Consider the following 72,089-nt stretch of genomic DNA (forward strand, 5'->3'; position numbering starts at 1 on the left):
ATAAAATGGATCACTTTGATGAACCACACGGACTACGTGAAAACCTGCTTCGTGACTATAGCAAGAAAAGGAATATCTAACTGTTAATCAGGCTATGGAGAGAGAGAGAGAGAGAGAGAGAGAGAGAGAGAGAGAGAGAGAGAGAGAGAGAGAGAGAGAGCATATTGTAGGAAAATATATTCAGCTCCTTGGTTTTCCTTTCATTTTCGTTTTCGATTCTCGGTAATGAGGCACGGCCGGCTTGGCATAATAGCGGCTACTGTATCATTGTTGATATGTTTGTGTAGGTTTCCATGGTGACAAAAACAATTAATCATATTCCGCATATAATGTTGACCCGAATATGTCTCTCACGAGAATAGAAATTAAGGTTTACAACCTTCCAAAGATGAGAGCTGTTAACAGCAGACTAACACACAGTTTGTTTAATGATGAGTGACCTAAGGCTGGGATGGAAGTCTAGTTTTAAATCGTCGTTATTTATGATGAACGCTCGAGAGGTGTATTTGTGCAGAAAAATTGCACAGCTGAGAAATTTAAGTATTTTGTTTTACAATTGCTCAAAACATGTAGTCCACATTATATACAATAAACATTAAAAAAATTAAATGGACACTTTGATGAACCACACGGACCACGTGAAAACCTGCTTCGTGACTATAGCAAGAAAAGGAATATCTAACTGTTAATCAGGCTATGGAGAGAGAGAGAGAGAGAGAAGAGAGAGAGAGAGAGAGAGAGAGAGAGAGAGAGAGAGAGAGAGAGAGAGAGAGAGAGATTTCGCGGGAAATATATTCAGCTCCTTGGTTTTCCTTTCATTTTCTTTCTTAATTCGCGGTTATGACGCAGGCTTAACATAATAAGGTTGATATGTTTGTGTAGGTTTCCATGGTGACAAAAACATTAATATTCTGCATATACTTTTTACCTTTGAGAGACAGACAGACAGACAGACAGACAGACAGACAGACAGACAGAGACAAAGACAGATATTGCACAAAATATATTCAGCTGCTTGGTTTTCCCTTGTATTTTCTTTTTCGATTCTTGGTAATGACGCATATCAGTCTTAGCATAAGGCGGCTACAGTAGGACTGTTGATTTGTTTGTTTGAATTCCCATGGTGTCAAAAAACAATTAATCAGAATCTGCATATACTTTTGACCTGCATATGTGTTTCACGATGATAGAATTAAGGTATACAACGTTCCAAAGATGAGATGTTAACAGCAGACTAACGCACAGTTTGTTTAATGATGAGTGACCTAAAGTTGAGGTGGATTTCTACAGCTATCAAATCGTCGCTATTTATGATGGATGCTGGAGAGGTGTATTTGTGCAGAAAAATTGCACAACTTAAAAATTAAACTATTTTATTCTACAATTGCTCGAAAACATGTAGTCCTAATTATACAGAATAAACATCGGGAAATAAAATGGACACTTTGATGAACCACATGGACCACGTAAAAACCTGCTTCGGGACCATAGCAAAAAATGAATATCTAAATGTTAATCAGGCTTTGTGGAGAGAGAGAAAGAAAGTGAAAGAGAGAGAGAGCGAGAGGAGAGAGAGAGAGAGAGAGAGAGAGAGAGAGAGAGAGAGAGAGAGAGAGAGAATAGAGAGAGAGGGGGGAAATTAGAGACAGACAGAGAGACAGAGACGGAGACAGGTTTCAGGGAAATATATTCAGCTCTTTGCACAGTACAACAAATTACCAACAATTCTCTTGAATATGTATCCTGAAAGGTTACTTTTCTTATAGCTTTTTAAGTTTGTATGCAAGCAATAATAATGTGTAGCATCAGAATAATTGATAAATAATATCAAGTAAAAGTACTTTTAGAAATTTCAGTAAAAGTTTTCAAATAATCATTAAACAACCATGGAAGTCACGTTCTGCAGGTATTAGAAATGTCATACTTTTCAGGCAGCAAGTTATGACAAACTGAAGGGGTTATTCTCTGAGAAAACTTAAAATGCAAATTTCTTTGTTCATTTCCATTGGAAAAAAAATCAATACCCTTTTGTTTCATAAAGCAGGTGCAACTAGTCTCCTTACTTTTCATCACATTATTCTGTATGGCTGAAGACACAATCAATGGAAAATTTTACAAAAAATGCTATATCCTCTCTCAATCTTGCATAATTTTCCAAATCATTTAAAATGAAAATTTAGAAGAATGGTGTCCTTAAAAGTACATTTTCAGAATTTTAACAACTTGTCTATGATTTTGTCTACGCATGGGAGACCTGTTTGACTTCTCTGGGGAATCTCTGAGGATACAGATCATAATGAATTATGGGAATCTACAGTACTGTACCTTAGTTTTCCTTTCATTTTCTTTTTTAATTCTCGGTAATGACGCATGGCAGCCTTAGCAAAATAGCAGCTACAGTAGCATTGATATGTTTGTGTAGATTTCTATGGTGACAAAAACAAGTTAATCATATTCTTCATATACTTTTGACCTGAGAGAGAGAGAGAGACACACACAGATAGACACACAGAGACAGAGACAGATATTGCACAAAATATATTCAGCTCCTTGGTTTTCCTTTCATTTTCTTTTTCAATTCTCGGTAATGACGCATGGCAGGCTTAGCATTATGGGGCCACAGTAGGACTGTTGATTTGTTTAAATTCCCATGGTGACAAAAACAATTAATCAGATTCTGCATATACTTTTGACCTGCATATGTGTTTCACGATAATAAAAATTAAGGTACACAACGTTCAAAAGATGATATGTTAACATCAGACTAACACATAGTTTGTTTAATGATGAGAGACCTAAAGCTGACGTGGATTGTCTACAGTTTCAAATCGTTGTTATTTATGATTGATGCTCGAGAGGTGTATTTGTGCAGAAAAATTGCACAACTGATAAATGAAACTATTTTATACTACAATCGCTCATAAACATGTAGTCCTCATTATACAGAATAAACATTGAGAAATAAAATGGACACTGTGATGAATCACACGGACCATGTGAAACCTGCTTCGGGACCGCAAAAAAGGAATATCTAAATGTGAATCAGCCTATGAGAGAGAGAGAGAGAGAGAGAGAGAGAGAGAGAGAGAGAGAGAGAAGAGAGAGAGAGAGAGAGAGAGAGAGAGAGAGTGTGTGTGTGTGTGTTTGTGTGTGTGTGTGTGTGTTAGTTTGTCGAGCACAGGCGGTAGCTAAGACTGTCAATACCAATAATTAAACTGTTATCCAGTGGCCTTTCGAAAGAAATGTTGTTTCTTTTCTATTGTCAACTGTAGCTGGGTTTTACCATGGTTAGGCATGGTATATTGTTATTGCTGTCTTTACCTTACCAAGTTACTCACTTTTTCTTTCTTTTCTGTCATTAAAATTTCAACATGGTTCATTGTTATTACAAACATACCTTATAACGATCTTGTTAACTTAATTCCCTTTCAACAATACTTTTTGTCTTCATACAAAACTATCAAAAGCTGCCTATAGGGAAGTTGGACGAAACATGTAGTATTGGAAGAAAAGATGCATACTGAATTTTCTGGCCGGTCAAAACAAGTCCAGTTTTAGCTACAAGCAGAAGAAAGGACTAAAATGAAGGCAAGTTTCTTTGTATGGGACAAGTCGTTGTAATTTTGTACATTTTTGTAGATGTAAGTTGAAGATATACGTTGTATTTCGCCCCTCTTGCAGAGGAAAAAGTTGAAATATTTTGTCTATGAAACGAGCTGCCAGGTTTTTGTCTAGGTCAAAAATTGTATTGAATCCAGTAGCAAGCTGGCAGCAATGTCTTTACGGTTTATTTTTAGGTTTGCAATTATCATATTTGCACCAGAGAAGAGATTCTTTTGTAAACCAGACACAACAACAGAAGTCTTCTTGTGGTAGTCTTGGAGCAATAGATGATTTTAAGAAGGGGAAACTAGGTCATGAAATGGATCTTTGCAAACCTTTGCTTGTTAGTCCCCACGGGACTTATAGATTAGGTCATTTCCGTCCGTCCGTCCGTTCACGCAGATATCTCAGACATGCCATGGTCAATTTCTTTCAAACTTTGCACAACGATAGTACCCTACTCCATACAGATGCACGTTGATTTGTTTCACGATACGATCAAATTTGGCAGTGTTAGAGGACTTTTTAGTTTACAACTCCATAGACTTCCATGTTTAAGGCAGTTCTCCATAGATATGCACGTCAACTGGTTTTGTGATACGATCCAATATGGCCGCCAGACGGCTATTTTGTTACGATTTTTTGTGTTTTCAGCCATAACTGAGGCATGTCTCAACCGATTTCGTTCAAATTTGGTACAAGGGCATTGATCTATGTCATACATAATATTATGCATATTAATTTCTGTTGTAATATGATCCAAGATGGCCGCCAGACAGCCGTTTTGTTACGATTTTTTCGTGTTTTAAGCCATAACTCATTCATGTCTGATCCGATTTCTTTCAGATTGGGTACTAGGGCACAGATCTTTGTCATAGCAGCCATTTGGTACGATTTTTTTTGTGTGTGGTTTGAGCCATAACTCAGACATGTCTCAACTGATTTCTTTCAAAATTAGTACAAGGACAAATAGACCTTCGTCATACATGAGACTGTCATTTTTCATTGTGATAGATCCAATATATGGCTACCAGTTGGCCATTTTGTTTTCCATAATACAATTCAAGATGGCCACCTGACTGGCATTTCACTGCCAGTTTCCCTTTTTTTTTCACAATACAATCAAAGATGGGCACCTGATGGGCATTTCGCCTCCTGTATTTTATGGCTAAAGCTAGTAAATGTTTTGACTAATGTCAACTTGGCACATGGACAACACACTGTATCTTTTATTTGCACATAAAATATTTCAACAATATGATCCAATATGGCTGCCAGATGACTTTGATTCATTTTGTTGATGGTGTTTCAGTCCCAGTGGACAAAGTCTTTGGACTTGTTGGTTTAAGAGTGAATGTCGAAAGTACTGCATCAAACTTTATGAAATATGGTACCGGTGATAATCTGTCAGTGTTAGGATAGGATGCAAAAATGTTTGGCAGCATCCTGTTGATTAAGTACTAATTGATTCATTTTAATGACCTTTTGTAATTAATGTGGCGGCTTACATTGGTTTTATGTTTTCACCACCATGGAACTCATTTTTGACCAAGCCCCATCTGTTTCGCAGTATTTTTAATCACAGACCTAAGTAATGAAGAGGACTCTTTCCTCTCAGAGGACTTGTAATTAAAGTACAAGTGGGGACTGTGTCATTGTCAAGGACTTGTTATTCCAGTGTTTCAGATATCGTCCGGATCTAACCTTTGCAATCAACAACAATCAAAAGGAGTCTGTAGGTACGCATGCATGCTATGTTAGCATTGTTTGACCACAAACGCTAAAGAGGACTCAAACAACAACAAATAGGACATTTTACACCCCCAAGTGCAGTACTTTAACCTAAGTTCTTTTTGTTATAGCATGATGAAACGCTATTTTGACAGCATTTATCTCTAGGCCAGTTTGCCAACATTTTTATACGATAAGAAAGATTTTAGTGGGTTTTTTTTTTGGGGGGGGGTGTTCAAAAATACAGTGTTTATATCATCTATTTACTGCCATATACATTTACTGTTTGTAGTGCTTTGTAGTATTTATTGAAGTTTTAAAATAAAACCTTCCAAATTTATTAAATGTGTGCAATAATTCCTTTCAAACTCTCAAAAGGTACTTACCTACCTCATTTGATAAGGTCAACAGTTAGAGCAATAATTATAGATATCAACATAAAGTAAGTGAAAGGTGGGACTCTGTAGATTATTCAACTCTTCAGATTATTCAACACAGCTATTTACGTTGTGTGTTCTCTGTAATTTGTTTGACGATCCGATTTTTTTTATTACATTACCAAAGACGAGGGTTAAAGCTACTTAAAAAATGGACTATGACACTGCAAAGGAGCATGTTCTCTGGCAGCCAAGTCAAGAGTGACATTGTTTTGTGCAAAATGTTTTTGATATTCCAGAGGCACTCAATAAGCAAACAAAAACATACACGTACATATAAAAAGTTTATTATCTATTGTTCAAAGAAAAAAAAGTTTTTTAGTATTCACAAAAAATTGAAGTTACCCAGTATTTTTTACTGACACCTGTATGCACAAGTGTACATCGCGTCAACTTACTTGAGTTTAAAAAGTGACATTGTATAGACAGAGAGTCTTTTAAATGTTGATTTAGTAATATTTTTGAACTGTGTTCTCTTTACAATCCAGAAACCCCCGAATTCCCTTATATAGTCAGTGTTAAAGTTTTGAAGATAGCTCGTGTGTCAAATCCGTATTGTTTTTGTGTATTTATTTATCATCAATAATGATGGTGATTAGACATATTTATAAACAGAACACTGTGTATTTTAATCTACAACAAACGGTGAGCAATACTGCCCATATCGTTCAATATCTCATCAAGGGAATCAATAACAGCTGTGTTTGCGGTGTTTACAGTGTACACGTGGAATATGCATGATACAGTTGCCCCATCATTGGGCTGCTTATTCCCCTCAGTAATTTTAGTAAACCTCTAATGTTGATGGGGTGCTGTAATGGGTCCCATGTATTCTCCACTTCACTTACTGAAAAGTGAAAAAATAAAGCCACATGAAGCAAGAATGTCGGTCAAAATATCACCTCGTCCGAATTTGTTATGAAACGATACACTGACTAAGAAACAAACACAAAATACGGCCCGCGACTACACGTTTTAATAAATTTGGCCAGTAGTAAGCTCGGAAAGCAGCCGGCCAGTTACAGGTTGGGTCAGGCGGAGTTGTCTGAATACGGAATAGATATGATATTACTATACTTGACGAAGGTCTAGTGCCTAGTACAATGTATTAGATTACACAACATGTGGACAGGCACATTTTAAAAAAGTTCCCCAATTTCCCCATTGCCTAAACTCAGCATACTTTACATCAAAGGAAAGCCAAGTTTATGTAGCGTCCAATCACTGTAATTACGGATATTTTAGCGCTATGTCTCAGGAAAATCGAGGATGAGCAAAGGCCTCGCTACGAGACTTCCACACGCATAAAGCAGGCCGCATGTTTCGTTTGAGACTATTTTTCGATCGACAGTAGCTTGCTTAAATTTAGACTTAACTATCCATTCGATGACGATATCCGAACACAAGCGAATTATAGGACTATTGGCATTTTGAACCATGCCGAAAGTCCCGAGATGCTTCCGCATTGGCTAATAAATATTCATGTTATAAGGGCTACGTTTTTGAGCGTGCGCAATGCGTATTCCAGGTCTCTGAATTTGGAGGTATTAAACACGAGCTGGATACACAAAGAGACAAAGTATCAACGGGGAAACTGTGAAAACGCTTGCTGGTGAGTAGAGTTTTACAGAATGTATGGCCGAGCCTCATGAATTGTAAGCTTTTACTAAGCCATTTAAATGTGCTAGGTTACTCGTAGTACCTTTACATGATTTTCTCTCGACTGCATACTTGTGATAATTGTGCACTTCGAGCCATTGTCGGCCCTGAGCAAGTTACTGACAACGCGGAAATCACGCACAAAAACACACAGCTAAGGACGTCCATCGGCGCATATTTTACATGGATTTAACCCCCAAATTCGGACTATTTTGACGATCAAAGGGAACAAATCGTCAAATTCAGAGTCGGGGAAACCTGTCGACGACAAATCGACAGGAGAGTAGCCGAGCACGTCACAAGCTGATAAGCATCGTGATGTCGATGTTAACACGGTTGCTGCATGTGACATTTACGACGCAACTGAACTGGGCGACGATCGTAATATCAGGGAAGCGCTTCCTTGGAAGGAAAAATCTACATCAAAAGTGACCCCCCCCCCCCCCCCTTGAAATGTTAAATCTGCCCCTTATTTTGATAAGTGGGGCACAAAAGTGCCCAATTTTACATGAACATACCAGAAAAAACACTGCCTGTATAGGGAAGTGATCCGGAGATCGTCTCATATCGCGCGATATCAGAATTCCACGCTGAGACAATAAGCTGTGTGCGACGTGCAAAATGAATAAGCGTTATTGCAAGTTTGGAATAATGCAGTGCGATTTTTTTCAATGTATGCAACCTCAGCTGCCTGTCTCTTCAAATCTTCCTTCATTAACATTTACGTAGACTTTCGAAAGCTACCTTTCTTTATCGCCCACAGTCGGCGGGGAAAGTTATTACATTTTACTTTGTGTATCTGGCAAATGTGTTGGTTTTAAATTGACAAATTAGTAGGGAAATATACACATTATAAATTAAATATTTTCAATATGAAAAAGCTTACGCGCCTTTATAATTTCTAGAAATAGCAATCTTACATGGTTAAGCAAAATAAGTCCGGCATAATTTCATGTATTCCGTGTGTCACTACACCACATGACGTAGTGTATTGACCGGTACTCGCCATTAGACTTTGTCGGGCATTCGGTCGGTTGACTGCAAGTCGTCTACTAGAATGGGGCCTAGCGCAAAGACTCAATGTGATGAACAAATATGTCTCTCTGTCGGGGAGGTTAATTACAATATTGGCTACTTTCACCACATATCACCACAGACAAATATAGATATAGTGTCTATATCTGTCTGTGATACCACAAACCTTCTACGCTGAACGGCTCTTTTCTACATTTTCTGTCGCATTACCTCCCGACAACAAAATTGCAGAATATTTCAGATAGAAATTAATTCAATAGAAGAGTGTTGCTTTTTCCCACATGAAAGACAATTTTATTTTAGACAATTTGCAAATTCTTGACTCAAAGTGTCGTCGAGTATGATGCACCTGCGTATCGAATATACAGCAGTGGGGTTTGTGAAGAGTAAACACGTTGTATAAAATGCACGGAAAAATTTATCATGATTCATTAGGATTAGCTTTAGAAGTGGTAAACAGTTTAGTGAAAACAACGTAAATGTAACATATTAATATATGGTACCAAACTTATACAAACTTTTAAAACTCGTACGTTAATGGGGAACTCAACTCATTTGATTTTAACAAAAAACTTGTTAAAATTTTATCATTACTTGATGCATGATCCTAATATTTGTGGTATATTTATATGTAATTTTATGTAATTTTTTATAAACGTTTTTCACTTGAGTTTAACAAAAGTTGCATGCTTGCAGAATATTCCAAAAAAGTTGTACTGAATTATCGACAAATGAATTTCTTCTTCTAGCCGTAAAGCTTTGTTACCTAACTATCTGTTGTAGAATTTATGTCAATTAGGGCAAATAAAAAATGCGTCCTTCCGGTAACAAATCTCCAAAATTTATGATAGGTATGTCAGAGTATATATATATTTTATTTTAGCTGAGACCCATTATATTTCGAGATTTTAATCGAATTTTTGGAAAGATGAAAAAAAGTTGAAGATCCGATGGTTTTTGTTTTTCTGTGGCCTTAATAACAGGCATGCGGTTATGATAAATACCTTGTCGTCAAAATTCATGACTGGGATAATACCTGATAATATATGAATTTGGTCTAGGAATATGACATTACATTTTTCACTGTATTCCATTGGCAAAGAATAATGGATCTTTACACCACCAATTCTTTGCCTGCTTCACGTTACTTCTTATATGTAGAGCGGAAAACGAGTTATCAGGAGGACAACCTTCAATGGTTGCAAATCAAAGAGATTTGTGAATAATTTGGAAAATAACGCTTAAAATGTAGATCTCAGTCATATAAACTTGAGTAATTGTCTTCCACATTTCAACCACATAACTTCTTTTTTTTTATAACTTCAACAACGTGAAAATTTTTTTATAATCTTACACTGAAGGATTCTCGATTCCCAGTGCTCATATCACCTGTGATTACTAAATACTCCCATAAGTACACAGGCGACTGCCCCGTTTGTAAAATAGGGATCTTCGCTACATATATCACCGCAAGCAACTGTGATTCAGTCTGTGTTTATAGGCCTTTGCTGTATAGGTTGATATTTCAGTTATTGCTTGCCAGGTTTGTTGCTTCAAAATAGTAAATCGTTGGTTATTTGCATTGCAGTCAAGAGTGATTTCAAGTGCCCTATGTGCATGACTGTCTCATCAGCTGAAGGATTTTCATGTTCCTCACACACCAAAACATGAGTTAAATTCTAAACATAAGAGCCGAATCTTACTAGCTTGTCAGAAGTTACCATCGGGAGGTTTGTCAGCATGAGTATATAATTTCTTTCAATAATAGCCCGCATTGAGTCAAACACGGTGGCCGAACTTATATTGTCGCTGAATAAGGTAAACAGACTAAATCATGCATGTCATGATTTTTCTTTCTTGTTGCTATGTAAACCCTCGCCGAACGTAATTTAATACAGCCAGGACTATGACTCATTAATGGACCTTAGCAAAGAAACATTTGTTTGTCTCTGCGTCTATCTGTCTGTCGGTCTGTCTGTCTTTGTCTCTGTTTCTCTTGTCTCCTCTTTTCTCCTCTCTCTTGCACTCTCACTCGCTCCCAACAGCTCTTCCCTTTTTCTGTCTGTCTTTCTGTCGATTTTATTATTTCCAGTTACACTCCCATCTTTACCATAACGTCATCTGGTTTTATGCCTGCATGGACTTAGCCTGTAGTTATTCGTTTATTCATGCATCGAGGGAAGCCGTCGTTTAGACTTTATAGATGTGTGCATTTCTCTTTATATTTTGACACTTCACGCCGGCACATGGAAGCTAACCTACATACTCCACTATACATTTTGTCCTTTTGCTTCAAATATTTTTTTTCAAACAAACCAGCCGGATCGTTACTGATCGTTCTGCAAACAAAAGCGAAATTTGATATAATTGCTTTCAAAATTAGCACAATATCCGACAAAAAGGATTACCAAAACCATTATCGTACAGAAGGTAAAAGGTCGAGGTATGCAAGCCATGATTGTTTGTTTCTGTTGCTTTGGAGGCGTACTGTAGAATCAGGTCAGCACAGACCCTGTGGCTGTTGAACAGCCACAGACAAGAACATCGTACAAGGCGCTACTATCAATTAAAACAAAAGCTGAAGAATATATAAAATATCTGTGTCCGTCAAGGTGACTAGATGAGGAAATGTTTAACTCTGTCTCTTTCTTGTTCTCATCAAATGATAAGTATATATAATATTCTAATTATATGCAAGAAACAACAAACTCACGAACAAATCATAGCATCTAAATTATGAAACCAATAAAATAAGCAAGTTCGTTTGTAGGTTGATCGACTGATAAAGTAATTAAACACACACCTGACTTATCACACTGCTGTACCATACGCGATTTTATTGTATAACCGACAACATAAAATAAGCAAAATTCTTTCTTTGTCCACGTGAGACCAGAAGATAATGTTTGAACAAAGAGTTAAGTGGCATCTGAAAGATTCTGCAATTTGGTTTGCCGGAGCTAATGCGACAGAAACTACGTGACAAACCACGTTGCGATGTACTGACATATAGAATACATGAAATTATGCCGGACACATTTCGCTGCGTCATATCAACTTGGTGTAAACTTAAGCTTGCTATTTTCGAAGCGGAAGAATTAGAACCTGTAAACGTTCGTAAGCTCTTTCATAATGAAAATCCTAAATATGTAACGTGTGTCTTACAATACCCTTAATGTTAAATTCTCAACCCACGAGCTGAATCTTACTAGCTTGCAGATAGTAACAGGAGGTCCGAGATTATGTATTGGTGTCAGTAGTTACGGTAACCACAGAGAGGTTCGTTAGCCTGAGGACATACTTTCTTTCGATAATAGCCGCATTGAGTCAAACGCGGTGGCCGAACCTTTATTGTCCCTGAATAAGGTAAACAGATTAATTCATGCATGTCATGATTGTTTTCTTTCTTGTTGCTATGTAAACCCTCGCCGAACGTAATTTAATACAGCCTGGACTATGACTCATTTATAACCTTTGGCAAAGAAACATTTGTTCGTATAAAAATTACAAACGACCTCAAAAGAGGGATAAAACTGCAGCAAGTGAAAATGAATACAGTAAAATATTGGCCGACCAGCGGGAGATACTGTAACAAAACTTGTTAAAAGGCAGGTGGTAAAAATTGCAATAGTTAAAACAAATATAGTAAAATACTGGACAGACCAGCCGGAAATAAAACACTGGCAAATCGCAGAGACTAAAAACATACAGACGTTTCGGGTGAAAACCCTTCGTCTCTACTAAAACTCGCTGGGGAACGTGGAGACACAAGAATTTAAAACAACCAATCAGACGACAGAACGATCAAATGCATTAAAATATGTATTCATTCCGGCCTGCGCCAGAGTGCCAAGTTTTAAAAATTGTGGCCTGTTCGATTTTATGGTAGGTAGAGTCGGAGTTGGAAATAATAGCAGATATTTCCATGTCAGACCGACCACGGTGGGAGGTGTACAGAAATGTTTAGCTACCGGCTATGCAATCTTGTTTTCGGTCACGGTGTGAAGGTGTTCAGCAAAGCGATCGCCAAAGCGACGCTTTGTTTCGTCAATATATAACATGCTGCAGCGTTTGCATTTGATGAAGTAAATGATATTAGCCGACGTGCATGCGAACACGCTGGAAACATTGACTCTACTACGCGGGCCCTTAAAGCTATGCGATATTGTTTGGTAAGCAAATAGCAGTAAATAAATGAATAGACAGGGGGAGCTGATGATGTTCAACGTTTGAAAGAACAATTAAAAAAAGATGATGGTGATATCGGCACCTTTTAATAATACGTGTCCTTGTCATTCACGACTTTTAAGCTTTTCATTAAACATTTTACGCTTGATGTTTTAGGCTTTAAAGACTGAATTTGTATAATGCTAAAGTATCTTGCTATTTATTGAACCAAGGTAAAATAAATCTATAGTCAGATGCTGAAATTTTAATATCTTCATTACTTGATACCAGTATGCGTATTTGTGTTTGTCACTGTAAAGAAATGAATAACGATGAAGGTCAGGAATTATGCTCCCTCGTTATGGTTTTTGAAAAATTGGTATTAAACACATTCCATTCAGTGTTATAGAACGATATTATATGTAAGTTTCCTCTATCCTCTGTTGGCTCTAGGACATCATTTTCACTGTATAATTGGGCGATAAAATTAACCAGTGCAGAATACAGCAAAGAACAGTATTTTTCTCTTCAAAATTTGGTAAAGGCCAGCTATAGTAGAATAGAACATAATGAAGGACACTAGTTTTACTACAGATTAGGATGAAGGACAGTATTTCCACAAAATAAAGGGGTGAAAAACATAATTTTGACTGTATAATTCGGCGAAGAACAGCGCTATACAGTACGGAATATGGCGCAGGACAGTATAAGCACTGCAAAATAGGGCGAAGGACATTGTTATTAGTGTACGGTGAAAAAAATATATTTATAACAGAATACGTGTGAAAATATTCTTATATCACTGAAATTGTTCTCCTTTGCCTTATAATGTACAAAAAAGTGCCATGTTCTGCCACTTTAAGTTTTCCGTTCGTCTTTATATATTGTTTGCTTTCCTTCTCTGTCCTTGGTTTAAGTATTGCTCTACAAAGAGGTGCACGGTGTTCGTACATCGTGGCCACAATAGTTCAAAGGTTAGAGTTGTTTGCATCACTTCACACATCGCGTAGACGAGAAACTGACACACATTTTTTTATTCCATATTTCATTTTGTCACAACAGAGTGCACCCCAGGTTATATAACGAAATAGAGTACCAACTCGACGCTCAAAATTTATATTGGTGAGTAAGACTTTACACAATGCATTTAAAGGGGAAATTTACCCAGACTTTCTTAGGTAATCAGGTCGTTTTTAGTGAAAAATAAACAAAATAGCGTTGGTTTCATTCACTTTCACTTGGACGTATTAGCGCAGTGGCCACAAGCTGAACGCACGGAAACCGGAAGTGACGTATCAAACTTTCTAGTCAGCGGTTCAAAGCGAGGTCACTTATAACCAAGCTCTTTTACGCCAAGTAGAGTACGTGTACGCGGTACGCAAACCTCAGCGCTCGACTGAAAATCATAATGGCGAAGGTAAACGGTATAACTGCAAACCTGAACGAGCAATCGATGATCCAAGATCGTCAGAAAGTTACAGCGAATCGAGTTCGGAAAGTGACTATTCTAGCTCCGATGACGAAGTTCAAATTACTCTCGGCGATCAATCATGCCTGTCACGTCATTGTCAATCCAATCGCTGTGAAATCATGCCGACACGGAAGTAATGCCAATGCTCTAAAGAGATCGACGTTAATTCTAAAAGTGCAAGCATTTTTATAAAGTGCAAGCATTTTAATGTGTTACAGAGCACCCTGATGTAGCCATGATTAGTCTAGAACCAGCGGTCCTGTCTATAGCGTTCCGGTTCTAGTGCCTGAGCGTACGCACAGTCCAATACGTACAAGCTGAGCACTTGGGGCTGAATATGCCCCCGGCAGTTTTCTTTTAGGTTTGTAGTTCAGTAGTTGGACTTGCAACTTTCACTAAAAGCAGCCCTTCTCAAAGTGGTATTCGCAGAAAACTTTATTTATGCTCGACTTAAACATCGACACCTAGTGCTTGGCCCCTATATTCTGTAGCCATTCTATACACTGTAAGTCGAAAAGCTTACAGTTGCACACGTCGACTGCTTCAATGACCAAGTTTACGACGTCACTTCCGGTATTTTAGTACACCGCTGTTTGTTAGCCAGTGAGTGAAAGTGAATAAAATCGACTCGAAAGCCTTTCAATGACCATATCAGTTTAATATTCCAAAATTAATTTTCAGGGTAAATTTTCCCTTTATTAACCACTAATTAAAGATGTCACACATATGCATGCGGATGTTACTTATACAGTTCATATACAAGAAAGGGTGATCTCTGAAAGACAAATGTTTAGGCTAAACAAAAAATATTGTGCTGTTCCGATAACCCAACCTACTCTGTTTTTTTAGCCGCCGACCCTAGACTTTTTAGAACTATGTAGACGCGGTAGTAACAAAACAGGAAAAAAAAACTCGGAAAATCCCGCTCGCAAGAAATAAAGAGAAAATCAAGCGATAACTAGCGCAAAACTCTTGACGTCATTCATAGTTGCACATATGTTGCAAACAATATGGCGGCCAGCTAGCGACACGCACAACGTTTACTGTATTACGTACGTTTTGCAAATGCGATCACGGCAAGGTCGTTGTTGTCTGCTGTAAATCGGAACGGACTTTCGAACTATTTCTTGAGGAAAACGACCGAGGTTTTTGTAATTTAATGTAAAAAACACAATATTCTCGAGTTCAGTTTGCCAATATTGAGGCTGGGCCGTGGTTGAAGTCCAGCAGATAAATATCCAAGTTGGCGACGGTACAATGAACTTAAGGATGTACGACCGGAAAAAGTAAAAGTAATGTCAATTTTTTCAAATGGGATATTTTGAATACCTACTATGAGAGTACTCCAAAACTGGGAATAAAGATGGGGTCACCGCGCTTGTTTTTTTACGAAATGACATTAAAAATTTACGTTTTTTCACAAAATCACTAAAAATCAATAAAACAGGTCATCATATTCATATTTATATCATGATTGCATTTTTCATGTTTACACTTTAAAAGAACAAACTAATTATTACTTGAAGATTTCACTTACATTAAAATTAAGTTAAAAAGTCACGATATTTATTTTTTAACCAAAATTACAACAAATATGCCCCACATTTTAATATGGGAGAGGGTAATTAATTACTTATTGATAGTTTCTACAAATGTCAATTTTCTCAAACTTTGCTACATAATAGCTCTTTTTGTGATTTTCTCAAACTTTGCCACATAATAACTCTTTTGTGAATTTTTCAAAACCACATTTTGTTTAGTAGGTCACCGAGCTCGATTTTTCACAATCTTGCAAAATGTAACTAGGATTTATAGGTTCTGGCGATAAACCATGCTCTCCCGGATTCGTCGCGCGAGGGCGCTCTTCAAATGCTGCTGACCTGCAGTGGCCTTGTCCAGGCCTGGTCATGATTCAAGCCTACCTGTAAACTTTAATGAGAGGGAACTGACAGAACAAAGCAAAGACTTTCAGGTTCTTCTACTTTTTAGAGTCTATATATTAATACAGCATACAAAAAATCACACAAGAGCAGTAGACCAAATAGGCCAAACTAAGAATTTTGAACAAACAGTGGTTTAAAAAGTTGTCACACACTACGTGGAGCCAAGAGCCGAGTCTGAGAATCGTTTCCCCAATACACGATGGCAATCGTAAGGCAAGCCCACAACTAACACAATTGTCAGTATTTTCGGCTAGTACACTCAAATCGACAATGCGATGGCCTTTCTTCCATTCTTCGGTAGGTCTACAAGCGACGATTGGGATTACAATAAGCTTACTCGTCTTTCTCATTTTCAACAACCTCCTCTTACATAGCGAATCGGACGTCACACTTCTGACTTACGTTGTACAGGCTGTGGTCATGTTGATTTTTTTTTCTTCGCTGAATTCTCGTACCCTTCGGCGTATTTTTATGGCACGCTGCATATTTTCTCGTCGCGCTTTTCCTCAGCGAGATAGAAATTTTCCTTTACCTGCAGACGACATTTTGTACAACACAAAAACGTTCGGAACGTTACTATTCGCGCGTGGTTACTATGGATAGATTCCTGAGCGGAAATCTGCGCAGTACGCTAATATTTTTCCGATCGTACATCCTTAAACGTGAACTACATTCAGTCAGTGACCGTAACTCACTTTTATTTTGAGCGACTGCGAAAGTCGGGGAATTACGAGAGCCAAGAAAACCGTGGATGCATTTCAAGTTCTAATGGCGGGCGCCTGCCATGCATCACCGAAGACAAGTTAAACTCTCCATGCTATTCACCATAAATGAAGCAAGAGTGATTGTAGAAAAGTACATTGACAGTTTGAAGTTCGCTGCAGTATTTAAAATCAATTCATTATTCGGTACCTTTATGTGTATGTCTGATTATGACTGTAAAGACGTAAAAAAATATGGTAAAGATAAAAAATGATGCACTCCAAATATATGGAAAAATCATTTGGCACTAAGCAAATGAGATTCAGTGATACAGAACGATTGCCATACGTGTATTTTTACTCTGTTCCCATTTTTTATTTGAGTGCCCCCTTACCGTTTATCTTTGTTATATGATTTACCCCTTGTCACTTCCTCCGACCCGCGGTTGTAAATAATGACGACTCCCCAACTGTCACCGTTCTGCATAGGCTTTGGTTCAGATTTGCTCTTATACGGCTGAGATAATTGATGGATTTGCCCATTTGTTTTATTTTTTACTGCAAATGGTGTTTTGGGACCCCTTTGCATTATTCTAGTGCCGTAGAGGTCTATTTGGCCCTCTCCCGGTGGCGAAGACACCCGTAGTTGTAAATTTGTGCAAAGGATAAGACTAATCTGATCTAAACTGAACATTAAAGCGAAAATATTTTAAAACATGGTCTATTTTTAGCTCACGTGTGTAAACACGTGGGCTGTCATAGCGATGTCTGTCTGTCTGTCCGTGTGTGTGTGTGTGTGTTAGTGTGTGTGTGTGTGTGTGTGTGTGTCTGTCTGTCTGTTTACACGATAACTCAAAAACGCCTGAACAGATTCAAGTCAGATTTGGTATACAGGTACCATATGCTACTTGAAAGAACTGATTAGATTTTGGTTAGTGTGGCTTGCATATTAATGAAGTTATGCAATATCGTTTTTTTCCGTACAATGGTTTCCCTATGGAGACGGTAATGACAGTGTAGACATATATCAAGAAATACTGCACAAAATTTCATGAAACTTTTCACAGATGACAATCTAAGAACATTATGATGATACTGTGAGTGTCATGTCAATTATCTTCTCATTTGCATATTTAATGAACTTTTGTTATTAGTGTCATAACTGTGAAATTCATGCACCAAACTTGATGATACTTGCAACAAATATTGATCTGATATATATCATAATTATACTTAGAAGCATTGGACAGTGTCAAGTTAATAAATAGGTCATTTGCATATTTTATTAAGTTTTGTAATTAGTCTTTTAACTCCGATATAACTTCACCAAATGTGATGAAATCTGCTGCAGATACTGATCCGACTGATATCTAATTGTAGTGCAAAGCATTTAGTAGTGTGAAATTAATTATGGGTTCATTTGCATATTTAATGAACTTTGTAATTAGGTATATAACTCTGAAATTACGGCACCCAAGTCTTTGAAATTGGGTACAGATTAGATATTGATTTGATAAATATCTAATTGTACTGAGAAGCATTTGGGAGTGTCAAGTTAACAATAGGTCATTTGCATATTTTATGAAGTTTAGTAATTAGTGATATAATTCCAAAATAACTGCACAAAATGTGATGAAATCTGCTGCAGATACTGATCCGACAGATATCTAATTATGGTGTAGAGCATTTAGTTGTGTGAAGTTAATTAAGGGTTCATTTGCATATTTAATGAACTTTGTAATTAGTGTAATTACTCCAAAATTACAGCGTTAAATTTGATGAAACTTGCTACAGATGTTGATCTGATAAATATCCAATTGTACTGAGAAGCACTGAGCAGTGTCAAGTTAATAATTAGCTCATTTGCATATTTCATGAAGTCTTATAATTAGTCATATAATTCCGAAATAACTGCATCAAATGTGATGAAAACTGCTGCACATACTGATACGACAGATATCTAACTGTGTTGTAAAGCATTTAGTAGTGTAAAGTTAATTAAGGGTTCATTTGCATATTTAATAAACTTTGTAATTAGGTATATAACTCTGAAATTTCGGCACCAAAATTTTGTGAAACGTGCTACAGATATTGATTTGATAAATATTTAATTGTGCTATGAATCATTGAACAGTGTCAAGTTAATTTAGGGTTTATTTGCATATTTAATGAACTTTGTAATTAGTGACATTACTCTAAATTACAGCATTAAATTAAATAAAACGTGCTACAAATGTTGATCTGATGGATATCTAATTGTCCCTTAAAGCATTGAGCAGTGTCAAGTTAATTAACAGCTCATTTGCATATTAAATAAAGTTTTGTAATTATTGAATAAACTCCGAGAGTACTGTGCGAAGTTAAAAAACCTGCTATATAAAGTGATAACATATATCTCTTTGTTCTGTGAAGCGTACTACTATTAATGAACCTGGTGTAAAACACGTGAGCATATTCAGTTCATATCTGGTTAATATGTTGTTATGGCCCAGCAAAGTACCGGTAGCCATCTTACTCTACTTTTGTGTGTGAAACGTTGGCTGGTGAGAGCTGGTTTTAAGTCACAAGAGATCGAACGAAAGGAGAAATTTGAAGTACATTTATTGCACTTTAAAGTCATAGAAGTTAATAGGCGTGAATTACATAAACTCGTGACAAAGCATCAATTGTGCAAAAATTATACTGTTTAAATAACAATTGTGAAAATATGTAAAAAGCGTTTAGATCGAAATGCAATTTAAATTTCGTGGTAAAATGACATTTATCTGTAAACAATTTTTTAGAAAACTGGCATGTTCGTAAGTAATACATTTCAGTATGATGATTATAAATTTGCCGTTCAGTGCAAAACGTAAATTTTATGCGACTTTCGAGGATTCTCCTCACCTGTCCTTACCGAGGTTATTTATATTTTTCTCGAAGGTTCTAACAAGGCAGTGTGTGCGTCTCTTTATGCACGTTTTATCAAATGTTTCCTTGTTACTCTCCCGCTATTCTTGGTGATGACATCATCCGATGTCATAAAATATCGGCACTTGGCATTTATGATAACTGACTGTCTGTTATTATGACCTTGAGTCTTTCCAATACGCCCCATTCTGATATAAAACCCGTAGTTTAGTCAGTGAATGTACAGAAATTCGGGTAGTGACATTTAGAATTATACAGGGAGAAGTACATTAGGCATTTTGCGAACCACATGTACCAGCTTTAAACTTGCCACTTTACGTAAGAGAAAACAGAAATTCATAAAATAAGGCTGTGGATATTGGACACTTATAATGTAATTAAGACCGTTCCTTTGTAGAGCGATGATATGAAACGCTGTGCATTTTGTACGCAATAAGTACAGCACGTATTGAAACATAGGAGTGTTTTCATATGACATCTGCTTCTTGAATGAAAATCAAATAGTTTGGCAAATTATGTAATAGGTAGCGGGTTTACGACCCCGCTTGCCAAGTTACGGTTACCGTAGAGATGGACTTAAATGAGAACACAGAAGGGCTCTCTCTCTCTCTCTCTCTCTCTCTCTCTCTCTCTCTCTCTCTCTCTCTCTCTCTCTCTCTCTCTCTCTCTCTTACCTATTAAATTACAATTTTGTTCTGTTGCTACAAACGTTTTCAGAGATGTGTCGGCATGATCTTTGTGCAAACGAATTAATTTCTTTCAATGATCGCACTATGAATCAACAACGGTGGTCAACCCTTATTATTTCATAGAAGGCTGACAGCTCAAATCATGCATGTCACCATTGTTTGTTTCTTGTTGTTGTGGAAACTGCGCCTCATGCACTACAAAACTGGACTGTGGCTGTTTCAAAGCTTTAACAAACAAATTGCATCTCTCTCTCTCTCTCTCTCTCCTCTCTCTCTCTCTCTCTCTCTCTCTCTCTCTCTCTCTCTCTCTCTCTCTCTCTCTCTCCTCTCTCTCTCTCTCTCTCTCTCTCTCTCTTGTGCCCACTTTGACTGCGCCTGTTGTTTTTAACACTTGTTTAAGCAGTTGGTCTATTGAAACTTAATGAGAGTAATGAGCATCGTTGGTCAATGAAAGTAATTAGCTTCTAATATGTGAAAACAGTCCACGTCAACAGTTTAAAGAGAGCATACATAGTTGCTCCGTTGATGCAAACATTTCCAGGAGGCAGCGATGTTTTTGCAATTGAATTAGGATACTTTCTTTCAATGATCACGCACTATGAATCAACCTCGGCGTCTACGAACTCCCTTTGTTGTATTGAAGGCTAACAGCTTAAGCATACATATCACCATTGTTTGTTTCCTGTTGCTTTGGAAACCTGCAATCGAATAACCTCTGCATAGCCACTCAAATTCTTGCACAGCCATTGACAATAAATGTTATTATGAACAATTATGCTATTCTAAACGAAAAGAGAATCTAATATGAAAGGACACGAGCAAAATTTACCTTTTCAATCTATTCAATATCAGATGAAGAGCAATGATGGCAATAATTTCTCCTTTACCTCTATCTTCCTTGTTAGCTGATATCACTACGTCTGATTTCACTCGAGTTTCACATGTAAGTGTATGTCTACCTTTCTCGGTCAGTGTTTCTCCATATTACATTTTGAAGACAGTTAATGTTAACTTTTTCCTGTCTTGCGCATAAATGGAGGTTTTTGAACTTGTATACGTGAGTTTAACCTAAACCTTGCCTCAACAAATACTATGAATACTTTTCGTGTAATCAATAGCAAAATTATTTATGCTCTGCCCTTGCAGGCCAATTTCAATTGTTAAAATAACGGGACTCCTATACTTATTTACTTATATTACGAAGATGTACATGAATATTTTTTGTGGAATCTGAACATAGCGTTACGGCATATACAACAGAAAACAATGGTGTAGTCAGCTATCTTATTTAAAATAGAAGTTATTAAAACTTATCACTAAGTACTAAGTGATAAAGTACAAACTTTAAGAGATTTCAGGCTACTTAGCTCACCTGGGATGGCATAAACTCCCCGATTATTCTCATAAATTGAGCCAGACAGACACACTAATGGCTTGCAGGCCTGATGGATGAGACATACAGATTTCACAGAATAATTCCAGCGTCAGTGTTGGGGTCAAAAAAGCCTTACAGTTAACGGTGAAGTTATCCAAAAGGTGTGCCTGAAAATGTGTGCTGGCCCTTTTTTTATACTAAGTGACTATATCCAGAAGACATCAGAACAACGTAAAATTTCTATTGGTTTGCTTACTGCTGTTCTAAAAATAGTTTCACTTGTAGTAACCATAACCGTCTAGAAAGTGCTAAACATGACTGATTGAATTCAAGATCATGGAGGACATTGATCCTACACACATGATCTTTAGAATGTTAGACTAATTAACCTCAGAGATACAAGATACTTAGCATAATGGCAAAGAGGTATCGTTAATTACTAGCGCTGATTAGATTAAGTGAATGTTCCATGGCTAGAAAGTATGAGAAATACAGAATTGGCTTCAAGTTTTTCATGCCATATGAGAAATCGTCTTTCAGTGGCATGGATGCAATGCAGTCAGTTGTTTTCAATTGAAATTTGCTATGCCTTCAATATGGTATGTTCGCCTAACGCTTCGTGTATTATTTCGTTCGGGGACTGAATGGTGGACCGAACATACTCTTACATGTATCTCCGAGAAACTCAATATTACAAAAGTTGGGTAAATAGAGTTATTCTTATTTAATCGGAAATCCATATCAAAACTATTTAGTTCAGGTAAAGGGAACATTTTCACCACGAAGTAGGATTGAAGACATCATTTTCACGACAGAATAGGGTGAAAAACATATATTCACCGTATAATTTTGGGAAGTACAACGCTATCACGACAGAATATGCCAAAGGACAGTACAAGCGTATCGATTTAGGGCGAAGGACAGTGTTATTTAATCGGAAATCCACATCAAAACTATTTAGTTCAGGTAAAGGGAACATTTTCACCACAATGCCCCATGCTATGACAGTGTTATTAGCGTAGAATGAGTTTACGGACGATACCTTTGTAACAGAATATTGTGTTAATACTTTACTGTTACTGAAATCGTTCTACTTTTTCAAATAGTGTACACAAGTGCCATATTTTGCCACTTAATTAGGTTTTCTGTTCGACGTCCTTCTCTGTCATTCTTTTAGTGTTTCTTTAGTGTTTCTATAATACAAGAGAGGCACAGTATACACACATCGTGACCGATATGGTTCAAAGGCGAGAGCTATTTGCATCACTTTACAAATTGCGTAGACGACAGACTAATATACAGTTTGTTTATTCCATGTACATTTTGTCACAACAGAGTACAATCCACGTGATACAACGAAATAGAGTACCAAGTACGAGGCTGAAAATTCCTGTTGGTGAGTAAGATTTAAGAGAATGAATCTAACTAAACAATAAATTAAGATATAACGAAATGTACTACTTATACAGGTCATGTACAATAAAGGGTGGTCATTGGCACTCTCACATACACACAATAAACCATTCATCAAATTTTTAATGTGACAATGAACGGGGCGACGTGAAACGATAAGAAAGTTCTATACGTTAAAAGAAGGTTTTAACATAGCCGCAAGCAGCAACGATGGGGCAAAATAAATCTAAATGTGTCAAAGAAGTCAAATGTTGTCATTAAGGTCAAGGTTATCCTAGTCATAGGACATTTGGGGTGGAAGCTTTGCTTCCATAATCATACAGATCTTTAGCTCTACTGCCTACAGTCAAATTAGATATGTACATACCTAATAAGATAAAGGATGTGACAGCACAAGATCCCTTATGAAACTAAATATGAAGTGTATAAAACTTGTGATTACAGATTTATAAGCCTTTTTGTTGAATCGAAGTCAAAGGTCATTCTGGTAATTTGAGATTTTGGAAAAATAGTTTATCATCGTCCTTATTCATATATACCACAAATCAGACCAGTAGCTCTATTTGTTAGCCTTGAATTAAATGTGTGAAAAATAAATGGTGTACAGCATTTGACGTCATTATCTCCACCATCCTACCAAATATTAATCATAATGGTCACTGATTTGCGGACATATAAGTACATTTGAGATCAAATGTTATCGAGGTTATGCGACAGTTTGCCGAAAGCCTCGCTCCCATGGGTTTCCCTGTGTTCTTAAAATAAGATCTCCAGCTCTATTAGCAACACCAGAATTAAATATCTTGCAAATTAATGAGGTATAAAAATTGGTGCTAACGGTCCCAACTCCAACAAAGTAAGGTTAGAATAGCCTTTGTCACTGATTTATAGGCACATATGCATATTGGAGGTCAAATGACAATGCCCCATGCTATGTAGTGAAATGTCAAGTGGAAATTTATTAACAATGTATGTTCCAAAACTATCCCTGTGTACCAAAGTCAGACCTGTAGCTCTATTTGCTGGCCAAGCATTAGATGTGCATACGATTGTTGAGGCAGAGGATATGTCACCATAAGGTCTGTCATCTTAACAAATATGAAGGGTATAGACCTTGTGGTTATTGATTTATAGGCATTTAAGTATATTTGAAGTCAAGGATCATCGAGGTCAGACCCTTAAAGTTAAGCCAAAACTTCTGTACGTTGGACATTTTGTTATTAAAGACTAACTGATGACAAGGAAAGAAAACAGCTGCCAATTATCATTGGGAACTGTCAATGAGTTATTGTGTTACCGGCAAGGTGCCAGATCCAGCCAAACCAATAATGACTGTGCTGTTTGATAGCCTAACCTATTGCAACATTTCAATCAAATTGAAACTTGTGATATGTAAACGTGATATCTAAGATTTTGTCATACTTTAAAGCATATATGCTGTCATATGGTTATCGAACTGAAGCAGACACAACGCAGATCACACGATCGACCACTTCGACTTTGTCAGAAATTAGAAACATTTTTGCAAGCTAATACCACATAAAATTACAAATTTAGTGTGATGACTTTCACGCAGAGGCTTTTTTTTCTATGAAACGGCAAAAATCGCCCCGAAATACAGAAGCAGAGTTTGCACACACTAACTCGGCGTAGAGACACGACTAACATTTCAGAGGGTTGGCTTTGACTGAAGCGGAAATACGTCAAACCGGCGACGTGCAAGTAATTACGCATGCGCAAGGAAGCTTCCGATGACATTGAGGAACGGGTCTATTGTTGCCCGAAGGAGATTGAGACTTTGGAACTGATGGTGTGGGAGTAGTACTTGCACTCTGCAAACTCTTATCATTTGGTTTTCTACCTTCCTTCACAGAGAAACATAGACATCTATGTTTCTCTATGCTTCCTTTGAGAAATTTAGATGAAGAGGAGGAATTTAATTTCCCTGCATTCTTTCGGTTTCCTGATTGTTTGTTGACAAATGAAGTTTTATGAGTCAATGAATAATCATCAGCCAAACGTGCAGCAACCTCTAATGTATCTGCATTTTGTTCATTGATAAATGTCTTGATGTCACTTCGAATGCACCTTATAAATTCCTCAATCAAAATAGTTGGCGTAGTTTTTCATGATTCTGAGAAATGTTCTCAGAAGAACACCAATTATCAAATAGATGTTCCTTTGTTCAAGCAAATTTGACATAACTTTGATCTTCATTTTTTCAAGGTCCCTAAATATTTGACGGTAAGCTTCAGGCACCAATCCATAACATTTGAGTATTAATTGCTTAACATAATCATAAATCTGAAGCCTGCTCTACTGACAACTGACTGTAAATTTCTTTGACTTTACCCACCAAAGCACTTTGCAAAAGCATAGACAAGGACTTGTTAGGCCAATTCAGAGTCCTAGTGATTTTCTCAAAATGAAGAAAATACTTACAACAACATCCTTTTCTTGAAAGCGGGGACTAACCTGAAAGGCTTAGTGATATCAAAGCTGTATAAAGTGAAGAATTTTCCTGACTGTCCAAGCTCTAAACGTTTCATTTCCACCTGTAGTCGCTGTTCTTCTAATTGCATTTTGTCTCTATTTATTTTCCCATTTCTAATCTTTCCTGCCCATCTTTCCCTCCCTGTCTTGCTTCGTGTATTTCTAATTCGATTTGTTTAGTTCAAAGGTAGACTCAGGCTCATATCTTTCACGGTGGATTCCTCAAATTGGCCTAAATTAACTAAATGTTTTGCAATTTTGTACTGTATTTCCCTCTTGCGCATAAATCTTTTAACTTCTACTTTAAGGAAATCGGCCAGTGCAATAAGGTTGTCTTTTCTATGGGAATCAAATGTGTCCTGACCAACGTCCTTTATAAATTTGTTTGGCTTAAATTCTACCATGATGACAATTCGCTGAGTTCACAAATTGGAGTAGTTTAGTAAAGGCTGGCGAAAATGTTGTCAAACGGCTCAAAATGTTCGTATCCCGGACAAGTCCCAAATTTTGTTACATGAGAAAAAACGAACAAAACGGTGAACTCAGCAATTTCCTTCAAAACGAAATTTATTACAAACATTAAAACTAATCACTAAGTCAAGGGATAGAATACAAACTGTAAAAGTTTACAGGCTACTTATCTTAGCTTCAAGACTAAGATCCCTTGTTTCTTTTTTTACAATGATTTAAGTGTTGTCCGAGACATTGTACGTAGGATTAGTGAGACAAAGGTTTGTCTCTTTCGTTGTATGGCTATGTCATTCTGGTTTGCTAGTCTTCAATCGAATGAATCTGCTCCAACTCGTCTGCCTCTGGATGGCGGTTCGCCTCAAAAAGGCTGTGAAATGGCTAGTTATTTCTATGAGAAGAAGTTTTGGTCTCTACACTGGGGGATCGATAAGAATTTTGCTCAATTTCCCAAGCGTTTCTCTTTATGTGGACATGTCTCTTTTATTTCTTGAAAACTTGTGACTTAACAGAGTTTATTTTGTATGTAATAGCGTAGGGGCATATTTATAAATAACATTTTTTAAAATTATTTTTTCTTCTTTGAGCAAGGGATATTTTGAACGACTCCAATAACCTGCGTCGTTGTAGCAACATTAATTAATTTAGTCTTGTAAGAGCATTAGTTTTTCGACGAAAGTCATTATCGCTTAGAAGTCAGCCACTTCACAAGTCCTCCCATGGCTATCCGTATGTCTGACCATAGCTTAAAGATGGGCCTATAACATTAAGGATTCGTTATTGGATCCTGCTATTCCCCGTTTCAATTCAATGATCATAGTTGTTCTAGCTATGTGTTCATCTGTAATTTCTTCCATGCATTGTTTTAGCTTCGCTGCCTTCCATATGTCCATATTTTAAACAGATTCGCTTTTAAGACCTTTCCTTCTTAAATACTGTTTGACAAGGACTGTCTAAATCATCGTTTATTTATATCACATCGTCATCAAGCCTCCTGTGTATTTGCTTGTTGTAGGGTCAAACTTTATGACTTTGTGAAACTCGTTATATCCATCGCAGATTTATGCCTTTTGTGTCTTTGTTGCCTTTCGCCTTCTTTGCTGAGTTTATCTAATGTTCTGTTTTTTTTTCTGAGAAATCTGCTATTTTTTATCTGATTTATGAGTTGCTTTCTTTAAATTGAATAGCTTGTTTTACCTGAAGGTCTGAGTTATACCTTGATTGTATTCAGTTCTACGTTTAGAGAGCCCGTGCTATTGGTTGCTGTGATCTGCCACTACTTCTGATTTGCAACCTGTGGCATTTTATGTCACGATCTTTGTCTAAATCTTGGAAATCTGCTACGATAGTACTTTATGTATATCCGGTATTTTAAATCAAATTGTCCAGGATATTCTTGACCTTCTTGGCAAAGCCGATGTTGAAGAGAAAGATTGTAAGCAAAGTTTGCTTTGAAGGGCTCGGTCAACAGAAGCAGCTAACCTGAAGTAATGAAGAATATTTCATTATACTTTACGGAAGTTTATGGGATGAAATCAATGTTTTTTTATGGTTTGCTTTGCTGGTCAAGATTAAACTGCTGATAGAGAAACTGCTCAGATTCATTCACTCTAATATTACCTGTGATATAATTACTTTGCGCTTTATATAATGTAATACACATAAAATTATATCAAAGCAACACTTCTCGTACCAGCGTTGAAGCTCTTTAATAAAAGGATCTCCACCAACTACAATGGCAGTCAATGTCTAAACACGATATATAGAAATATTTAAACAATTGTTCAGCCTTGTCCGATAAGGTACCAGTGTATGATGAGAAAAGTTACCAGCTCTTATAACCAGACCTAAATATGGGTCTGTAACAATCTCATTTATCCATTCTTACAATCTGACTCACCGTGTCTCCACTACAAGACCGATAATTGATATTAGCAGCATAAGACTGACCTTGATTTATGGTAATCTGGTACGCTCAACATGAAGAAAGAGATACAATAATGAATGGTGTGTTTATCAGATACCATGCCATTTCAGACTCGCCGTAAACTCCAAAATAATATCTAATTGGCATATTGGTAAGGTGGATTTAAACTAAGCATGTCTTTCTTGTTCATAAACTATTCTAGTAATTATAACAGCACACTTAACAAAGGCCAGTCACCATACCCCGACAATACACAGCACTACACTACATGAAAGAAGTGTTGAATATTGAATTCAATATATTTGCCTCGGGAACTATGTGAAAGAACCGCATGTTTGCCCTACGCTGTACCATAGTATTGTTGGTACAACAGATTGCTCAATTAATGATGGTACATTTTTCTTCCGAATTTCATCAACACAAGGCTTGCATTTGATCTACTACCTAATATTATCTATGATCAGCCGTACGTCTTTTGTCCTATTAATCAAAATACTGCTAGTTTTCAATCGGGTTCGAACTCACAACATACGGCATCAGTCGCCTAGCGGAGAGGCCACAGAGAGAACCGCTCAGCTAAATCCCCACTCTCAAAAAAGAGTGGTTCAATAGCCACTTTGCACCTGGTGCGCACTGTACCCCATCTAAGTTTTCAAAAGTCGCAAGGCTTGTCAGTCAGTTGCTGTCAACGTTATCAGTAATGTTACAGACAGAACTAACCTGCGTAGGACGTGTGATCATAACTGTTTTGATCTATTCAAAGGTTATGCAGTCCAGGGAGCCGCAAAGTTTCGTATACCTATTTGGATAATGGAAAATTATTTTATCACGCGTTTGATGGATGCTGGGACAAATAAATCGACTATAATTACTCAGATGCATTTTACATTGTATTCTGTCTGTCTCTCGACCAAAACAGGAGCTAATCTGCGATCACAGGAGGCAATCATCGTATAAATTTGATCGTTTGCCAAAGCAAACATGTTACACTTGATCAGTCGGCCATGCACAGGAAACAAATCGTGATCACTGTAGTTTGGGAGTGGATGCTTCTTTTTATTTTCTGCGGAGTGTGTATTCACGGTCACTCATTGTGTTCTCGCAACACACTTGTCTACCGTGGATGACACAGTGGTTAGTGACAGGTGAGACAGCAGTTGTTTTTCTCATGAATACGATTGGGACTTGTTCCCTGGCCTACTATACTATCTTTCCTGCACTTCTACATATCATGCATTCACGTCTTCCGTCAAGATTGCGACCCATTCGATGACAACTCTTCAGATATTTGAAGGAATGGGAAATAGTGCAGTTAGATAGGCTGCTCTCTGGGGACGTGGCCTTGATGCGGAGTTACCTATCAGTTGTTTCGCTAATTAAGCGTAAAACAGGAGCTGACATCTGTATCTCGGTCCACTTTGGCTATATAAGTTAACTGATGCAGTGTTTTGTGGAAAGCGTTAGTAGCCTACCTCATTCATCTCGTTGCAAAGCTCTATGCGATCCTGGCACTGATCGACCCGACATGTTGTAAGCCAGCTGTCCAGTTGAAACCGCTGAGATACAGGTTGTACAGTTTGGTAACGTTTGGGCATGTTACTGCGATTCATTAAAAAGCACTGATTATTAGTTCCAGAGACTAGCTCTGGAACTGTTAGTTTTTGCTCTTTCCTTCTTTCTTTCCCTCTTTCTCTATTTCTCGTATTACTACCATAGAAACATGATGCTATATACAAATCTTACCTCTATTACCCAGGATGCATTGCGTCACGCTCATGACATCATCGCTCAGCTCGGACGGGTTCCACGGGCATTTCTTGTTTGTTTTTTCATTTTTTTTATTTGGTATTGCACAAATATCAAATTGCGTTAAGCTATTTATGATTCTAGCTTTCTTTCGCTTTGTTTTTTGTTGCTTTTTGCTTTTTATTTTTCTCTAAGGGAGCATTCGTTTTTACAGGGAGGGGGGTTCGGTGGAAATCAGGGGGGTTGACTTATACAAAACCGTTTTTTACGGGGGGGGGTCCAAATACGGCTAGTTTCAAATTTAACAATCAATGATTGAAGAGGGGGGGTCAAATTTTACAAAGGTTTGTATTGAGTTATGGAAAAAAAATTGACTTAAGAATTTCACAGAAATGTTGCTAGTGTAACCGATGTTTCGAGATGGCAGAATAATAACCGACCAAAGCTCTGCCAAATTTATTTCTCTAGCAGGACCAGCTAGTCTGATACTAGCGTTAACCTCTCTAGAGCTGCAACAGAGCATGTAGCCCTGATTACAGGTCTGATGTGTTCCACAGTAAGTGAGGCTACCCACAATTCTCCATGATCTGTACACACGGAGATCACTCACTGAACTGAAGCAAATTTCTTCTGTACACAGAACAACTCGGTCCATATTTCAAAATTCTGGCAACATAGTTCTGATCATCATAATTTTCTGATTTCTCACTGTGAATAATGAGAAGATCAACCCCTTTTCCACGGAGGAGATAGCAATTTTGTAATTTTGTCGACATAGATTTTTGACAGCCATACACAATATTTTCAAGGAAACTAAGGGAATAAGTTGCATCTGTGTTGGCAAAACAAAGGGTATTGATTTTTTTTAATGTTCGTAACAAAGGAAATTTGCATGTCTGACAGGTGGTATGATGAGACCATCTTAGTTGCTGATAACTTTATCTTGACAAGTGTGCAATTTTTAGCACCTCCAAACATCAACTTCTCATTCAATTTACTCTTGAATTTAAGCATAATCAATAATTTGGAACATAGTCTTAACAAATAATCCTGAACTTAAATTGTAAGTTAAAAATTGTTAAGAAATTAAAAAAAATGAAAAAGCCTTTAGCAAAAAGTGTCTGAGTGAACAAATCAAGGGGAATTGTGGGTAGCCTCACTTACTGTGTGTTCCCGACGTTTACGGCCTCCACCACAGCCCTGCAACAGTCTATGGAGATAACTGGGGTCTAAGCAGCGAGATTCAAAATGGGGATCTCCATGGGTAACAACTTGTCGAGTACATTATGTTTCAGAAAATGAGCGGTTTTGGGCGTTAGGAGAATTTAATCGCATCTTTTCTGGGATTGGTTAGGAGGTAAAGGTAGGTAGGGAAAGGATTTTGCCCCAATAGAGCAGAATTTCGGCATGTGGTCCAGATCCAGACTGCAGAGACCTCAATTCTCTTCATAGACCGTTGCAGGGCTGTCGTAAAGGCCATATAATGCTGGGAACACACGTGCACAGACCTGAACGCACGGCTACATAGCATGGGGCATTAAATGAGGAACTAACACACAGTCATATAATGTAACAAACAACTTTTGTATATTACTATATTTATAGTTTTGAAGTACGGTTTTACTATTTTATATATAGACCCCGATATTTGACACGTACTGATCGACCTCCCGACGGCAGAATAAAAACTCTGTTCAAACCCTTTCTAACGCTCAACAATTTCTATGGAAAACTTAACGTTACCGCAGAGGTACCTCAGACTTGACCACGCGGCTCGGAAACACAAATAGTTCACACGCGACTTTAACTAATGTTCGATGATGAGCACAATTGTAAGTCCGGTGTAATGTCCGCACATGAAAGTCAGCGACAACACACGCAATTCACTGCTAAGCAGCGTCCAGTTCAGCTACCATGGGCGCAGCCATCTTAGATCTTTGTTTACTTCCGGTCGGCTCTTCGGGGACATGCCGAACTAATCTGAAGTCTTCCCCTGCAAACTCCGTGCATTGACAAAAGTTCAGTGGAACAATCACAAATTCTCATGACAATCTCAGACATCTGACTGAACTCATAAACGGAATAAAGTTCGCAGTTAACACACAATTTGCTGCAGAAAGATCAGCTTTCAACTTGTGGTGATACTATCATCTCAGCGTGCAGTGCGTATTGCAAATATACGGCACGGCTTTGTGAACAATGTTTGTTCGATCGACTAAGTAGAGGATGGCGTAGGGTTTAAATAAACAGTCCGATCCGCATAAAGTTCGATCTCTGCCACTCACCGGTTTCTTTACATATCTGCTGACTTGAGTAAAACTCAAAATAGAGAAATATTTGACTTAAAAAGCACACGCTGACACTCAAACCTTCCAGTGCAGCATGCAACGTAAAACACTCTCTGGAAAGTTCCCATCTTGGACTTCCTAAGTATACAGTGATAACACACAAGAACTCCCAGGCAAAATAGAAAATACACAGTCTATGAGAAGCTATGAATAATTTCTTTTAAATACAAAACTAGCTAAATCTGTGTATTTATAGACTCTTGATTATTTATATTAATGTACTTGATTAGACTAGGGTGGTTACAAGTGGATGTTTGTGCAAGAAATTTGATTTTGGAATGTCACCGAAATGTTGATTCACTATCTTGTGTATAAGGAAACTATGAATATTTTTTTTTAATACAAAAGTAGGTACATCTGTGTATTTATGTACTCTCGATTATTGATATTAGTGTACTTGATTAGACTAGAGCGATTACAAGTTCATGTGTGTGCAAAAAATTTGATTTTGGCATTTCACCAAAAATGTTGATTCTCTAGTATGCGAGGAAACTTTTTTCAGCCCGGGGCCACAGGGTGCGAAGGGTGAATGAATCAAATCTGGTGATATTTTTGGGGGTTGGGAGGGGTCACATTTAAAAATTGATGAATTGAGGGGGGGGTCAAATTTTAGACATTTGATTTGGAGGGGGGTCGCTTTTTTCATTTCATTTGTCGCTGAAATTCCACCGACCCCCTCCCCGTAAAAACGAATGCTCCCTAAATATCCGCCGTACGTGGCGCTATACTGTTACGTTTACACTGGCTGGCGGACATGTTGAATTTTTGCTTTGCGATGATTCAAGCATAGCGACCGTCATAATCGTTCAAGAGCCAAGATATTGTGACGTTTCGGAGAGCGATCGCATTTTGCAATTGGGTTTTATAACTTTATTATAAGTTTTGCCGAAGATATTTTTATACATATACAAGACTTTCTTTGTTGATTGTCCAGAGCTGAATGGGTAGCCATGTGGCCTCGGTTTTCGAGTTCAACGGCCTAGGTCCAATGTCTCCCCTCGTCTGATATACATTGCCGTGCGTTGTTGCCCCCGTATGTATCTGTTGCGTTTTTTACCCTACATGTAGGCATTTGTAATCCGTGTACTGTAATTCCCAGGACTGCCTTGTTTTAGTTGTATTCTGTTATTACCGCATGTATCGTCGCGTACATTAGCTGCAATGATTGTAGCGAGAGGTCGCTCGCTGAATTTTACGTTGAACGCGAACCCTACCCAAAGTAGGCGATCGCACTGTTGATCCCTGGTTTTGTGGCGAAACCAAATGGTTTCGGGAAAATTGATTGACCAATCGCCAATGGCATAGGGCCTTGTAGCAGCGTAGGGTTCGCGTTCAACGTAAAATTCAGCGAGCGACCTCTCGCTACACAATCATTGCAGCTACGTTGTACTGTAATTGAAAATCTCCTTGTACAACAAGTTCACCCTATCAAAGAGGTTATGTCAAAGTTCAACTTTGTTCAAGTTATCACCAAACCAACTACACTCAAAGGCAGCCTCCTAGACCATATCTATGTCAAGTCTACCAACTCTGCCATCTACAATGCCCATATCATACAGACATACTACAGTTACCATGATGCACTGCTCTACGAACTTCAGCCCTCACTATAGTACGTGCATGCATATTAAAATCCCCAGCACTATTTCATTCTGCACCTATCTTCATCACACATTTCTTTTCTTCCGCTGCTCTGGTCTTTCGAACTTCACTTTTGCTTGCAAATGCTTTCTAGTTTTATTTTATGTTAACTCACAAGTCATTGTCTTGTCTGTCTACATACACTGACTGCCATACTTATAAATTTCGCAATTTGTGTGTCATTTCAGACATCAATTGTCATTGCACAATCTTGAAATACTCAGAAATTATCACGTGTGCATCATTGTTTGTCGTCATTATTAGGAAGTACGATGTGGAGATCAAAATTCTCAACATTTTTATTAAATTGGGTAAATATGATGTAGTAATCTTGCAGGTGCATATATCATAAACATTATCACTTATAGAAGTTTGAACAAGGTAGCAAAAGTGCATGTAATAGGAGTCCATGATGGACTTAACTAGTGGTACTGTCGTAGTAGACAGGAAACAATTTGCCCAGGCCTGTTTCTCTTGAAAAAACCGAGAGTCGTCTGCAGCATCGGAATCAACGGGGTGATTATCATTTTCAGCTACAAGTTTATTGACTCTGTCGTTGAAACTCCAACCATATAGGACTCAAAGAGTGTATAAACCCCAATGTCATATTTCTTAAAGTTTTGCCCGACTATAAAGTGAGTGACCCGGGTATGGGGTGGCACCTGAATCGATAACAATTCGTACTCTGGGCTTAGGTGCATTCATCTATCAACAATATTTTGCACTTTCAACATTCTGTCCTGCGTCTCATCTGTTTTTGTTTTATTTATTTATTGTTTTTTGCATCATACAGAGCAGTGTCATCTGCATTGTATGGCTTTTCCTGAGGTATAAATTACGAGCCATTAGCTCGTAGCAGCCATGGGAAAATATTCTCTTGATGAAACTATCACCAAAGCAAACATGGTCCGACCAATACAGCTGGATTTTAGGCCGCCTGTACCTCACGAACAGGGCCATCACACATTTATTTCGACAATCATCATTGGTTTCCAGGTCGATTTTTCTAGTCGCTTCAGCATTTAGCGTCCTCTTCCTATCGTATCGATTTGTGAAACTGGAATTGAATCAAATATTTGAATATCGAATACTTGTAACAACCTATTTGACTTGCAGGGCATCGCCTCGTAGGGGGTTTCTTGCCCCTGGAACTGGACCAATTCTGGTAAAGATGGAAATTTCCAGTTCCTTGGTTTGTGATGGGTCGGTTTATGGTGCCTCTAGCAATACCCATCTTGTAGTATTCCTGTGTAACAGATCCATGTTGCCTGGGCTGAGAAACAGTAACTACTGCAAATGACAAATAACATTCACTAAAAAATTCATATGTTGCATATTTCATGCATCGATTACTGATACAATAAAGATATTTAATGCATTTTCTCTTGCCTGTGTAAATAAAAGTCAACCTAGCTCGCAACGCTTTTGTATATAATGTTGTGTTGTGTACAATTTTGTGTTGGGGTCTCGAAAAGACAGCTTCGACTCTGAAAAAACCCACAAAACATGCGATTTTCAGTGAACTCACTTATAAATGATTAGAGTCGCAGGTAATCTCTGTAAAACACTGGATGCCATGGCTAACATTTTAAAATTAAGTCTTCTGCAAATCTAATTATAAACAATACTTAAATCTTTATTAGTCCCAACAGACGAAGTCCGGGGGGGGACTTATAGATTGGGTCATGTCCGTCCGTCCGTCCGTCCGTCCGTCCGTCCGTTCACACAGATATCTCAGACATGCCCTTGTCAATTTCTTTCAAACTTTGCACAAGGATAGTACCCTACCCCATACAGATGCACGTCGATTTGTTTCACAATGCGATCAAATTTGGCCGTGTTAGAGGACTTTTTAGTTTACACCTCCATAGACTCCCATGTATAAGGCAGTTCTCCATAGACATCCATGTATAAGGCAGTTCTCCATAGACTCCCATGTATAAGGTAGTTCTCCATAGACTCCCATGTATAAGTCAGTTCTCCATAGACTCCCATGTATAAGGCCAAGAAAAATAAAAATTTAGTTTCTCATCGTATTCATATTGCAAAAAGGATGCAGTGACACAGTTTTTAGTCCCCACGGATGAAGTCCAGGGGGCTTATAGATTGGGTCATGTCCGTCCGTTCGTCCATCCGTGAGTCCATCCGTTCACGCAGATATCTCAGACATTTTTTGACAAAATGTCACGTGACCTTGGTGACCTTTGACCTCAAATATACATATTTGTCCATAACTCAGTAACCACAAGTGCTACACCCTTCATATATGGTATGATGGGACACCTTATGACGCCACATATTGTACCTCATTAATTATGCGCATGTCTAATTTTGAGCGAGCGAATAGAGCTAGAGGTCTGATATTTGGTATATAAAAATAGCTTAGCAATACAATTTTTTGACATGTCACGTGACCTCAATGACCTTTGACCTCAAATATACATATTTGTCCATAACTCAGTAACCACAAGTGCTACATCTTCATATTTGGTATGATGGGAGACCTTGTGACGCCACATACTGTAACTCATTAATTATGTACATATCTAATTCTGAGCAAGCCAATAGAGCTGGATGTCTGATTTTTGGTGTATAGGGATAACTATAGGATAGAAATTTTTTGACAAAATGTCATGTGACCTCGATGACCTTTAGCCTAAAATATATGTTTATGTCAATAAATAAGTAACCACAAGTGCAATGTCCTTTCTATTTAGTAGGATTGGAGACCATATGACAATACACGCTTTACCTTTTTCATTATGCACATATCTAATTGTAGGCAAGCGAAGGGAGCTGGAGGTCTGAGTTTTGGCATATAGGGATTAATTAGCAATACATTTTTTTTTCAAAATGTCACGTTACCTCGATGACCTTTCACCTTGATTATATATATATATATATATATATATATATATATATATATATATATATATATATATATATATATATATATATATATATATATATATATATATATATGCATAACCAAGTAACAACAAGTTCTATACCCTTCAATTGGATAGGATATTAGACTTTAAGATGTCACATCTTGTACCTCATTTATTATGTGCATATGTATTTCTTGGCTGGCCAATACAGCTATAGGTCTGATCTTTTTTCCCAATTTAGACATGCCTCATGTGTTTCAAATTGGGAACAACGACATAGACCTATGTGCCCATAGATCACAACATATACACTGCAATGATACTTCTTAATGACCACATTTCACTGCCCCATCAAGACTAATACTCCTATTACAAGTGGGGACTATGTCATTGTCAATGACTTGTGTCTAAAGATTCGAAGTAAATGATTGCTTCAGCGGCCAGGTGGTTGTCACACATTTTACGACAACAATTAAGACACTTGCTACACTATTGAGAACACTTGTTATCACTTATCCCTTGACTATTAAATTAGAAATGTGTGCATTTAACTTTATTGTTAACAGAGTCAAATCCAAGGGGAAGAGACTGACAAAAAAGTTCTAAATAGAATTGGGTGACTAAACATGTGCAAATAACCTACGCAAAGTATGTCCCCTCAACAGCCTACAATACGAGCAAAAGAAAGAGCCACGAAATTGTACAACAATTAAGGTGAAAACAACAACAAGAAAAATATTTTAAATTCAAGTTTATGTAGGTTAAGTAATATTTTAAAATCAATGATATAACAACGGAAGGAATTTAGCAGATTTATTAAATTTACATTGGATATTAATGTCACAAACATGTTGTATTCGTAATAATTTTTTTATATTTCCATGTCAGCTAATTGATAATTTACATTTCTAAAGCATTCCAAACTAGGCACATCAAATAAGAAGATTTGATCTAAGATAAGGAAAGTGCCATGTCTTAAAGTTATATAACAGGGTAAAGACACTTTGCATTTTCGGGTCAGCGTATTTTACAATTTGCGTATTGAATAAGCTTGACAGATTTTCATATAAAATTTGAAGGACTCGACCAAAAAGTAACTATACTTATTTTGTGAAATAGTGACTCAAACAAAGCAGTAAAAACATTTAGAGTTTCATTTAAGTGAATGACATTTTTGTCTACATAATGATTTTCCTATTTAATCTATAGTCAATATTGTTTGCAGATATGCTTACAACAATTTCAAACAGTTTCAATTTCAAACATATTGCATGGCTTTCATTTTCAGTGTATAGCTAATTAGGGTAACTTTCCAACTATGCGACGACTTCTTTTCAAACGCGAATTTTGCCCTGAAGTTTTGTACTTTTACCCAGGTATTATATATCACCTAAAAGATATTTCTATGAATTTTGTCGTTTAATTAAGAAAGTTAATAGGTAGTGAATTTTTAAGAAGATTTTAGTGAAAGTGTAAATAAAGTTGATATACTGAGGTAAAAAAACGTTTAAGTCAGGGCGGAAGGGTGGCTTTTGTTTAGGTGTCAAAGAGTAATTGCACTTTATAATACTAGCTACAAAAAGTGTCTCAGAATTTTAAACCAGATATGAGCTGAAAATGCTCACGTGTTTCATTATATATTGCAGTTATGTGTAAATTTTAACCTTTGTCACATGTTTGCAACTTCATTGAAAGTATTATGATCAACATAATGAACAATAATCACCGCCGATTAAGGTAGATAAATACCAAATCGTTCATTTTTCTGTCAAATTTTCAAAATTCTCTGAGAATACGCCTTTAAGTAATACCCAGAATTGAGATGTGTCGCCAGTTCAAGACAAGGAATGGTTTCCGTGTAAGTCACGATTTTTACAAATAAATACAAATGCACGTGGCTATCCCGGTTAAATCGGGGAGCTTTTGTAAACATTGTGGACACATTTGCATTGCTATTTGCATAATCCCCCTTGAGTGACACAACGGTGCGTGGCACTAGCTAATTTACAAAGTGACATGCTGTGACTTCTGTAAACAATAAACCGTAATTAAATGTTTGTCGAAGCCTAGTCCAATAAACAAGTATTCGTACAGTTCCAGACATAGTCTACACCAGACAGCAAGTCATTTTTCTTAGTGTGGTCAAGACATCGTGTCAACGACGATTTCTCAGCAGTGCGACGTTTTATCACTCTTTGCTTAGGGTTGGTCGGAGCCTGCACACGCCGCTTTACGGTGGTTGACGTCTTTTCGCAATATTAGATAAACAATTACACAGTGTTCATTCTGGGATTTAAAACCAACGGGCCACTGTTGGCCTCAACTCCTGTCCCAAGGGGGCCATTTTAGAAAATCGGGGGCCATCATCATCACACATGTAAAAACCTTGAATTTTCCGCAGAAAATACTATAGTCTATCAAGTCAAGAACAGGGGAATACTGGAGATCGGGCCCCGTAACCAACCAAGCCTACTGCAAAGTTGTCCCTTGTACGTACGCAACAGGCCCAACAATGGCAACAGCAAACCGTTTGGTTTGATTCAATTATTTACGTAACTTATGTGATGAATTACTGATATGTCGGACTTGAACAACTGTACAAATTGCTAAGGACTGTGATTTTGACTGTGGAAAGGATCATGATCAAAGCTTAGCGCACCGGTAGGATTTCTCCGAGAGTGGCCCTCGATTTGCACGCATCGACAATTAGGCTACTCATACACTGATATAGCACGAGACTGTAACTCGTACGACCTAAATAAAGTGATGGATACATCAACTTTTAAAACATAACTCGTATGTATTAGCATGGAGGTATTAGGTATGGTATTAGCAAATTTACGATCATTGGTTCTGGCCAAAGGGTTTTACACAGCGGTGTTGTTCTATGCAAAGAAGGCCACTCTGGAAAACGAGATGTGTTCGACCTAAAATGTGTTGCTCTTCAAAACGATCATGGACGTTTTCCTTGCAGTGTTCAACGTTTCGTTTGTATGGACGGTAGACGTTGCAAACGCTTCAATTTAAGGGACTGCCCGATCATCCTGGGTTCATCAACTATACCGGCGTTAAAAATCCGAGTGTCGACTAGCTTTCCACCTTTACGCAGCGGCCAGTGCCGTTGTTTTATATTAATCGGCCGTGCCACATGCGTACGGCTCCAATACACCATTGCCCCTACATCAGTCCTTTCTACCCAGCTTCCTATGTACCACCATATATGCTGTAGTGGGTATTGAATTACAAAGGTTGATAGGTAACTGAATCGTTCATATAATGTTGCGCCCTTAGTAGCGCATCAAACGTAGAAATGAGGGCCATTCGAGAATTTATTGCGCAATGGCGCGTCCTAGAATTAACTTTGCAATTAGTGCGATAGTACGCTATCAAGTCTACGGTTCTGCAATAGCGTGTGAGAGGAGTGTGATCTGGGAACGCAAACAAGCTTCTCTACATATGAATTTAGGACAAGCCCGCTATCAGTAATGACTGCTGACGTCATTGTTTTTCCCACTGAAGCCATTCGCTGTGGTGATGTGTCGACACGCAAGGTTCCAAAAATTGGTAGTTTTCCGCGATTTATTTTATTTTCCTTGGACTTTTTCTCTGAACAACTGTCATTCCCGGCCGACATCATCACTTGGTACAAAGTATGCCCGTGTTGAGGCTCTTACACGTTTAATTATCAAATGCCGTAGCGTAGAAGTATCGAAACATGTTTTTTGCGGTTTTCTCGAATTCAATGACTGAATGAAGTACCCTTCTTTGGCACCTCGTCAATTCGCGCTCACAAACACTAGCTGCTTGAAATTCACACCGTCCATTGGAAACATACTGAACTCAAAATCCTTGTCTGGGATTTCCTTTATATGCCTTTTTTTATGCGCTCTTAAAGGTGTTGGACGAAGGTGCTTTTCAAGGAATTTTAACTTGATTATCACGCCATGTAATTTGAATGGAGCCTCCGAGAATAAATCGCAGACACCGTTTTGAAGAATATTGTCAAGGCTTGTCAATGAAGAAATTCCAACCGGAAATCTTGCAGCGTGTTCGCATAAGGCCGGGAAAACCGGTTTTTGGAAGGTTCAGCAAAACGCTTGTCACGTGACTCTTATGCAAATAATGACCGTGCACTGTGCTTGGTCGGATAGCTCTATATCAGAAAATGTATACTTTATTGGGGTTTGGGACGTGTTCAATTCAGAAAAAAATAGAAATCTGAAAGTGCCTAAAAGGTATTTATCATCCTTAAAGAGGCACTCCCATTTGGTAACATTTTTAAAACACATTTTTTTAATGCCAACGGTCGATATTTGACGTGGCGACTGCGCGCGGATCGCGAGATATCGATAAAAACATGTCATTTCCCGAGCGTATTTTTCACATCCCGAAGTTTTACGATCGTTTCTGATTATGACGCGAAATCCACCGAAGGTTTGTTGTTGTGCTGATTGACGATATTCTAGGGAGTCCATAATAAGTTCGAACGACGCAATTTTACCTCCCACTGCGAAGACTCTATATACAGCATTATGCCTTTACCACAGGTCAGTTTTTTGAAAACATCTACTAAGCTTTGTCGTTGTCATTATTCTAAACTAGTTGTATTATATTTTTAACCAATACCACATAAACATAAGTTTTTACGTGTTAAATATTAGCCGCCTCCGATGACTACATTTTGTCGTCTGCCACACAGTAGGTGTGGTTCGCCGCGCGCGTGGTATGCGTCTATGCATACCACGCGGTGGCCGCTATGTATCAACCGCACGTAACTGGGCTAGTCACCTATGCGAATTCTGGTGGAATCAGCAAAAATTGTTTTTCGTTTTATCACCAAGTCAGTAAGACTCAGCTTTCTCCCACGGGGCATGACCGATCACCGAGGCAAGTGGTACTGTGGCGTACAGCAGCATCAGTGTAGACTCGTACTCCATAGCTTAGTTGACAATGGCCCCAGTGCCGAACGTTCGATGTTCGGAAGCTGAATTTAGGTGGGCCACCGGAATTCAAACTTTTACTTTTTTGAAGACATGTTTTTATCGATATCTCGCGATCCGCGCGCAGTCGCCACGTCAAATATCGACCGTTGGCACTAAAAAAATGTGTTTTAAAAATGTTACCAAATGGGAGTGCCACTTTAAATCTAACAGGTAATGAAGTATACAAATATGTTATTAGCTGAAACAAAAATATTAAAGTTCTTTCACTGCTGTCATGCTATTCTTTGTATAGCAAGTGTAATTACCGTTGGCCGAGTCCTTCAAGCCATATATGCCGAGCTGTGAAAGCTCATTAGACATGCAAATTATAAATTAGCTGACATGAAAATGTGAAATGACTTTTCATATTGTTTTAACATGGTATAATCATCAATGTACATAGCCTGTTTTGCTATCTTTGACCACGTAAATCCCAGTATATATCCCTAATAAGCAAAGTTCATTAAATATGCAAATCACTAAAACTGCTCAATGATTTTCAATAATGTTGTATCATGGTATCTGCAATATATGTAGCAGTTTTGACAACTTTGGTCAAGTTGATTCAGATATATATCTCTAATTAGAAAAGTTCATTAAATATGCAAATTAGGAATTGGCTGAAGAGAAAATGCTTAATGACTTTCAATAATATTGTATTATAGTATCTTTTATGTACATAGCAAGTTTCATCAATTTTGATCGAGTCAATTCAGATAAATATTCTTAACTATGAAAATTCATTTAATATACAGATTAGGAATTGGCTGAAGTACAAATGCCTTTTGATTTTCAATAATGTTATATCACAGTATCTTTGATGTATATAGCAAGTTTCAACAACTACAATCAAGTTAATTCAGATATATATCCCTAATTGGGAAAGTTTATTAAATATGCAAATTCGGAATTTGCTGAAGTAAAAATGTTTAATGACTTTCAAAAATATTGTATCAAAGTAGCTTCAATACATGTAGCAAGTTTCATCAACTTTGGTCCAGTCAATTCAAATATATATCCCTAATTAGCAAAGTTTATTAAATATGCAAATTAGGAATTGGCTGCGGTTAAAATGCTTAATGACTTTCAATAATGTTAAATCATAGTATCTTTAATATACATACCAAGTTTTGTCGATTTTGATCGAGTCAAATCAGACATATATCCCTAATTACGAAAACTCATTAAATATGTAAATTAGCAACTCTCTTTCATGTCACCCCTTAGTGGTCCCAACTGCTGATACATCTTGGTGTGATCAACATTTGTAGCAAATCTCATCAATTTGTGTTTAGTCGTTTTTAATGTATATGTTTTTTTCTTAAATCATTTATTATGCAAATCAGCAAAAAGTATGCAAGCTACACCCACCAAAAACTAATCAGTTCTTGCCATTTGCTAATTGAATATGTACCAGACATTGCTGCGACATATGCTCACGTGTGTAAACACGTGAGCAAAAAACGGCCTTAGCGTTTTCACAGTGATAAAACAAAGTTTATCAACCGATCAGTCTCACAATGCCGCCCAATTAAAGGAGAAGTTCACCAAGGATGATTTTTACATATGTTCTAGCTTTGTGGGCATTTGACCCGGAAAAGCTATTTTCGCCATTTATAACTTGTGCGATTTTTTACAAAAACCGATAAAAATAGTACAAAAAGTTGCCCCTGTAATTTGAATCACGGGATAAAATTTTTTTTATTTTATTTTTTTTTATTTAATCTCGAACCAACAGGTTGCCCCAATAACAGGTTCGTTTGAAAATAAAAATATAATACAAAAACGAAAAGTATATAACAGTTACAACGTAAACAAACAGACAGGAGAATTCACGTAAGAAAAAACCAAAAAACAGCGAAAATAGATACACAGAAATACATCCAGATAAAAGTAATTATTCAGAAAAAAGGATCTTACATAATCCATGACGAAAATTACTGAAGTTATTAAAAATATCTAAATTTTGCTTGTTACAGATAGAATTAAAATATGTCTGAGATCGTGATAAAAATGAGTGTTTCAAGATATTCGTACGTGCTGACACTGGTCTAAAAAGAACAGCACGACGCAATGTAAAAGCAGGAACGTTAAAATGAATCTGTGCAAGAACATCTGGTACACTATAAACTGAGTGAAGGATTTTATAAAGAAAAAGAATGTCCTAAAATTTTCACCTGTTCTCCAATGTGGGAAGGCGAAATTCATAACATAAGTTACTATACAGAGCCCTTGAGTAAGCCATCGATGAACGGAAACAAAGATACTTGATAAGTTTTATTTAGACTCTTTCTAATTTCTTTATTAAATATAATTTATTAAATTTAATTGATGAGGGGACCAGATGGGTGAGCAGTATTCAACGTGGCTTCTGACGTAGGAGACATACAATGTTTTTAAAACTTTGATGCTATTAAAATATTTACAAGAACGCTTGATAAATCCAAGCATTTTAAAAGCCTTTGAAACAACATTAGTCCAGTCAATCTAAGCCAAAAAAGGGGTCAACCTAGGACTAATTGCAACAGAAATTATTTCTTCACCATGCATTTTGGAAAGGTCCTAGAAATAACATACTAAAAGTATAATAAAATCTAAGGGGTGCAACAGTGCCTAATTTGCATAAATGTAAAGGGGGCTCATGGGTATAAAATTGTCGCTGATAGATGGTTTCTACTTAAAATATGTGGCTAAACATGATTTTGATACAGGTTTTTTGGCTTATTTGCCTCCTTTTTGGTCTAGGCAATGTTGTTGAAAATATTTTGTCGTCATAGAAATATTCCTCATTTGCATAAATCCAATATGGCCGCCACAACACTTCACTTTTCTTAGTTTTTCTCTAATTAATAACTATTTTTAAGCTACTACTGACAGCAATAGAATAATTTTTTCACATTGTATTTTAGACAAGTCCTAAAATAACATACTAAAGCCTAGTACTATCTAGAAATGTAAACAACGCCTAATTTGCATATATGTAAAAAGATATGGTTACAAACTAGGTGCTGATAGAATGTTTCTGCTAAAAATAATTGGCTAAACATGATATGTTATGCAGGTTTTTGGCTTATTAACCTTGTTTTTGATTTAGGTAATGTTGATGGAAATATCTAGTCGTCATAGAAATATTCCTCATTTGCATAAATCCAATATGGCCGCCACAACCTTCACTTTTCTTTGTATTTTTCCCAATTAATAACTATTTTTATGCTACTTCTGACAGCAATAGAATTATTTATCCACTGTGTATTTAAGAGAAGTCCTAGAATGACATACTAAAAGCCTTGTACAATCTAGAAATGTAAACAATGCCTAATTTGCATATATGTAAAAAGATTATGGTTACAAACTAGGTGCTGATAGAATGTTGCTACTAAAAATATTCGGCTAAACATGATATATGCGGGTTTTGGGCTTATTTGCCTTGTTTTTGGTTCAGCAATGTTGATTAAAATATTCATCGTCATAGAAATATTCCTCATTTGCATAAATCCAATATGGCCGCCACAACACTTCGCTTTTCTTTGTATGTCCCTAATTAATAACTATATAAGCTACTTCTGACAGCAATAGAATTAATTTTTCTTTGTGTATTTTAGAGACATACTAAAAGTCCAATACAATCTAAGAGGTATAACATTGCCTAATTTGTATAGATATAAACGGATAATGGGAGCAATACATTCACTGATAAAAGAAATATGCATATTGAATTGAGAAAAATGCGACATTATGTTCAAGTAATGTATGCATTTATCTTAATTTTTGTCCAGGCAATATTTTTGAATACATTTTATCGCCCGAGAAATATTCCTAATTTGCCTAAATCAAGTATGGCTGCCACTGCATTTCACTTAAAAATTATATTTAATCTACACAACAAGTAGTTTTTGTTTCCACTCTGTATTGAATGTATAGAATGACAAACAAAATGACTATTAAGAGGGGAGACAGTGCATAATTTGAATAAATATAAAACTTAGAAAAGGGAACAAAATCGTTGCTGTTAATAGATTTCTTAAAAATATATTCAGCAAATTGATATTTAATTCAAGCAATTTGATTATTTAATGTACTTTTTGTGTTTGTAGGCAATGCATAAAATCATTTAAGATTCCTCATTTTACATAACTGCAATGTGCCCCTCCTACCACTTTACTTTTCCCTTTTTTGACCCATAGTATAAATGACTATATATAATGTTAAAAAACAACGAAGATCATGAGACCTAAATTTTAGTAGGGTCATGGAAGTTACATATCGCAAGTTTAAAGGCCTGTGTTGGCACCAGATTTTCTCATCAGAAAATGTACCCACCAGATTACAATTTAAATGGAAAACAAAAGGCTATTACACATCATTCATTCTCTTACAGACTAGAACAAAGGCGATCCCAGGGATCGCGAAAAGTGCATTTAATGAAGTTGTGCATAAGACAGGAAATTTACCCAAATGCTAAATGGGTCATAGATGCTATACAAACCTGGTGCTGATAATCTATTTAAGAAAGTGATTTAAGAGATAAGCTGACATTGCAATGACTATGTAACATCATTTTTGTTTTTAGTTCAGGGAATGTTTTCAAATATATCTTAGAGTGATAAAAAAATTCTTATTTGCATTTGTCCAATAAGTCAACCATGTCACTTCCTTTTTCTGATTGGAACATGAATTATTTCTTCACCTTAAATACTTAAAAGGTCCAAGAAAGGTATATTCAAAGTCTAATATAATCTACATTGTGCAAAGGGCTAATTTTAAAAGATTTTATACGAAATGTCTACACTGTATTAAATGTAATAATTGAATTTTGAAATGTTTGACAATATCGTAAAGAGAGATTGGAAGTTTTTACTAACATTGCTAAATATATTTTACCTAATTTTGAGCGATTCCTCGTGTGCATAAATCCTATATGATGACCATTAAAATATTTTTCTTTAATTTTTCAAATTGACGTCAACTTATTTTAATTAATTATATTATCAGTAAAATGAGAAGTTACATTAAGAGACACTACTTGTTTAAGTTATTTAATACTTTAAATTCTTCCTATCGAAAGATGTCCATTTTATAACTTGAATGAACATTTTGCTCAGTACAAAGAAATTGACATGGTTATTTATTTTCTGTGTATTTTACTCATTGTAATGATTATATTCTAATAGGGCCTACAGAATTAAAAGTCCTGTAAAAATAAACAATGATTGATTCGTATAGTTCATTTCAATTATCTAGAGAATTTGCATAATGTCAATAACATTGGGAACTTACTGGGAGATTCGGATTTTCTTAATGCATACCAAAATGCTTGGCCAAATAACCAACACTTTGTACTAAGCAAGGCTGAAGAAAATTTATGTTTCAGCTCTATTTTCTTTTATTTTCACCCTTACACGTATTACCAATATAGATTAAGTGTTGGTAAAATGTAATTAAAGACCAGCTTGTGTAGTCACTGGTAAATGAGATACATTTTGACTGTGTGCAACTTGCTGTTCATGCCACATACAGAAATTTATGATAATAATGATAAATAAATTATAATGATCATGATGATATAGAGGTACAATTGTTATACTATACTGCCAATTATCATGAAATATGGATAAGGAAAGCTGTTCCTTTATCAGCTGAAAGGCATTACAATAATCAAAGGACACGTACTGCATTTCTCAAAATTTTGAAATTTCTTGAAGACAACAATTGAAAATTAATATAAAGTCATATAATGGACTGAAGAGAGAGATTTCCTGTTTAATCTTACCGTACACAGCCATAGCATTTGAGGAAAAACTGAAAAAAATCTGTTGACTGAATAATCTAAATCACTGGTAAAAGCAAATCTAGATACTTTTCATAACGTTACATGGTCTAGCTGCTCTTTCTAATTTTCATGACCGTGAAACAAGAAAACCAAAATGTGAAGGGATTTGCATCACAGAAGCTGCCGTTAACGAGTTTATCAATTAGGATATCAAATTTTGACATCAAATTATCATAAAATTGGTTATCCTGTATTTTGAACCTTATGGAAGTCTCACCTCAGATTGGCCAGAGTCTCAATTCCTTTTCATGAGTGATCGATCTTATTGGTAATAATACAAAAGTCTAATAATCTGCAAATGGGAAGTCCATTACACAACAGGCCCATGAGTGATACTTGCACATCTAAGATCTGATATGATACGCAGTACAATTATATCATCCTATGCTTCACATCTTTTCATTGAGTTGCCCTTCCCCATACTTATGGGTTCTACAATGAACTGCAGCAGCATGAATAACCCCGGAAGAAAGCAAAATCTAGACTTTCTGTTGTCAACGAAAGGATTCTGGCTGTAAACAAATGAACCACCTAGAGGAAGATGTAAACAGAGAGGAAGAGGAAGAAATTTTGATATGATAATGACCATCATAATAATTGTCATCACCACTACCATCATGGTGATTCAAATGATGTTCGTATTTATACTAATGATAGTTTAATAATGAGAAAGATGATTCACAGGCACAACTGTTAAGTGTGGTGAACCATTTATTAGTAACTGAATATTTCCATCGTCATTGAAGATAGTGACCAAAAGCATAAAATATTCCTCAAAAATTTTAAATCGAACATGTTGTAGGAGAAAATGACTGAAAATGACAATTGATGTCAAATTATTGAACACGTCCAATGATTTTTTATGAATAACCTTATCGTCGTAAAAGAAAGAAGAATATCCAAAGAAAGAATTCTGATTCCTTTTATTTAAACAGTAATGCTCTGAAACTCTTCTCTTTATTCATTGCATTTCTGAATAACCAGAAAATGTCAATGGAAGCTATTGTAGGCTTATTGTATTCAGAAGACCGTTTGTGTCAATTATGCAAATTAGGCCTTTTGTATTAAAATAATTAGCATGCAAATTAGGTCAACCTCATTTGTTTTAGGTAATTCTTGCAAAACCTTAACAATTTCATAGAGAAAAAAATTGTTTAAATATGAGCTTAAACATTCATTTTGTCTGAAATAGTGGAAAAACTGCAAATATATGCAAATACGTAATTGCATAATCTTTATTGTTCAAGACATTTAGAAAATAACTTGTTGAACCTTACTAAATTGTGTTTCAATGAAAAAAGTCACTTGAATTCAGTTTAGATGCCCAAAATGTGAGTATAGCAGTCATTTTAAAGGCAATATATAGCTAATTTGAATATATGCAAATTTCACCAATTTGCACCCCTTATATTTTCCTATACTTTTAATATGTCATTAGTGAGACCTTTCCAAAGGTCATGATGAAGAAATAATTTCTGTTGCAATTAGTCCTAGGTTAAACCCTAAATTGACTGGACTACATGGTTAATGTGCATACTCCAGTTAACTTTACTTGTTAAAAATACACCAAGGTCTTTTACAAAGTTGGTGCGAGTCAAGATAGTTTGCTTAGCACATCTGTAAGGAAATATTTTGACTTTTTTTTCAAAGTGAATGAAATACATGAACATTTTTTAACATTTAATGACAACTTCCATTTGCTCGTCCACTTCACAACCTGGTTGATATCTTGTTGTACTTTAATGCAATCGGACATATCAGTAATGGCCATAAATAACTCCAACTTGGAGCTTACATCATGTGATATGGAAGGGACCATCTTCGAACGTGTATGGCCCCCACTTTGTCCACTCACAGTAACACAGTAGTAAACAGTAACACACAATCTGACAGTTGACAGTTTATTATAAGTGATTCATCGTTTATGCAACGATACTTGGAATAAACAAAAGTTATGTAAATTCGCACAGCCTGGTTCGAGCATTGGTGAGTAGACAATGCCATACCCATGGAAAGATGGCCCCTTCCATATCACATGATGCAAGCTCCAAGCTTGGAGCTTTTTTCCCATGATTCAAATTACATAGGCAACTTCCTGTACTATTTCTATCGGTTTTTGTAAAAAATCGCGCGAGTTATAAATGGCGAAAATAGCTTTTCCGGGGTAAGTGACCACAAAGCTAGCACATATGTAAAAATCATCCTTGGTGAACTTCCCCTTTAAGCAGCGATAACTCGATACCAAAGATCTTAATTCAAAACTGAGACATAGTTTTAGAGATAACGTTCCAAACTAATATCTGTGATAATATGAGGTTATTACGAAAATACCGCAAATGATGCACGAGGACATTGGCACAGCGTATCGCCCGACGCGAAGCGGAGGGCGATGCGCGGCGACAATGCACAGTAAGTGGGGCTACCCACAATTCCCCTTGATTTGTTCACTCAGACATTTTTTGCTAAAGGCTTTTTCAATTTTATCAGTTTCTTAACAATTTTTAACTTACAATTTAAGTTCAGGATTATTTGTTAAAACTATGTTCAAAAATTATTGATTATGTTTAAAATTCAAGAGTAAATTGAATGAGAAGTCGATGTTTGGAGGTGCTAAAAATTGCACACTTGTCAAGATAAAGTTATCAGCAACTAAGATGGTCTCATCATACCACCTGTCAGACATGCAAATTTCCTTTGTTATGAACATTAAAACAAAATCAATACCCTTTCTTTTGCCAACACAGATGCAACTTATTCCATTAGTTTCCTTGAAAATATTGTGTATGGCTGTCAAAAATTTATGTCGACAAAATTACAAAATTGCTATCTCCTCCGCGGAAAAGGGGTTGATCTTCTCATTATTCACAGTGAGAAATCAGAAAATTATGATGATCAGAACTATGTTGCCAGAATTTTGAAATATGGACCGAGTTGTTCTGTGTGCAGAAGAATTTGCTGCAGTTCAGTGAGTGATCTCCGTGTGTACAGATCATGGAGAATTGTGGGTAGCCTTGTTTACTTTTCAATATCCGAGTGCATCCTTTGCGGTATTTTCGTAATAACCTTATTATTATACATCTTACATTCGTGACTGGGGCATCAAATTGTCAGAATAATGACCGTTTTCGTGCAATGTCAACAATTTTTCTTCCGATTTATAGCGCAAGTTTGCGCTATCTCGGACGCGCTTCTGCAAGTTCTGGATATTGTGTGTGTGCACTACACACGTACGTACAGAGCGCGCGTGAGACATGTTCTGGCACTCGTCCAGTGAGTCCCTTGAAACCGTTCAACAGTGAACGCACAGATACAGCGGCAGGGAATGGGGGCCTGGATACCGTACGTGTTACGAAACGGGCGTTCCGTACTGCGTTTTAGCGCACGCAAAATTATATTGTTCTCGATGGTAGATGTATAATAATCTGTTATACCACAGGCGACCCAGACAGTATTAATAAGCTATTATTGAGTTTTTCTCAGTTTTCTCTAACAGTTCCTCTCCTTTCCTTCATGCTCTGACTGATCGTAGTAAATAAAATAAATGAATAGATAGTCTAACCTAGCCTCTTGACTCTTTATTCATTTTACACCCCATTACAAGGACGTTTATCTCTCAAATACACTTCTTGTATTTAATTAGTCAACACAACTAATCATGCTAATCCGTGGACTTATCAGGGATTTTATGGGTTGGCCAACATCACGAAAGATAGGAAAGGTTACTAAAACGGAAGGTAAGAAGCTCTCCTGAAATGTTTCCAGATATTACCAAATTACGGCCAGTCATGACCATTTATCCAACATTTACTGCAGCCAATGTATTTCGATGGCCGAGGAGAGCCAGCTACTCTAATTTCAAACGTTTAAATGGTCACGAACAGTGCAAACCCTGCCAGTGCCTTGCGTGCAGTTCATGGCATGAGGACGTCCGTAAAGCAGGAAGTCGGAAGTTGAAACCTTTGACCTTTAAGTTGTTTATATGTGGGCAAACTTGTAAACATATTTCCCAGGGACAAGTCTGATTTTGACTGGGGTCAAAGTTCGTGTTGTTAAGCGTGGTTCTCTCAATCGGGTGGTGTTGCTAAGGTTTTGTCTGCCATTCAGTTTAGCTGTGCGTTCTCGATAATTTTGCTGTATTTTTTCTCAGAAACATGGGAAATTCGTTTAAGTTTTAAGAAACATTAATTTCTCTATGAGAGGAATATTCTAGCTCGTTGTATCCTCGAATTAAATCGGCCGATTTTCTTTAATACAGTTATTTATGTGGTTTTGAGAAATCTTTGGGCGGCGTCAGATAACACGTAGAATGAGACAACAACAACATTTCGTTCGTGTAAGGAAATCATATAGCAAGTACTTCTTGCGCTGGTGCAAACTCTACGAAATATTATGATATCAAAGATGTTTGCAATGATAGTTTACAAGGTTTCCTGTCTAAATTGGCGGAAATCATCAAGAATATCTAAAAATATACTACACGTAATTATGACTACATTTTGTATGTGTAGAGGTGTTGTTTTCCGTTCCGAACGTCTGTTCTACACGTATGCGACGTCTGGTTATCAAGTGACAAAGACGCTACCCGTACTGATGATAGAATGTAATTACGTGTAACTAAAGTTCTCTATAACGATATGTTTCCGGCAGAAATGGAGATAATAGCGAGTAAATGGGAATGACGGTGACTGGTTTAAAAACATTACAGTTCAGGCAAAAATTCTCACAGATCATCATCGGTGATGTCCGTTTGTGTTTCGAAGTTGCGAGGTCACCGCTCATGTGAATTTAGTGACTGGCTGCACTTAGCCTCGTCCATCGCTAGTACGCCAGAAAAAGAATGGTCTGCGAGTAGTCATGTCAGGAAAAAAAACTTTGGTTTGGTGATTTTTGAGCGGATTTCTAGTCGTAGTAGGCCCGAAATAACCAAGCTGTCGATGAGTGCTGGCAATTGCAATTTGGGTGGAAACTTTTCGAAATATCGACGAACAAAGCTGCGACAGGCGTGCTGTCAGGCAGATCATGGACGTTCCCATGGCTGTTGTGGCGGGATTAAAAACGTAAAAGTTGAAACCAGCCATAAAAGGCAGAAATCCCGCCCGAAAACACCACAGCTATGGACCCACAGCTAGCCTAACAGTACAAACGAAGTTTTATAACCCATGCGCCCCTTTTTTTCGAGAAGTGTACGCAAACAGTGTAAGGCGCCATCGAAAATCGATGAGTTCCTTACACTAGTAGCGACCATGGAGCTAGTAACTAGCTCCATGTAGCGACCAACTCTCTTTTATTAGGCGAACAAGGTAACCGGTGCGATTAACTCCATGACGCCGTGGAGTCATTCTAGTCATGAGCTTGGTTGCTAACGTATATCAGAAAAAAACCGACATTTGACGTCAAAGGCCTGTTGCTGGTACGTACTTTGAGACAGAAAAAAAGATATGTTAACCGCAGATATGGAGTTAATAGCAGGCTATGCAGAGAAATGAAGGTGACTGGTTTAAAAAAATCAGTGATGGCAAAAATTCTCCAGTATGTGCTGCTGCAAAAATTCTCCAGTATGTGCTGCTCCAGTATGTGCTGCTGTGTCACCATTGTGCATTGAATCACGACACGGTCTGTAAATTGTACTTGGCATATACACTCCCAGAAAACGATGACGTGAGACATATATCTACATAATTTTGTTGAAAAACTCATAAAACGGCCACCACGGCGATCTTTTTCTGCTTGGTCGGTCGATACTTTCCGTTGGCATTTGTTACATTGAGCAGGGCCATGTGTGCTTAGTTATGTTAGAATTTGGTGCTTGGCAATATAAAGCATGCGCGTTTCCAGCGTTCCTTTCGATCTAACTTCCCGTTTGTTTTTGAATAATGAGCAGTCTTTGTTTGCGCATATCATGAATATATAAGCGTCCACTAGGTTTACGGACGTCCTCGGCACATGTTTCCCAAGATCTTCATACCTTCTCCTTTTTCGTTTACGTCTCTATCTTTCGCGATGTTGACTAACCCTTGAGAAGTCCATGGATTAGCATAATTAGTTGTGTTGACTAATTAATTACAAGATGTGTATATGAGAGACAAACGTCCTTGTAATGGGTGTAAAATGAATAAAGAGGCTAGGTTAAGTTATATAACCGCTTATTTTATTTACTCCGATCAGTCAGAGCATGAAGACACAGTCCCTATATCCATAGATTGACTGTGATGAAGAAAGGAAGAGGAACTGATGAGAAAAAAATGAGAAAAACTCAATAATAAGCTTATTAATAGTGTCTGGGTCGCCTGTGGTGATACTTTCGTCGACGCGTTCTTGAGTTAAACTCTTTTGAGCGGTGGGGCCATGTGACAAAATGGCGAGCTCAGAAAAAGGCGATTAAGTAAATTGTTCCGATAGTTTCCCTCTTGAATGGCCATAAAAAATTTTACTCGACAGACAAAACACCATAACAAGTTAATAAAATCAACTGTTCAACTCAAACAGTATTCACTTACTGAAATAAGTGTCAACGGTTAAAATAAGGCTAAAGGGTGATTTTCAGGAGCGATTCTTTACTTTCAAAGCAAAATTTACTGTGGTCGATGACAAATATACTTATGGAGTGCCCGGAAGGGATTGCATATAATATGTTAACCGATTAGCGGTAGGGTATGCACTGCGTTTAAGCTTGAAAAATTGGAAACGTTTGTGTGACGCTATTTGTGAGATGCACACACAGGGGAATAATAAGTTGATTTCGCTTGTGTCCACACTAACAAAATTAAGTCTCTGTTTTGATGTTTAAAGCCTGGATCGAAAAGGCTCAGGATTGGGATTAACTATGGGTTAAGAAGATTATGAGGTGTTTCTGTTTTTTGTTCTACTTTGAAATTGCAATCGTTATATGAATATGTTGCTAGATATTGGATTAGGTCCGCATCTGGTTTTAAGCCGGATAAATGTGCTAAGTTCAAAATATTCATATGGCCAAGCATACAGCTTTGAATCAAGATGGTTGACACGAACGATATAGATAGTATGATATATCATACTATCGTACTGCCTGTTATTGTCAACAACTTCTTTGCAATTCAATTTCATTGTCTTTATCTTTTGGTGGCACTGATCAGCTGTTTCGCCCGCCCAGACTGTGATAAGTAGATCTCTTCGTCAGACCAATAATTGCCACGAGATGTAGTGCACTGTCGGACAGGAATGACGAAAGGTTATTGAATGCTGGTTGTTGGTTTATATATTTTACAATTACCTGTCGCGTGGGAGCGTTTTAATACGGTGTAATATTATGTCATCATTTGATCTTGGAAGGAGTAAATAACCGAGAAAGATTCTGATCAAGCGATCCCGATCATGATTGATATAGTCAATTGAATATTGGTTGACAATTAACATAACAAAAATACCTGCATTGTTCGTACATACAGCTTTGCAATGTCTGTGATCATTAAGGTAAAAAAAGAACATCTATGCTATGATTAAGAGAGCTGTTTTTTCACGCGCCTTGAAAACCTATTAATACTACTCAACAACAAGCGTTTCTTAGACTATCACAATAGTTTGCCTTCGCTCTTTACAAAATGTATGTAGTGAAGACCGTTTCTGGAATAATTTTGGCTGACATGAATCAATTGCCAGTTAGCGGCAACAAAGTTAAAAGACTAAATTAAGAAAACTTGAATATAGAGTCAGGAACGTCATATCCTCTAGGCCACTTTTGTAGTCAAGCGATGTCCCTACATTTGCGTGTCATCGGTATTGTTACAAATGCTCTCATCGGACGACAAATCATCGAGCAGCGGCGCTAAAGTTTTGTGTAGTATGATCCTTTATCTGACATTCGCAGGCTCTCCGTCAAACTTTGGCTACCGGCGTGGTTGTTGTGGGCTTTAATTAGCTTAATCCCTTGTAAATCAATACTTATTGGAAGTCTCAAAATGCAAGAGCGTGCATCTGTTCCTCTTGTAAATTTTTATCGCGAAAACTTGCTTAGGAAAATAAGCACACATTATAAAGTACCCTACTGTTCTCGCAAAGGATCGATCTCCGTTAAACATAAACATTCGCGATTCGTCTCGTCACATTCTTTATCAGAAAAGCAATTGCAAAATGAAATGTCCTTTATTAAATCCCTGTCTATATTGATTCGATTTTCATACATACCTATTTAAAATAGGTAAGTGTGATCATCAGAATAAGAAATTATGAGTTACCTGGCGTTAGAAAATTACAAAAAGTGACAAAAAGAAAATGGAAGATGTATCAGTTCACTTTTACGTGCCATTTTGACTTCTCCTACGGATCGCTTAGCTCGAACGCATTATTTACACGTTGAAATTTCTATTTCTTGTCAAAAATAGAAATATATGTCTGTAGATGCTTCGGTATCCTCTACATCCATTTCTTGGCCATCAAAGATTATCTCTCGGAAAGAATGAATAATCGACCAGGTGAGTGTTTAAGTCATATGTATTGTATTAATATCATTAGATCCCTGCAACTAGATATATTGAACCAATCAAAACAATGTTGCTGAACACATAATCATTCATGTTGGACTTCTGTAAATGCAAGTCTGAAGTTGGCGTCATGTACACAGGAAAATGTACGAAATGCACATTACTCGCCAATTTATTTGATCTTATTCAATTTATGAAGCAAACACTGCTGTAAATTTGGATCTATAGAATTCATGATATGTTTATAGGTGATTATGGCTTTGCAATAATCATGGTTAACGCGAGAAATAGGCGCTGAGACAACAACTTTCAGTGATCCGTGCAGGCCACACACACTCTTTCGCCGTATCACTCACTATATTTACCCGAAACGTAGCTAAAACAATATGCGTGCTCCCTTCCCTCATTCATTGATATCTGATCTACTTGCATCATACCCTTGTGAGTCATCATCCACTCGCATGTTTGCCGCTCAATGCCCCAATCATTCTAGCTTCTACTACCTACTCATCGACGCTCATTTGGGGACTCACAACGTGTTCAATTTGGGTGTTATCCTTGTTCAATTAGGGGTACGCTAATGCGGTTACCGCACGCTGTTCCACACTGATAATCAAATACATATACGGAAAACACCCGACTAAATGTCTGCCATCTTGCAACCTGCTAGAAGCGCCTTATGAGGTGGCTCTGCGTGGCGGGGCTGTGTGTTACCGGCATTATATGAGACCGTATTGCGCCAGTAACGCTCGGCCGTGCCACGCACAGCTACTTATGAGGCAGCGAGAGGCTTCCATGTCTACATCAATGTCGACAGTAAAGGGAACTCTATTGTAGACCCATCTTCTTGCTCGTTGACGGAAAATTTCAGAGCTTTGGCGCCCCATTCTTAGCTACATAATCTCCTCGCGTCATACCCTTGTGAGTCATCACCCATTCGCATATTTGCAACTCTGCATGTTCCCATCACTTTAGCTTCTACCACGTTGGGGCGGGGTTCTGTCACGGGCTCAAGTGGGTGCTAGGTAGCATGTTAATTGATGTGCTGTTAGATCCTGTCCACGCTGAGACGCATTGGCAATACGTGCACCCCCTTGTAACATGCTGCCCTCTCCCTGAGTCCATTCAAATCTGCGAGTGGCCCAAGGGAAAAGGTTGTGACGACGCCGGGATGTGCCATCGCCCCTGGATTTCGGCCAAACCTTTGTCTCCGTGTCGTTTCTTTGCGTTAATTCGAATTAATGAAGATTATTCTATATGCTCGTCCAATACATTATTAGCAGGATCTCTTTCTGTTACAGGTATCGACAATACATTTTTGCTGATAGCAAGGCGATGGGCATGGGAAGACTGTTGTGATTCCACTACATTTGTCAACCACCAGTTTGCTATTGAATTACAAAAGTGTGGATTTTGCGTCCTATCGACGGTACTTGAGGCTACTGACAAAGAAGAGCAAGATGCAAAGACGAATAACATTACTTTAATTTTACCCAAACCTAAATCCAAGTCGTACAAAATAGAAAAGAATGATTGGCTAATGTTTCCTGGGAGGTATTTCAGAGATTTAAAAAAATATAGGAATGTGTCATTCATAGTTGGTCATGTGAATGAAATGGGCTACGACACAATCGAGGAGGCTTGTTTAATAAGAGAGAGGTATTGCAAGCAAGCGAAACTAGTCACATTTATTCATCATATACCAGTCGAAAAAGGGTTTGGATGTGAAAAGGTGATAGGAGAAAGAGACATATTACAGTTTGCAAAAAAGTCAAACTTAGTTGCTGTTGTAGGGAGAAATGTACATTGCTATTTTTTGTCACCGCTAGGAGATGGAATATTCCTATATTTGCCTGCGCCGGATGAAAGATATCATAGCTTAAATGTATCACAACCGCCTGTCGACGCTCAAATTGAAATCCTAACCATGGTGAATTCCTCTAACCAAAGCACGTTGCAGTATCGTAATATTATAGCGCAAGCTATGGGTAACGTAGCATCGTCCTTTGCAACGCTTCTGAAAATTTCGCCAATACTAAAACCTTGCCATGTAAGTAAGAAACATATTGGCAGATTTCAGAAAGATTTGCTCCATATTAATGAACATCTCATTATAGACGAGTTATCATATGACGGTAAAATGGAACATTTAATTGATGCATATAAGCGAAGTGCTCTTCTCATTGACACAAGTAGGGACGTATTTTCTTTACGGGTCTCAATGCTATCGCCGCAGGACTACCGGTGCTTTTCGATGCAAATTCTAGCATTGCGAAGTTTCTAAGGTCAGATCGGTTCTTTGATTTATACTGCGAGGATATCTTGGTTCCAGTAGCAGTCAGTAGGTCACCCGAAATTGATGCCCAAAAATGGGCCGAGTATGTCCTAAAGAGTTTAAGGCACAAGGATGAGACATACAAACGTGCGTTTGAATTGAAAGAGGGATTACAAAATTCAATTCAAAATGGTTCTATAAATGAATCTCACAAAAATATACTTGATTTGCTGAAAGATGTTAGCTGTGACAATCATTCAAACTAGCAGCCGAATTACACGTTCCTGTTTTCAATACAAGACTGGAAGTTATTATTATTGTCTCAGTCGAAATTAAGATGATTGTTGTTAAATGTGTAGCTACGCGCGATATCATTATCTTCGCAGATCCAATTAGATAAAGAAACATAGTTATCAGTTATATTCCCTGAAATTAACTTTGAAGAGAAGCTAGTTGTTGTATCTCTGTCAAAACATCGTGATGAAACAGTAGCCAGAGCGCATTTTAAAGAAGGAAATGCACGACCTGCTGTGCTAAAACAGCCGGACTGAGCAAAACAACAACAACAACAACAACAAACAAACAAACAAACAAACAAACAAACCAACAAACAAACAAACAAACAAACAAATAAAAAAAAAATAAACTCTGTTCAAAAGTTTCATATGTACGGTAAATCCGGGTAGGACACGGGAAAAAGGTGATTCAAGATTAAAGTAATTCAAGAACAACAACATATTGATTTGCTTGCAACTGAACAGCATATTTTACGAATAAATATATATCAGGCCATACATCAAAATTTACTGCATTGAATTTCCTCAGCCCTCCCAACAGCATGTTGGTATTAATTTCATACAGTTGTATGTTGTAAGTTTGATACGCACGGCATGCTATTTATATTTGTATTTGCATTATTCGTTTAATGTATATCATGATAAATGTGTATTTGTTACATATCAAAACGAAGATATCAGTCATCAGACATCTGGCGTATATTTGTCATATTTAGTTTTACTTGTCCTGAAATTTGATAACCATGCCATTCTGATTTTTAGCTTATTACCATATTGAAGGAATTCATATAATGACGCCGTATATCAATTAGGAATGCATTGAATGTGATTGCCTTCTAAGGTACATTTGCCATGACTAGTTTTCATTGATAATCATTACTAAACCATTCAATAGTTGATTTTTCATTTTCATGAATTCTGTAATAAGACGATATGTCTAAAACGAATGTACTGAATTTAATTGCAGTGATGCATGTCATATCTATTTAACTTGCAAATTATGATCTTCTTTAATCAAGACAAATATTAAAGTTGCATGTACTGTATTTGACAATGATTGACAAGTTAACGTGATCGAATCCTTCTGTATGATTGGTAAAGATTGCATGCGGTGAATCAAAATTTCGAATTGATCGGATTAATGAATGCGAATGTCAGTACCCTGTACACATTTGCAAATATCGAGGGTGATGGGCCGTTTCATTCAATGAAAGTAATCCCGAAAAAATTATCGTGACTGCACAATATCTTTGCAATCTTTGACAGTAATTATGATTCGCCAACGTCAAACAAAAAGTAAGAACACAGTTCATGTGATAATATATAATACTATGGAAATATTTCTGTTTGACGTAATCGTAAAAGTGTGTATTTCGCAGAGCCAACTTTGATCCGAAGGCGAGAATTCCACGGCATTGTATATTAGTTTTAATCTTGTGTATAGGATAAACATACTTTTATGAATACATGTATTGCATTTTTAATTTTGAAAAATGTTTCTGGTGCATTCCTATTGATACAATGTATCGAATTAAATTTATTCAAAATGTTTGATTTTTAATACTAGTACATCGACAATGTATTCTGTATGGCAGCTCTACACAGTTAATCAGAGAAACCACATGCACGACCTTGGCGTAAAAGTGGCGAATGTGGTGGCTTAGTTTCTTATGTTGCAATCATAGACTGTCTCTGCCAGCTGGATTGCTTGCAAAAGTACTAGAACCCGCTGTTTCAAGAGTTCACATTTTGTTATTTATGCCTTTAAAGGGAAACGTAAATCCCCACATTTCAATATCACCAAGGCGGCAGTACGAATATTCACCACGTTATTATTGTTCTGAGACATTTGTACCAGGTGACTTTTTCAGAATTTTGCCCACCTGCAGTGCATAGACACAAGTTTTGATTGCAACTGACGATCAAAATATTACTTGTCACTTATCAGGCAATATTTTAAAATGATTCAACTGTTTTGTACCGTTTTCATTTGGTGCATGAAATTTAATAATTCCAGTTGCCTTTTTTTAAGTAGTGTCTATAATCATACGGGAATTTGCTGCTTTAAAACATCATATTTTCTGAAGTTCTCTACATCTAATGATTACCCGACTGTAATTTTGCTCATTTTGCTAGTTTTTGTCTAGGTAACCATTTTGACATGACAGGTACATTTAAATGCTATAATTTAGCCGATTACGAATAAAGCTGCTCTGTTTTTCCTAATGATATAAAAGTCAGAAACATTGAACCCCCGTCTGCAGAACAACTCCCCCGCCAGGTAACGTGGCAAGGAGAACAAAATTAACAAGCAAAGGAGGGGAGCAGGGAAGAAATTACACGTGCTTTGGTTGACATGGAATTAGGTGACGAAGATACTCGATTCAGTGATACTGATAAGTTCATTTTTGACTTGTGAGTGTTTTAGGAAATAGGTTTTTAGAGATTTCTGGCTAGGACAGTGAATGAGAAAGTGACCGGTTTATAAAAATGTTTGTTTTTCACCGCTCTTTTAAAACTAAAAAGTTCGTTCCAATATTTTGAACATCTCAACATGGCACAACTTGACCAAGGTCAATACTAATTTTGCCATGCAATGTTTCACCATATTCTTACATTACTGTACATGTCAAACAGTTTATTTTAGCTCACTTCTTTATCGCGTTGTTTGATTTTCCTTTTTTTGCCAGTTACTTTTAATTACACCTTCAATTTTAGATTTATCATACTGTCGTAACTTGAGGGAAAGAGGCTGGATCTGACGACGAGTGCTGATGTATAACTGGAACTTATTTATTGAATACAGAACCATGACTGAGCCTCTCGGCCCAGCCGCTGATACATGAGTCTGTCAGAGTCCTATAGTTACGGTCAAAGTTCTTCGTTTCGGTCAAAGTATTAGTTTCTGAGTGGATGTCCTGTCTCGGTCACTCCGAAAGAGAGTGACCGTGGTTATCGGTCCTTGACTCGGAGTTCTAGTCTTTCTCTGAGTTAGTGTGTCTATTTATACAGTATCTTGGCTATGTCGGATGCCGACGCCATAAAGAATATAATAAGAAAATGCTTTGATTTACCGACATTAGAAAAGATTACAAAAGTAGAAATTATCACTTGCCCCGTGCGTGGCTTGCTACAATTCTTTTGTTTCAAACCCACGCCATGAATAAATTAAAATGATGACAACGGCTCAATATTACGATTGGTTTAAACACAATAGAACATGGGGTAGTACGCAGAATACCTCCATGAGAAAAATAAGTTAGTGGGTAATTCTTGTAAATGTGTGAATGAGCGAGATCATGTCGTCGATACTGTGCTGGTATTTCGTGGCGCCAGCATTGTTAGAGTCCAATCAAAGAAACGTCAGCTTGATCACTCGCGTCCAAGAACGCTAATGTATTTTGAGCGTGAAATTTTACTATTCTGTGCGCCAATTTGGAAGATTATGACATGGGCCAATTTCGAAATAGAAAATGACCTCATTTTCAAAATAATACGTCCGTTCCCTCTGAGTTGAGAATATGACAAAGTACATTTCTTCAAAAGAAAGTCTGAAACACGTGTAATTTATAATCATAAAATGCATGATCGCTATTAACCTTAAAAATAATCCTCGCGTCTTTGGCGGGTAATAATTGGGCTCGTTTTGCCTCGAAGAATAATAGTAAAGAGCGTGTAGGCATTCGGATGGCGGACTTTGTGCGTCTTCTTGTGACCATCTCTTGGTTTGCCGTCAGCATTATAATAAATAAAGCCTGTTCGTAAATCTTACTAGCAAGAAAAACACGCTGGCTTAGCGTAAAACGGAAATAGAGACCAAGCATTGGTGTTCCAAAATCTTTGCAAAAAATGGCTTTCAAATAGATCCTCAGTCGTACGGAAACGTGTGATTGAAAGTGTATGAAATGATATTTTGTTGGACTAAACACTGTTAAAGTTTTGAGAGAAGCAAAAAAAATGAACGTTTTCAGATTCGGGCATTCAGCGAAAGTAAAACAATTGAATTTCATACAAAGGGTAATTTGCATAACTAAAGGCACGAGTTGACAATGAGAGGCAACGTAAAAAAATACACAACGGTAACTAAAAAATTAAAGTATACAATACAACATAATGTAGATAAAATTCCTATTGCGATATCATACTGAATCGTGAAACACAGAATTTTGCTTCTGAGGGTGTGACATCAGGCAGTATGATGGAGCCGGCCGTTACCCCGCACACTACGAGATCTCGCACAATAAAATCAGTGAGTGGGTTGAGAGTGGATCGTAATAATTGTAGCAAGCCACGCACAGGCATGTGATAATTTCTACTTTTGTAATCTTTTCTAATGTCGGTAAATCAAAGCATTTTCTTATTATATTCTTTATGGCGTCGGCATCCGACATAGCCAAGATACTGTATAAATAGACACACTAACTCAGAGGAAAGAGGAGAACTGAAGGACCGATAACCACGGTCACTCTCTTGTGGAGTGACCGAGACAGGACATTCACTCAGAAACTAGAACTTTGACCGAAACTAGGAACTGGGACTCAGACAGACTCATGTATCAGCGGCTGGGCCGAGAGGTCCAGTTATGGTTCCGTATTCAATAAATAAGTTCCAGTTATACATCAGCACTCGTCGTCAGATCCAGCTTCTTTCCTTCACGTTATGACAATACCATTGTCGTATGTTTATTTTTGTGGTTATATCCATCGTATTTGCACCTGAAACTGTCTTTTTTGGGTTAATTTTGAAAACTCACCGTCTCTATTGCTAATGTTGTTTTGTATTAGCCTTGACATTAAGACAATTTCCTGATGTGCTATTTATTGAATTGAAATAAAGCAAATCTTTATCGTAATATCCATTTATCCGGGTATGTATTAACTCCCTCAGGGCAGTCGAGCTGCGTGTTTACACGGCCATCATCACAACCATTTTTTTAAAAAAAATGAAAATCTACACGGTGAAATTTGCTAATTGTGACAGAATGACTGGTCACATACAGGAGGCACTCCCTACACGCTTAACAAAGCTCACTTAACTTAAAAAAATGATTGTCAATTCAACAACTCACAATTCATGATAAGAAGAAAACCTTTGCTTGATTTTGACCCTAGCAAATAGTTGTACTTAAAGATTTTGAAATTACCGTAGTAATATCATATGCTAAAAAGCTAGTAACATAATAAGTACAAATTACCTGGTCATGAGGGCTATATCGCCCGTTTATTACCCCGAGGGACCGTGTGTTACAAAAAGACATCGCTATTCCCCGAGCCCGTAGACCTAGGGTATAGCAATGTGTTCCTGGTAACAAACGGCCACAACGGGTAATAAACGGGCGCTATTGCCCGAATAAAGACCAGGTTATAGGTGTATTATAACACACCACATGCTCATTATGTATTATGTTATAGTTATTAATGTTTTGATAATTTTAGTATTGGGCACCACAACAATCCATTGCGATAAGTGTACTTGGCCATACTTCCATGACAGCGGTATTAAATGGTACCACTTTCTTCCAAACAATGTTCTAAGCACACATATTCTGGCAACATCCTTGGTTGCACTTGAATCGTTGATGAGCTGATCAATTTCCTACGCTGTTAGAATGGAAAATCTATATGTTTCGGAGAGAGGCTCGTCGCTCATCCCAGACGCATATCACGTTCCAGTCACCCGCCATTGTTTGACAGCTGCAGACAACACTACGCTCACGTGACCCGGCACTTTTCCAAATTTGGTCAAAACTATTTCCCTAGGGAGTTTTCAAACAAAACCCTCTGATGTCACTTTGTCGATTCATTGGGGACTAGACATATTTCTTTAGTGGTCACGTGACGTATTCTGACGAATCGCGACATGGAATAAGAATGTGGCGTGTTATAAATGTTATAAAGCAAATTAATAGGACGATGGCGATTAGGACAATAGTATTATTGACGCTTTTACACTTTATTTTTTTCCCTCCAGACTATGATAACACTTGTTAGGAACGCATAGAACGGACAAATTGAAAATCTATAGAGCGCTTTAACGAAAATCTGTATTTTCCCACTACGGAGAAAACCGACCAACCGTCACTTCTGAGCACTGGGTGTGCATGTTGGTTTGAAGCAAAATCCTCATTATGCATGCAAATTAGGTACCCAGCTCTCAGCGTGCAGAGGAAAAGGTAAACTCCGTACCTCATAGCAACTTGATACTTCTTAACCGACTTTCATATCCAGCTCAAGTTGAAGACAAATCTCACTGTTCACACATCGTAACTCCACCAACGCCATATCGGGCTGATGACTAGAGGTTGGATGATGTAAGCTCCACATGTGAAGCTCTTGATGTAAATATTGCAACGTGACAACACTTGTGTCTATAACATCAACAAGAAAAGTCATATGTATATCGTTCGTGCCACTAATTGACGTTAACTGTGGTGAATGACCTGTATTATTAAGCGCCTCACATGCATGCATCGTGGTAGAACGGAGCTATTAGGAAGGCATTATCTAACCTTAATATTTCAGCGTATTCCTGCTGACATTTTAATCCAGTAGAAATGTTCATGGACACTTTTTGGTCTAAACTAGAATTCAGATATAATGGGAAAATTGTCCAAAGTGACAGCTACTGGCCTTTTATCATGTATTGTAATCGTAATCGTCATAGAGGTTGTGACGTCCATACATGTAGAGTAAGGAAATGTCTCGTCATGACTGTAGAGCAGTACGCGTGGACATTCACACATTCTCTAGGGGAGGAAATTCTACAAACAATGACATGACGAACTCCCAAAATCTGCAAATGTAAATTGTGGTCAATCAAAAATAGAGAATGTGTTTAACTTTGCTATGCAGTTATCCGTTTGAAAAAAAAAACTAAATAGAATTTTTCTGTTATTTTTGTGTGTGACCATTTCCTGCACGCAATTTAAACCTTGAACCATATGATTTCTAAATTTTATCGGCGGCAGTAACTATATCAGCCTCAGACTTTGTAAGTCAAACTACACAAGTTTTTTAGCTAGGAAAAATTGCAATAAAACAGAACTACATGACATGTCACCGATGCTTTGTCTACCTGACCGGTGACAAGCCTTGGTCCAAGGACGCGTACAGTCACACTCGTATGAATGTACCTTCAGCGTATACAAAACCTCAGACGTTCCTTGGTTTCTCCTCGTCACAATGAATTGTCATCAAACGTTTTGTCAATTAGCCAATCCATAGACCCTCGAGAAAAACGGGACAGGCAACTGCTGAATTTTCTTTGTGCGATCTATCTTTGAATATATATTAAAGCGCAGTGGTCGTCGCGCTGCGCATCCTCCTGAGGGGGTCCCCCTCTGTTGTAAACAAATCCAAGAACGCCGCACATGTTACGGGTTGATTGTAATGTTTGCGATATTGCCGCTTGTAAAAATGGCGGCTGATCTGTCACATGTATACCAACTAACCAAATGTAACACGCGATAAATCTTAGTTAAATATCTGCTGAATATTGAACAATAATTGCACGCTGGATTGAGATCACATTTGCTCATGATTTTCTTGAATCAGTTGAATGGGGCTCGGCTACTGTTATCGCTCGAGCCATAGAGCGAGACGTACGCATGTATACGCCAACAGACTATAAACGACCGGGCTCTAGTTTTCGACATCGCTAGCAAGGACGAGAGCTTTCATTTCAAGAGGCCCGACAGGAGTACAAAGACAACAACTCAAACTACAGAAATCTACAGCTCGCAGAGCAATGCCCGCTGCAGCAAGAAGCATCTCTGCATCTGTTCCGTTCCGTGGTCTGTATGAACGTCCGTGTCAAACCGGGTCTATGGCGCGCTTCACTCGGCTGTGGAGAATCCAACTCAACTACAAAGTTTACCCCGTTTTGGGGTGCAAACGAGAATTCCGAGTACAGGTATCAAGTCAAGCGAAGGACCTTTCATAGGTCTTCTTGTTATGTGGGGGTTATCTCACTTGAAAAAGGATTCAGACCTACCCGGCAATCAGGAGGTACAACAACGACGTTTGCCCATCACCGGTAGGCCTACACCAGCTAGCGGTTGGATCACTGCCATGACCGTGCACAGGGCCGGTGCACAGGATCTCTCGATACGTCTATGCACGGTGTAGCCGTGCAATTTTCCTGCCAAATGCCGCGAAAACCCGCTCGTTTTGTCTATTGTTTCCTGTCATTTTACTATTTCTTACCACGTAATACTAGGAGAAGTAAGACATGGTGATCAACAGTTGGTTGTGGGCCAAGTCGTCGCGGGCCGGTACGTTGTGGGACCGGATTCTCTATATCCGTGTACGTCAACGCGGTGACCGTCTCCCAACAACATCTCTCGTGTCCTGCTCTGGCTTGCCGATCATGGTCTTGAGTGTAATTTTTGTGTTAGGCATTGTGCTTGTTGCTGGTCTACATATATAGGCAACGTTGATCATTTTAGTTATGTATTTTCACTGTACTGTACATAGCATTGTGTACAACCAACGTGATCGCGCGCGATCAAACCTTTTTGTTCACTGTGTCTGCGTGCAGTAAACTCAGCGACATAATGTGCTGAGTGTAGTGTCCCAATGTTCGTAGCTCTACACGAGTTTATAGATAGAAATACACCACTGAAGTTCGTTTTCGATCTTAATATTTTACTATTGCATGATGTTGAGTCTTACAAAGGCCTTAACAGAGTGGGGGACTGTTCCCATCTCACTCCTATTGAAGTTGAGAAGACTTATGTTTACAAAAATTTATGTTTATCAACAAAAAAATCACGCACGCGCAGCGCGACGACCACTGCGCTTTAAGGTTTATTTGACAAGCGGTCCCCGACAACAATACTTCGTACTTAACACTGAATCTCATTAACGATCAAACTGACGTTCTGAATATGTACACTTTGCTCTTGCATGGCACGTTCCGAGTAATGACGCAGAGAATTTGAGGTTTTATTTATACTAGTCATGGTGAATGTTCTGGTAACGATGAAGATCACATTTGGATTCTAGCCGAAGTCAACAGGAAAAAACAGACAATAAAAACAGTGTACATTTAGCCATAGACGCTACAGAAAACTCTTGCTAGGTATCGACAATATAATTTACATTCCCTACCATAAAAATCTCTGATACCAACAAACATTTACAAGTTATACGGGTCTACACTTCCCCAGTCCTGCGAAACGGAAATCTGACCTTCATTTTATCTGTCACGCAACATTTGACGAAAATCAGGGTACACACTAACATTTTGGTATTGTTTTAGCCTAAAGAAACACCAAAGTTCGGATAAGCTACACGTGTCTACATCCGCAAAATACTAGAAAATACATTTGTAACACTGACTTTTGCTGTCAGGAGAAACTTTGCGATAAATCGGGACTCTCGAACGGTTGGTCAGTCAGAAGCGGTAAGGTAGACATGCATTTACACAAAGCTGAACGCTGTCCTCGCAAATTTGGCCGTTCACAGTTTTCAAACAACAACAGACGTACTTTACCGAATCATGGAGCACTCCTCGCACAGAAAATATTCCGAGGGTTAAAAAACTGCAAAAACGAGGGAAAATTCGGAGATACACGGACCATTGCGGAATGTAAACAACTCTGTGATGTCAACTGCTGTCAAGTCTGGAACTGCAGCGATATGTGTTTCGGATTTTGACTTGCGGGTAATCCGAAAACATTATTACCGTATACCCGCATGCACGTGTCTATGAACCGGACGTTGTGCAGTCGATCCGGTCCAGCTTCATTCCGTCCCCGACCCATTAACACCTCTTAATTATTCCAAGTAGGATCGCATGCTGCTAATCCCATAGACCCTTTGTTCTCTATCGCAGTTGCCTGTCCCGTTTTTCTCGAGGGTCTATGGCCAACCCTACTCATGCAAAAACGTACGTTAATATGAAGAAAAGGAGTGCAATGAGCATTGCCCTTGTTGGAAGTGACTAAAAGGGGTAATCAATGTTGCCGGCAAAACTAGAGGTCGAATAACTCCTGTCGAAATGGTCAGGGTGTCTAAGTGAAGCTGGCTACCGTCAGCCTTTAGTTACAGGGAAGACTATATATTTACTTGGAGACATTCTTTGCTAAAATTGACCGAGGCCACTCCGCTATTAATGCTCCTTCATACTAGTATATGATTGGGCATACTACCAGAGCTAAAAGAATGTGATAAGGCATGTGACCGAATCGGTTCATACTTCCTGTGTGTTACCGGAGCGCGTTGCTTAGGGGTGGAGCATTTGATATCCGGGGGGGGGGGGGCTTGGAAGATTGGTTGAGAGCCATCATTTTTTTCCCACCTGCTTCACCATGAATTAATTTTTTTTCTACAGGGCATATGCTGGCAACTTTTTTTTTCACTTTCCTTCTTCGAGATATATATATTTTTTACCAAATTTCGGTGCAATGTTTGTTTGCTTGGTTTTTCACACCCAGTAACAAGATGCTGTTCTATCGCACACAGACTATATTCAAGAAACTAAATAAAGATATGTAAATACATGTACATTTTTGATTCACTTTACAAAAATGTCAGTTTATAGATCTTATTTATACCATGGGTAACACACTGAAAATACAAATCAAACAACCTGATTACTGAGTTCTACATTAAGCATTAACAAACTTACAGTGAAAACTTTTCTGAGAACATCACTGGTGTCATCAGAAGAGATGATGGTATCCTACATATATTTGTAAAATCATGTACATTTATGGCACAGTGTTCTCCCCAGTATTTGTTAAAAGAGTGCGAAGACGTGGTGCGAAGCACCACAAGCGACCGCGTCAGCGGTCGCGGGGGGGAGGTCATGAGGGGGGTGTCCCCCCTCCTGCCATTGGAGCTTTTGAAAAACAGAGATTAAAATAGTGTTATTTGGTGGCACTTGGGGATTTTTTTTTCAGATTTTTTTCATATAAAAAAGCTCAAAGGAAAAGAAACCTGAGACAGTGTTCCATAGCTTTATTCCAGTTCACTGATTTCAATGAAGATTATATTTTTTGAAAACGAAAACATAGCGACAGACATACATTTATTCATCGATGTCAAAATTATCACCATAACACCTACGCTTATGTGTTCTCAGCCTGATACACATACACGTCCGACCCAGTCTAACAATAGGTCGTTATGCATTGGGAAGGAATACACAAGCGAAATTCTAACCTATAAAAATTTCAGAGTACTCTGCTGTCCTTGGTTAATCTCAAGTTCCTAGGCATGTTTATACAGGTAAGTCGGTTACCGAATGCACGGCCCCTATGGAGAGACTGACCGTGGCTAACGTTACGGCCTGTGCCATGCAAATATGGCTGCCATCAATCACCGTCCCTCCACCCACGAGGGAGGAGGGATGGTGCATCAATGAATGAGTTGCACATGGGCTTATGATCTCGGATGACATCACAAACTCGCGAGATTTGCAAGATCGATGAGAATTACGTTTGCAGCCTGCGGGATCGACGCTCATGCTTGCATTTTGCCTGTAAATCACTGTCAACTTTTTTCCCCGTACATTTTATTGTTTTATTTTTCAAAAAAATAAATCTTTTTCATTTCTGGCAAGGGGGCGCTCGGAATTTACAAGAGGGCGCCACGCCCCTGTTACCTTATTCAGGGAGAACACTGTCCAGGCATTTACTTGTGCTTGAAAAAAAATATGTCATTGTCTGACAAGTGTCCTGGTTTGAGTGTATTAGCAAGTTGAACAGTCCACTTGACTGACTGAGTCCACTTGACCCAGTTCATGGCAGGCTGTCTCTCTTCTTGTGGTATTTTGACAAAATCCATACATTCAGATTTACACATTTCTGGAAAACACTGGTGAGCAATTTCAATTTCAGCATACTTCCTCTAATCAGAAGGTCATGTATACTGTACAATTGTTCATATTCAGTTATTGTTCCTCAAGCTTGAAATGGTTTATGCTTTATAAAACTCCAGAGCTACTGCTTGATTTTTTATGATGCCGCAGTGTGCATCGAACAATTGCCAATATTTTTTTTCCGAGTCGCAATGGTCCATAATTGTTTTTCCATCAGCCACTTAAAGCCAGTGTTTTTTTAAGGAACCCCACCTGGCATCTTTTTTCCCCCAAATCTTCCAAGCCCCCAGGATATCAAATGGTCCACCCCTTATGTATTGACAACGGGCAGTGGTGACAATTGCCCAGTCTGTCGAATGACGCCACTCGTTAGCAACTTCGACATAGTTGAGTAACCCTGCTCGAAACCCTTATTGTATATTTTATCTGTAGCTTCGGCTCCATAAACAACAAAAGTGTATGTTAAAGATAACGGAGCCGTTAATGTAAGTACTATAATTGAAAATAGAAACAAAACATCCTGCATTGGAGCGTATTTGTCGATTCGACGTACACGGCCTGTAACAATATAAGTGTGAGATTTAGGATGTGTAAGTTTCTGCTGGTCATACCCCTAGTGAATTTGAGCCTGCTTAATCGACGGGAAAGGAAGCGGATAGGGCGCGTTTACGTTAACTTATAAAATCGTAAACGCCCGATTTCATGCAATGCTAGGCCTATGCCTACACCAGATGAATTGATTGAGAAATGTGGTGGATCGAACAATATATCGACAATCTATCTCCCAAATGGATATCAGCTAATTCCCCGGAGCAAGCGTCCAAGGGAGAAGTCCGCCTTTATCACTCCTTTTGGACTGTATGACTTTACTGTTATGCCATTTTGGAAGAAAAATGTGCCAGCCACTTTTCAGGGGCTACTGGATAAGACATTTAATCAGCCCAGAGGGAGCGTTCATGGATGACTTGGGTCCACATGATCATTCCTGGGAAGATTATGTCAAACACCTGCATAGCATCTTTTAGAGATTATGTACTTGTAAAATAACAACTAGACAAAGTAAATGCTACCTTGGTGGCAGTTAGGTTTCTTTTACTTGTTATAATGCTGGAAGTGGAAAAAAACCTATGGCGGATAAGGTTAACCTTTTCACCCCGATTCCCTGTATAGAGATCCACACTTACCATTGATAACAATGGATTTGGACCAAACCATGGTGGTTAAAGGGATAATGCTGTCGTCAATTATCAAACACTAGATAGTCAGATGGCTTGACAAAAATAACGTTACACGGATGACAAAAGTGCAAAATTTGCTACAGATAATTGCTTATATGCGAAGATCAAAATTAGCTATTGCTCCAAACACTTCGGCAACCGTAAAGGGTGATTACGTCATAAATTCAAAATGGCCGCCATTATATTGCTTAAAAATGTTACAAAAACTGTTAAATCAGACAGGTTTTAATATATTTTTATAAAAAACTGACACAAACATCCCAAATTACAAATACAACAGAAAATTGATGCAAAATAATTATGATGACATCATAAAGTCAGAATGATCGACCAAATTCAAAATATCTCCCATAACATTGTCTGATGATAATGTAAAAGTACTGTTAATTAAGCCTGTTTTTAGCATTTTATTGCCTAAACTGACATCAACACCCAAATTACAGAGAAAAAGTATAATTGATGCAAATTAATTATTGTGATGCCGTCATAAATCAAAATGGGAACCGAACATAACAAAAGGCCGATTATAAAGTTAATT

The 72,089-nt window shown here is 37.6% G+C and overlaps 1 long non-coding RNA gene across 1 annotated transcript; it reads left to right on the top strand.

Moving 5' to 3' along the window:
* Positions 1-7,297: 7,297 nt before the first annotated feature.
* On the top strand, positions 7,298-57,461 carry LOC139129428 (uncharacterized). Its single transcript, XR_011551572.1, has 5 exons — positions 7,298-7,383; positions 13,695-13,754; positions 23,057-23,117; positions 55,818-55,907; positions 57,218-57,461. It is a non-coding gene; the product is annotated as an uncharacterized lncRNA (long non-coding RNA).
* Positions 57,462-72,089: the final 14,628 nt, after the last annotated feature.

This window comes from Ptychodera flava, chromosome 3 (assembly GCF_041260155.1).
Source record: "Ptychodera flava strain L36383 chromosome 3, AS_Pfla_20210202, whole genome shotgun sequence".
Lineage (NCBI taxonomy): Eukaryota > Metazoa > Hemichordata > Enteropneusta > Ptychoderidae > Ptychodera > Ptychodera flava.